This window comes from Silurus meridionalis, chromosome 4 (genome assembly GCF_014805685.1).
Source record: "Silurus meridionalis isolate SWU-2019-XX chromosome 4, ASM1480568v1, whole genome shotgun sequence".
NCBI lineage: Eukaryota > Metazoa > Chordata > Actinopteri > Siluriformes > Siluridae > Silurus > Silurus meridionalis.
The window spans coordinates 10,861,551-10,929,028 of NC_060887.1; the positions used below are offsets into that span (position 1 = coordinate 10,861,551).

Consider the following 67,478-nt stretch of genomic DNA (forward strand, 5'->3'; position numbering starts at 1 on the left):
AAAAGATTTAAAAAATCATTTTAAATGGACGTCTATCACCACCAGGACATGCTGCTTGTTGACCTCCACATAATCAACATGAATTAGCTCCCATGGTGCTGTGGCCCATGACCATGGGTGAAGAGGGGCTGCCGGGGGTCTATTTAGTGTAGTTTCACAGGGTGAACACTGAGCCACAAATGTCTCAATCTCATGATCTAAACCCGGCCACCAAAGGAAGCTTCTTGCCAGAGCTTTCATTCAGTGACTTCTGGATGTTCCTCATGTAAGTCGGAAAGCAATCTTCTGTACTTAGGCGGTATGGCCACCCGTGATCCCCAAAGAACACATCCACTTTGGTCTGTAGACAAACTGAGGTTTGGATTGGGTACAAACTTAAGCCATCCAGTTAGTGTGAGATCCAAAACCTTGGATCGGATAGGGTCATGCCTGGTCTCTTCTGCAATGTCTTTCGCCGAGATCAGTAGTTCCTCCACATGAGAGATCAGAAACACTCCTTCCTGCTCCTCCTTTAAAGGACCATGATTGCTCCTGATGGTAGGATATGTGAAATCACCGCACACATGCCATACGGAGAGGCGTCACAGGCAAGTCTGAGATGTTTTCCTGGATCATTATGCGCAAAGCACTTAGTGTTCAGTAGCCGTTATTTGCGGGCTTTGAATGGCTCTTCACAATTGTCAAGTTGTCAGATACTGCTCTGACTCAAGATCTAGAGGTAACTGTTGATATGTGAATGACAGATCAAGTTTGCTAAACACTTTACCTCCTGCTAGGGTGGCAAATAGATCCTCAGTATTTGGCAGTGAATATTCTTTAGGGAGTATACAACGATTAACAGTCACTTTGTCACCACAGCATACTCTGACAGAGCCATCCTTCTTGGGAACCACTACTATAGGCACTGCCCAATCACTTCGTTCCACCTGAATGATGATTCCATTGCTTTGCAGTCGCTGCAACTCTTTCTCCACACGCATCCCTCAGAGCATATGGTACAGGTCGCAGCTTATAGAATATTGGTTTGCTATCACGCTGAACTCGGATTCTAGCCTGGAATTCTCTAATCTTTCCATAACCGTCTTTGAAAAGATGCTTATGCTTGTCCAGTATGGCTTTTAGAGAGGACTCAGTTCTTGTCTCTTGTTTTAAGATGAAAATTTTACCCCAGTCAAGCTTGATCTTCTGCAGCCAATTTCGTCCTAGTAATGGCGTTTTGTCACCCTTTACTACCATCAATGGCAGTCTCTAATCATTTCCATTATACTGGACTAGAACTTGAATTTCTCCCCTGTATCGCCTGTATATGATGAGAGATGAATTGCAGCTGGCTGCAAGGGGCAGTCAATCAGGAGCTCTTTGCATATGGATTCTGGAATTAGAGAGACAGATGTGCCAGTGTCAATCTGCGTGGTTACTATCTTTCCTGAGAGTGCCATTTGCAAAAATAGCCCATCTTTCTTTTCTTGTGTAGTGTAAACTGTAAGAAATTTAAATGCCTTAACAGGAGCACTTAATTCGTCAGCCGTAGCTGTCATGGCTTTACCTGCTCGTTTACTGCTTTTGCAGACCCTTTTCAGATGGCCTGGTTTACCACATGCATGACATACTGCAGTGCGGAAATGGCATTTATGTGGCTGATGAACCTCTCTGCCACAACGATGACATGCAATTTTTCGTCTGGCTGAAAAGCTCTGTGCCGATCTGCTCGATGCAGAGAAACCTGAATGCGTAGATCCTTTCTGTGGTTTGTTCATCTGTCTTCCCCGTGAAAAACTGGAAAAACTGAACCCCAGCACTGAAATGGTCAGCACGCTCTGTCAGCTCCTTAGTATCCTTGCATGCTAGTTCAAGGCCAAGAGCAATTTCACAGGCTTGTTTGAAAGTCAAATCCTTCTCAGATAAGAGACGCTTCTTTTTTACTTTTAAATTCAGGAACTTTGCCAATCATTGCCATGTTGCCGTCACTTTATTTTCCGTTTATCACCTCCATGCAATTCTGATTTTTTTTTCTTTTACTCTAGTTTATTTTCTCCCATATCTGTTTTGTTGTGCTTGCGATTTTTTTGTTATACTTGTGTTTTTATGGGAAAAGAACGAGAGAGACACGGAGGTATAACGTTTGCAGTCTTTACTGTCTTTTCGAATTTTCCATTGTGCTACTAATACAACACACAGCGCATGCGTGCTATGAAAATCCCATAATACATGTAACACAGTTGCACCAATATACCACACACATCAACTTGTAGTGGACAGTATTACAAGAAAACCAACTTTTATTGGTACAAAGTGATTGCATTTCAGTGTCGATGTACACTAATGAATTTGAGGTTTGCAATCCCTTGGGGACTTTAAAAAACATTCACAAAATCACAGCCGTTTATTGGGTGCTTCTGATTCTGTTCTACTCTTCACTCAAAACTTGCTCTGCTTGGAAAAAGCAATGATATAAAATATATTTTTTGTGTAAAAAATACCTTTATTCAACAATTCTTCTCCTCCGTGTCACCCTAGTGCCATTTTGGAGAGTACCAAAAAAAATTCTTCTCATAGCTTCATAAAATTACAGTTGAACCACTTATGTCACATGGAATATTTTATCATTGTTTTTGGCACCTTTCTGGACCATCAACGTGGTAGGACCCTTGCTGCCTATGACGTTAAAGTTAAAATCAGAAAATCATTGTGTGACAATGTGAAGAACAATTAATGGAGAAGGAATCTCTTTAGTGCAATCAGGTTCCTATCCTGAACTGTATACAATGTGAGAGGATGAAGATCCTTTAGATCCTCTGGCTCAAGTATTTAAATTGTACTTGTTTCAGAAAACTCATAACACCTAAAGTGCTTAATGTACCATGATGCAAGCCTTGAGTTTTTATTTTGAAAGAACTAATCACAGACATTTTACTCTTGATACTCTGAACTTTCCTTACAAGGACTCAGACAGAGTAAACAGAAGTAATTTTCCAGTCCAGTTTCCCAAAGAAAACCATAGGTGGGAATGGGCATAATAATTGGGCATTACTACACTTATAACCATTACTGATTGCTACTATTGTACCCAATTCTCTGCCTGCTTGGGACAATTTGATGGACTTGAGAGAGATCATCTCTAGGTTACGAACATAACCCTAGTTCAACGAGGGAACAAGACGCTGCGTCGAAGCGGTTCCCAAAGCGCTACTCAGTTATATAATACTCAGTTTTATCACCTTTGTCTGTGCAGAAGGTAAAAACAGTAAGAACATGTACATTGGAAGAACTGCATAAGACTGCAGTTCGTAAACAATACCCACACAAAGACGTTTTGTCACATGCGTCTGATGTGCATTTGTATGGACTTCACTTCAGTGAAGGCATGATTTTGTCCTCAGGTCAAAGTGGCTTGTCTGAATTTTTTCAGAATACTCAGTGTACTTGTCAATGCTAACAAGGTGGCCTTTTTTGCAAAAGGCTTTCATCATGGTACACTTTTGGTGTTACGAGTTTTCTGAAACAGGTGCAATTTAAATACTTGAGCCAGAGGATCTGAATGATCCTCATCCTCTCACATTGTATACAGTTCAGGGAAGGAACCTGATTGCACTAAAGAGATTATTTAACATGTTACCACATATAAAGCTTAATTATTTTTATCCAGAATTTTGTTTTACAGAATATGTGGCTCCATGTTGTGTTGGCCCCTGATAATATTAGGAGGCTGGATATTTTGGAAAATCTCACTTAAGTTGAACACTTGAAAACAATTCAAAATATACACTTATACCTGAGGTACTAGCCAAATCCTGTAAAGAGAAAACAATTTTGTCTGGTGTCTGAAACTAATTTGCTAACTGTTCTATAAGACAAACAGCAGGGTAAAGAGTAGAACGGAGGAGTCAAAGTTTTGGCAAAAATGTATTAATTGAATAATCCTTGTTGAATACTTATCAGTAATGAGTTTGACAGCACAAATGAAAAAAGTGTTACGCTATATTCCCAAAAGTATTTGGACAACCCCTTTAAATGAACAGGTTTGATTACTTCCTAAATTCGTAATTTCCATGAGTACAAATTTATATGCAAATAATGATATTCTATGAAATTGTGTGCTTCTAAATTTTTAGCAACAGTTTAGACAGGCCTCTGTTCTAGAGGAGCAAGTGCTGAATAATGTGCAAGACTTCCCTACAGCTGTTGCTCTCCTATTTGGCTTGATTCATGCCGTCAACATTAGCTATCCTAAAGAAATAGAATACAGTTTTACAGAAGACCCCCAGTGCCCTTCAAGAGTCCAGTCCTTTAAAAACAAATTGTTAAAGTTTAAGTAGCTGCAGTTCATATGGCTAATCAAAAGTGCAATTACTGAGTTGTTCCTGTTTGTTCAGTACGTGTATAACAGTAAAACATATGCCAAAGTCAGTTTTGAGTTAAAATCTTTAGATTTAGAAATCTTGCTGGAAAATTAAATCAGTATTTCTATAAAGCTGGTCAGCAGAGGGAAGCATGAAGTGCTCTAAAACATCCTAGTAGATGGCTGATCTGACCCTGGACTTGATAAAACAATGTGGACCACTACCAACAGATGGCTCCCCAAACCACCACTGACTGTGCAAACTTTTCACTGGACCTCAAGCAACTTGGATTCTGTGCCTCTCCTCTCTTATTCCAGACTCTGGCACATTGATTTCCAAATTAAATGAAACATTTACTTTCCTTTCATCTGAAAAGACAACTTAGGCCCACTGATCACAAGTCCAGTCCTTTTTTGTCCTTTGCTCAGGTGAGACACCTCTGACATTGTCTCTGGTTCAGGAGTGACTTGACACAAGGAATGCATCAGTTGTAGCCCATGGATACATCTGTGTGTGGTGGCTCTTGAAGCACTGAGTCCAGCTGCAGTCCACTCTTTGTGAATCTCCCACAAATTCTTAAATGGGCTTTGTTTTACCTTATTCTAACACATTCCATTTCCTTCCATTTAACTCTCAATTAATGTGCTTAAACACAGCCAGCTTCTTTAGCAACGAGCGATGAGCTTTTGTGTCTTACCCTCCATGTGCAGGGTGACAGTGATTGGCTTCTGGACAACTGTCAAGTCAGCAGTCTTCCCCATGATTGTGTAGCCTGAACCAGACTGAGACACCATTTAAAGGCTCAGGAAACCTTTACAGGTGTTTGGATTTAATTAGCGAGTGTCCAATATTGAACTTTTTCACAATACTCTAATTTTTTGATGATACTAAATTTTGTGTTTTCATTAGCTGAAAGCCTAATCATCAAAATTACAAGAAATAAACACTTGAAATATAGCAGTCTGAGTGTGATGAATCTATATAATATACAAGTTTCAGGACTAAAGAAGAGAGGGACGATCTTGCTTGTTATTATAAAGTCACATCTCTGATCGTATGCGAGTACATTAAATCATAGTTTAAAATAGTCTTGTTTTTTCTTTAAATCTTTTAATCTTCTTCTTCTTTCAGCTGCTCCCATTAGGTGTCACCAAAGCATATCATCCGTCTCCATACTACTCTGTCTTCTGCATCTGCCTCTTTCAAACCAACTACCACCACATCCATAAACCTCCTCCATGGTCTTCCTCTTTTCCTTCTTGGTGGCTTCATCCTCAGCATTCTTCTACTGACATACCCCATGTCCCTCCTCTGCACATGTCCAAACCACCTCAATCGTGCCTCCCTCATTTTGTCCCCAAAACGTCCAACATTTTCAGTCCCTCTAATTAGCTTATTTCTAACGTTCAAATCACTTTAAAATAGAATATATTCTTAGTTAAAACACTTTATATGGGTTTCTTTTGTTGTTGTTTTGTTCTGAATAGAATAAAAACGTATGAAATTTGCTAATGATTACATTCTGGGTTTTTATTTATTTATGTATTTATTTATTTATTTATTTATTTATTTATTTATTTATTTATTTATTTATTTAACTTTTTGGAATTGTGGTTGTAGATAGAGTTCATGTCTTCATAAGAAAGTACAGCATGTGTTTTTGTTTACTCCAGCATATTGAAACATTTTATTGAGGTAAAGTCAAGGGCACATATACTCATGTTCTAAAATTAAGTCACACAAAAATAGCCTTTAATGAGTTACAATGTGAAACATTATAAGATCACAGCAGAAGGCAAAATTATCATGGTTCTTGTTCTTTCTGCATTGATAAAATGTAGATAGAAATACATTGGAGTCATTCTAATGATGTATAACATACAATCATTGACAGCAAAAGTAAAGAAACATTTGAGATTTACAAATATTACATTGAATGTGTAAAACAAAAAGAGCAAAATGTAAAAAAAAAAAAAAAAAAAAAAAAAAAGGAGTGAGTTATTTTCTCAAGTGTAGTCAAGTAAACCGGCAGCCATTGAAACTCTACAACATTCATGTAGAATATAAATACCTTTAACCTATAAAGGTTTGTAACGAGAATCGACGGTGGTTTGTATTGTATACTGGTAAATCTCTGCAGTTAGTTGGAGAACATATGCCTTTTGTTGTTAGCAAACATGTATGTACATTTTTATAGCATGCCTTATTCAAACAAATCATGGCAACCCTGTTGTGTAAAAAAACTTCCAAAAAATGCATGGACATTCTTATTTATTAACGCACATCATGTACATAAAGAAATTTTAAGCACGTTAATATATTGCTGCCATAATGATTTTCATTTATCTCGATTATCAGTTATCTCAACGCTTTTTGTCGTCCCCTAGGCCGGCAACATAACCGGGTTCAACTGTATCACTAAATTTAAGATCACTTTGTCTGTTTGTATCTGATAAGGAGCTAATAATGAACGAATAATCATTAAGTGATAGTTATTTTAAGTCCTGATATTTTATTGACATGGCTGACAAAAGCATCCCGTGAATCAGATGTAATGTTTGGAGTATGTATTCGCAGAACCTGTCTTTGATAGCAGACTGTGCCTCTAAAGTTATTTTCCAAAACTAACTCTTCCAGCTCATTCAGAGCCAAACAAAAGATTGCATTAGTGAGTGGATAGCCAGGTTCCAAAAGTCTAAATTCACAAAAGATTTGGTCTTTAGGAAGAAGGTAATCAAGAAATCTTAATTCTGGTAGAAGGACACTGTCCGATAATTTAGGATGCAGTTTCCTAATGGAGTTCAGAAGGAAATGCCACTTGATTTTCTGTGGCCCTGTCTGAAATTTTACATAAAAAAATTTATCATGATTTATTGCTACCGTTCCCTTCATGGAAATCAATGCACTGAGACGCCTTGCCAAAATTTGTGATAATATTGAATACTGCAAATTAAAGATGTGTCTGTATCCTGAAGGATTCGGTTGCTCAAGTTTCTCTTTGTTCTGCATCACTGAATTGTATTCTATTTTTAAGCTCTCACTCAGTTCACATGAATTGTTTTTATAATATTTCACATCCTTTCCATCAAGTGGAAGATCTTCTAATTCAGTCAAAGACTTAATGACACTCAGTATTTCTGCCCCACTAATCTTTCCTGGTCTTCTGTCAGGTGTGGAAGGCTTACACCACAGGCGTACACCACTGGCAACTTTTGGAAGTATTTCGTTAGCATTCTGCCGAACTGTGAGCTCTAGTACAAGAGGATGATGATCAGAAAAACCTTGCAGTTCAGCGATATTGTGTACAGTGATCTTACGCACACGTTCCATTCTGTGTTCTGGAAGAAAAAACATGTCTATCCTAGAGAGACTGTCATTCTGACGTCGTGTATAGTCCTCATCAGTAGGCCGTAAGTATGACCAAGTGTCTCTGAGATTGAGAGAAACAGTGAAATATTCTAAAGATGCTCTATTTCGTGAATGTCTTGCTTGAAAATTTAAAGGTTTCCGATCGAAGCTGGGATGTAAAACTGTGTTGAAATCACCTCCAACCACTAGAACACCCTCAGCTGTTTCCACCAGATAGTCTTTCAATCTAGCCAAGAAAAATTCGTCTGCCTTATGATAGTAAATATTGACAAGGGTGTGAAGTTCACCAAACAGACGACAGAAAAGCACGATGTAACTTCCATTGCAGTCCTCATCGTGGCATATGTACTCGAATGGTACAGTGTTTTTTATCAGTATTGCGACTCCTTTGCTTCGAGAGCTGTACACAGTGAAATAGACGTTCCAGCCTGGAACATCTTCCAAGATTTTATAACAGTCTGGGCCAATATGTGTCTCTTGTATAAAGGCAACATCAGCCTGAAGGTTATTGAGACTGTCCAGCAGTTTTGAGATTTTTTCTTCTGACTGAGTGGTATCTTTAATACCATTTGTATTCCAAGACACAAAACGGATTCTTGATTCAGGTCCTGATGTCATTATTAATGACTTTGTGAATTTCTGTGAATAAATCACACTTATTTTAAAACATAATTTTTTTTAGATATTTCTTTCTATTTTGTTCAATGTGCTATATGTAAGCAAGGAATTCTTAATCCTACATGTAAAGTAAATCAAAAAATAAATATTACATTATACTTCTGTAAATATAATATACCATATAAAACTGTTATACAGTGGAACCTTGGATTGGAAATAAGGCAAAGTATAAATATTTTTTGCCTTACTGGCAATCAAGGTTGCATTATATATATATATATATATATATATATATATATATATATATATATATATATATATATATATATATATATATATATATATATAAATGACAAAAAGACAAACACAATAAAGTGCAAATAAAAAGCAGAACATTTCTTATGCAGAGAGACACCTGTGTTTGCCTTGAAATTACCAGTTAGAACAAGTTTCCACTGGCTGGCCTAACCAGTTTTTTGACTAATGGCCAAAAACTGATCATTTATAATATATCCATTTAGATAACCAAAACTATTTATAATGTTAGTAATACTAACACCTAAATATTAAAAATACAACAATTACAAAAAAATACATTTATAAAAGTACAGATTAGTTCACATACTAAAAAGTGTTGTTATTTTAAAAGTACAGATTAGTTCAGATACTAAAAGTGTTATTATTAAAATGTCCTTTGTGTACTGTTATTAATACTATTTAAAATACAATAATTTATAAAATAATAAATATAAACTTTTTCAATTGTTATTTTATACAATCCATTGTTAGTAACTTACCTTGCCCAATCACCTTCAGGAAAAATGTAGAAGTGTACCAGATGAAAAGGCTAATTTGTACTTGGAAAGATTTAAAACTACTTAAAGGAGAGTTTAAGAAGAGAGACCTATAAAGCAAGACAGGAGAAACAGAAACGCAATGAGCAGGAAATTCACACATACGCATTTATGCAACATTTGCATGAGCACAACCCATTTTTGATGATGTAATGCTTAACCCTTTAAGGTTTAAGCATGCTTGGAGATGTGTGTGTTTTTATGGTTACCTGTAAATGTTGCAAGAACATGTAGAATATAACATATTGAGTGAACAAATAAAATTAAGTTACTAAATAAAGTTAATAAAAGTGTTCATTCACCACCTAATTATCAAAGTAATATATTCATTTAAATTTGTTTTCTGCTGTTTGCCAAACCTTGGCTCAGTGATTTGTTTTCATATTGTTTAGTAATGGTATTATTTGGACTATGATTGTGTCCATGGTCTTTATTATTACCTTTGTTCTTTTAGTTTCTTTGCTTATTTTGTGTCTAATATGTGTGCTCTTCATTAAGAAAACCTCTGCATCCACTTTCCACTCACACACTCGGTTCATTTACTACAGCTTCATTTAGAGAAAGTGGTAGCTTAATGACTAAGACAATGGACTTCTGATTGCTCCCAGTCCTGGGCCCTTAAAAATGTGTATAAATGTATAAATGGGACAAATATAAATCACTCTGGACAGAGGCATCTGCCAATTGACATAGATGTAAATGTAGGTGTCAACTATAGACGTTTCTTCTATAGTTAATTTAAAGAAAGAAATTAAGACAAATAGGGACATGATATCTTTCTATAATTAAAGGAGCCAAAACAAAGAAAATGGATACCTTTGGGAAACATTCTAATCACAACTCAAAAAATGTATACTTGAATACTCTTCTCTTTTCTATTATTTATAGTTTAGATTATAGATCTAGCACTGTAATTTAAATAAAGATGATTTTGTAAAAAATATGTTGAACTGAATAATCATTTTAAAGATTGGAATTAATTCTTCAGTGTGTAAACAAATCTGGGTTTATGAGCTGCACCCTGAAATGAGGTAGGTCTATGTATAATACTCAAGTATTTAATCCGAATGTAAAAAAAACACCCTTTTTATAAAGTAGAATGTGTAATGTCATACCATTGTCAATTCTCATATCCCGCCTTACCGTAAAGACCAGACAAACAACTTAAGAGCTTAATTTGTGTCTAGGTATGCAGCAACACTAGTGTATGTTTATGTTGCTTGGTGATCACTTGATCTTATCTTTGAAATTTCCTCTGACTGCCCAAAACTAATCTACTACAAGAAATTAAAGCTAATAATGTTATGTAAGAATTAGCAGACCATTATTTATTACTAAATTCAAAATTTTTATTACCAGTAATTACTAACATTTAAAAAACAAAATAATATAGTAAAACTGAAATACATACAGTATGTACAGTCATTTCAAATAAAACACAATTTGTTTTAAATATACTGGCATTGCTTTTTATAGGTTTTATGTATTTTTATATGTATTTATGTGCTACTGTATTTAGATATAGTAATGCATAGTAGGAGCTATTATTGTGTATATGCACAAAGATTTCTAAATTGTTTAACTTATAATATGAACATTTTTCAATTTAAGTATCTATTATCAATGCTGTTTTTAGAGTTCCATAGCAACAGCTTTTCTCTGGCTGAGTCATGCAATAAATGTGACACATGCAACCAGTTAACAGATCAAATGTTGATCCCTGTGGTTTCCCAGATGAATGTTAGTTTTAAAGTAACCAACAGTTTAATGTTTAACAGTGTGTGAATGACTCATAATTGTATCCTAATTTAATTAATTGGTGTTTGGCAGAGGTGAGAATAAATGAAGTACAAATACTTCGTTCCTGTACTTAAGTACATTTTTCTGGAATCAGTACTTTACTTCACTATTTATTTTTTAGATTTTTACTTTTACTTATTACATTGCTACACAAATAACTGTACTTTTTACTTCTTACATTTTCAAAACAGCCTCGTTACTTGAGTTTTAATCTATTTGGTGAAATATCAATATTTTTTCTTCTCAATGCGCCGTTTTCAGCCCATAAACCTATTCCTTGTCATTGCACGGCTTTTTCAATCTACCACTAGTGTATTATTTCCTGACTCTTACACACCACAGACGTAGGCTAATTTACGGAGTTCACAATGAGCAAGGCAGAGGGCAACAAGAAGTCTGGGGTTAACGTGAATGAGACAGAGGGAGTCAGTGATGTAAACATGACTGAGAACAGAGACATTCCTGATCACCTGATCATCATCATCTTTTCTCAGCTTGTGTTCTATATGTTAGTTGTTCAGCCTGGATACATTCATTAGATAACAACATTTTAAATTAGATATTTAGTGTATTTATATATATTAGGGCTGTCAAATGAAAATTCATTTTAATGGCACTAAATGTTATAAACGCATTATTAATGCAGGTTGCATTTCTTTTTGACAATTTGTATAAAAAAAAAAAAAAATCAATAAAAAAAAAAAATAAATAAATAAATAAATAAATAAATAAATAAATAAATAAATATAAAAGGTTTTAAAATAAAAACCTTCAGCACAACATACAATTATTCATGGCATTTTTCCTAATAAGGCCAAAACGAACTTAAATTGCTCAGGCTTTTTTGAACGTGCAGATAAGAGCAATACATGATTTGAATCTGTAAAGGTCTACTTTTACTTGTATACACAATAACAATAAAACGGTGTGCTTTTGTAAAATAAAGAAAACAGATATGGGGTGCTCTCTGCTGTGTCATCTCCCTTCACACAAAGCTCGAAAAGTCTTTTACACGAACCAGTTCACATTGAAAACAAATATACACTGATTTCGTAATCTGTATGAAATTTAGAATAGGTACTGTTTCTTCTGATCACCTCATTAACCATACGTGTGGAAGCATAGCAAAAGTTCCGTTTGGTGTCCTGATAATTTACATAATTTAAACTACCATAATTACTTTAAAACATTTACAGTAATATTTTGTCTTTATGCTTTATGTTGAGTTTGGTTTCGCTAATAATAAACATACATTTGCATAAAGCATCCATATTTCTGCATGCCCATGTTGCTTAGAGTATTAAAAACTAAATATTAATATATAGTACATTAAAAACAGATAGAAATGTGTGAATAAGTTGCGATTACTGTAAATATTTCAATTGATTGACAGCCCTAATATTAATGTCCAGTTACCAGCGTGACACTAAAGCAGGTAGTAGTAATGACTACTTTTTACTTAAGAACATCAGAGCCCAAAGTTCTTTACCTTAATTTGAGTAAAAAAGTATATTCCGTACTTCAACTTTTACTTGAGTATTTTAAAACATGAGTATCTGTACTTCTTCTTAAGTGAAGGATGTGTGTATTTTGCCAGCACTGGTGTTTGATAATGAAGGACTACTTTGCATGAACAACACTATGATTATGTGTCAGGCAGTCATTCATGCAGTGGGAGGCAAATCATGAGGCGACTAAACAGCAATTAGGGTACAAAAGTCATCAATTAAATATTTATTTATCAATCATTGGACACCTGTTTAAAAGCTGGCATCCTGACCACCTTCTTCAATATGGATCCATTTTCTGTTCTCATCTCAACAATCTAGGCAAACTACTTAGTGGACACCAATCAGAGGCTGCATTTTTATGATGATATGTAGATTTTACAAGATATTAAAACTACATAAAATAAATAAATAAAAGTGTTTTGATACAGAATATGAAGACATTTTTATTAACCCTATTGAATACAAATTACAAAATCCTATTTTATATTTGAAATACGTTTTTAAAAACATGTATCATAAATACTGCCCATCCCTGGTGGTGATTAAGTTATAATCATTTAGTGCTCACTTAAAATTGAACAAGAAACGAAAAAGCAGCTGGATGGAATTTGATACATTTAACACAATGCACCAACTTGAATGGCACACAGAATCTTATAAATATTTAAACAACCTTCAGAGTTTCTTAATGTTTTTTTTTTTTTTTTGCTTCAATAACAATGTACATTCAAGCTGATTTGGATTACAGTACTTCAGTGTTAAGAATAAAAGTTGCAGAAAATCTGATCTGTTATACATATGTATTATTTCATATTTGCATACATTTAAATAGTGGTCTAAAAATTGTGTAATTTTCAGAGATTGTCACATGCCAGCTCCCACCACTCTAACTTATTTTCACGTTTGTCTAGCCATGTGCATCTTTGTTTTGATTTATGCCATGTTTCCACCCCTGTCTGTGATTAGTCAGTTTTCTCATGCCTTATTTGGTTTATGTTTGAATATCTCACTTTCATGTTTGTCTACCCGTGTGCTTCCTTATTCTTATTTATGTAATATCTTCATATACCAAGCCTTTGTTTCAGCTTTCCAGTTTTGATGTGTGTGGAGAGCTTATTTTCTCAGGGTAGGATTAAGAGGATTAAGACAATGGGTTCACCAAACAAAACTGATTTTATTCGGCCGCAGACCTTATTTTAAGTTCTACTTTTACTTTTCAGTACATCGAGCTGAAACACATATACAGTACACGTGCACCCTCATGATTTATACAGGTTGGTTCTCAAGGTAGCGTAAACTGAAACACATATAAACAAAAGCACCCTCATCTCTGCACGGTGTCTCTATCCCTCAAGGTCACATCTATATAAATTTCCCTGCTCACTGCAACAGAGAATGTTGCTCAGTTCCTTCAGCTGTGTCATTCAACAATAATGTGGAACTCCAGCTTGGAATTATAACCCTTCCCAGATTGCTGAACAGCAACAATTTCCTCTCTGAGCTTATTGCTGATGTTCTATAATTGTATAATTACAAGGTGTAAACACACACCTGAGCACTCCAGATCATTAAACAGTCAAATGTTCTGCTGTTGTTAAAGTAGTTACACTACTTGATATTTATCTTTACTAATACCTGGTTGGTAATTACTGTCTGACTGTTGTTCAGAACTACAGCTAAAAGTCTTCACTTAAAAATAAGATAGAAGTAACAGTTAAATACACAACGGGGCAGACATGCACATGTGTACATCATTATACATAATGTTTATTGTGAATATCACACACCCACAAGAAATAAATTATAAATAAACTTTTTTGAAACAAACATTTTTTAATGAAAGCAATTCTTTCATAAACACTGTAAACATGAATGCATTTTAAATAGCACTGGGCTAGAAAAAAGCTGGATGTTGTGTATATAATGATTGCATAAAGCACTACCACATTGCTGTAATAATTTACAAACCTTGACACATCTTGTCCTCTGGACATACCAAAATAATTGACAGTCTTATATATTATTAACACCGTAAATTAAAAATATATACATTTTATGCATATAAATACCTCTTATCATCGTACATATTCATCGACTATTCCCAGGCCTTTAAGCAAATCTGAAGAAATACCAAATGACTGATAAAAGGCAGACATGATTTAAGTACATTCCAAATGCCTTTCTTTCAAAATCAAAAGAAAAATATCATTATTTCAGAAAAGAATGCAAGCATGGTTAAAACCTGTACTTAATAAAATAATAAACAAAGAATTACAATAAACTAAACTTGAGCCCCTTAATTTTAAGGTGAATTTGAATTCTTTGATGATTTCTCATTTAGGATGTGGTTAATTTAAAAGTTTAAGCTTGCCATTTCTTTCCTTTCTTACTCTCTTTCCTTCTTTTCCCTTCTCTTCCTCCTTTTTCCTAATTTTAACTTTTGTTTATTTTAATTTAAATTTCCTTTATTTCTTTTGTATGTTTGTGTAGATAGTTTTATGTTGTGTTTGTCTCATTCATTAAACGCGTACTTTTCATAAGTGATTGTCTCTGAGTGCCGCTCACATTTCAAGGTTCCTGCAACATTCCATCTGAATTACATGCATTATTAATTGTACGGTATAAAGTAAAGGGCCGGGAAAATACCCCTTTTATAGAATTAGTAAAAGATTATACTGTCTGTTTGGTGAAGAACAGACCAAATAATTAAAACGTTAATTCCATTACCGTCAATTTAACAACTTAATTTAAATATTTAGGAGTACTTATAACCCGTTATAATTACTCAAAAATATGTCTTTTTTTGCGAGCTAAATTCGCTACTGTCAGGAATCCACCTGCCACGCCCCCTTCGGCTGTCTTTGCCTTCGTGTGCTCCTGAGCTCTCGGCTTCATTGGGCACCCCTGAGGCTCATTCATCTAATATCCTCCTATATAAACCCCTCGTTCACCCACACCAGCGCCATGCCCCCTTGTTGACGTCATGGATTTCCCTGCTCGCTTCTCCGGCGACAGGGCTTCTACGAAGCGTCGGCAGGTATGTGGAGGCGTGTTTATCCCTGTTCCCCGCGGAAAGAGCCAAGATCGCGCTCTACATCTCTCTCCTGTCTGGGGAATCTCTCTCTCTGGCCAGTGAGTTGTGGAGCGCAACCAACTTGTCCAGCTTCTCACGAGGGGGCTCGGGATGATCACAGCGGATCTCCACTATCTCTCCCCTACTTTCAAAAGCTATGCCCCGCTCCAGGGTTTCCAGGAGATCTCTGCTCCAGAGTCCCCAGGAGAGCGCAGCTCCGCTCCAGAGACCCCAGGAGAGCGCAGCTCCACTTCAGAGACCCCAGGAGAGCGCAGCTCCGCTCTAGAGTCCCCAGACGAAGGTCGTACCGCCACCCATGGGCTCCTTTAGAAGGCAACGGCTTGCCCTGAGGGCATTGCTCCATTCCCGGTCTCCACGGTGAACACCTCTCGGCTCCGGATCTACGCGGTGGGCGTCGCGCAGCCTCCGGTCTCCTCCGAGGATGTCGCTCCGCTCCAGGCCTCTGTGGTGGGCATCACTCCACTCCCGTCCTCCACATTGGGCATCTCCCTACTTCCTGTCTCCACTGAAGACGTCATCCTAGCTCTCGTCATTGCCAAAGACGTCTTACCGCTCCAGGACTCCGCGGGGAATGTTGCTCTGTTCTGGCTCTCTGCAGGAGGGGTTGCTCCGCCTCGGGTCCTCCCCTGCTTTCCCCAGTTGCGTGGCGATGCCTACCGGGTCCCCTTCGGCCCTGGACAGATTGAGGGGCCCTCCTCTGAGTGCCCGGGCCCACCGTGTGTACTGTGGGTTTGGGGCGTCCGGTGCCGCACCACTGAATTATATACAGGGACTGCCTTTCGTCAGTTCGGGACTTCATGGACCGCGCTCCCGAAGCGCACCACAGGATTATTCTCAGACGCAGCGAGTATTTGTGTTGGCTCTGCCTATTTTCTCATTAAACGCTGTTTGTTTATACTTCAGCTTCCGCCTCGCATTCCTCGCATGACAGCTACATACTTAAAAACTTGAAATGAAATAATAATAATGAAATAAGGCTTCAGTTAAGTCTTCAGAAATTAGGTTTATAGAGAAAATATTGTACACAAGTTTATCACAACGTCTTGTTTTGCTTATATGTGAGTTTTCCAAGATACATTTGTGCATAATCAAAAGTGTTCAGGACTGTTAAAAATGTGGAATTTGGAATCGAATACACTGTGATGTATTAAATCTGTGCAATTTATACTCTTCCCTTAAATGAAAATATCTTTCTAGAAGAGAAATTCTTCTTTTGCCTCCCTGGCCACGAAAGGGCCACCAGGATGAGAGACTCCGTCCCATCTAACTCTATTCAGAACTCCCCGGAGCAGCACAACAGGTGGAAATGCATACAGCCTCTGCCATGCCGCCATGCCTGTACCATAGCATCCAGCCCTAGCACTGGGGTTGTTAGGGAAAACCAGAGGGGGCAGTGCGACGTCTCTTGAGATAAAACAGGTCCACCTGGGCTCTGCAAAACTCCCAGATTTTCTCCACCCCCTTAGGGTGGAGCCACTATTCTCCGGGCATTGGCCCTTGCCTCGAGAGCGTGTCTGTTTACTGGTTTAAGCGGCCCAGTATACACGCTGCCTTCAGCTTGTACAGGAGGCAAGCTCTCCATTTTCCTAATTTCTCTTTTCCTATATGTATGTTTGTGTTTTTTTGAGTTCTGTGTTATGTAGTTGATTTTATTATTTAAGCAAAAATGGAAAATATACAGAAAACAGAAGCATTATTTCTAATTATTTTTGTTAAGGTGGGCCGCAGCCTACAGCCAATTAATAATAATCAGTCTCTAACATTTCCCGCCCCAGCCGCACAGAATAGTTTTTTTACCAGTCACTTCACACTAGTACATGTTTACAAGCTTTAGATCTATATTGGTCTTTTTTGTTTCAATTTGATTTTCTTCTCAGTTTGTGATTGTTGTGCAGCAGCTAATGAATGCTTCTTAACACATTACATTTTATTTAACTGCATTACACCTTGACATGTGTGTTGTGTTTTTTTTAAGCCTATTTAGCAAGCCTAGTGCTGCATGTGTCTGAAGTAATGCTGCTGCTAGCACATCAGAGGGCTAATTTTAATTGACCCTGCACAAGCACTGCTCCTCCCCAGTCCTCAACAAGTGCCCCAAATCACACCCATCTCAATTTAGCAATTTAAATAACAATGCGCCATCCCAACCAATATTAGCTAATTACTTAAAGCATGCTATTGGTAACGTATGGCCCTCATTTAATCCTTCCTGGTACTGCACAACACGATGGCTGTTGTTGATGCACTATGTGAAATTTCCTTCGTCACACTGTCAAGAATCCTCACCCCCTATTGTCAAAGAGCAAAGTTAGAGATTTAGAGATTTCAGATTTAATTGTATTTGAGAATAATCTGATCCAATGAAAACATGATTTATGGAGTCTAAAGTAAAAAAAAATGTTAAAAGTTTTAAGTTTTTAAAGTTTTATTATTACTGTTTAGTTTTATTTTGAATTTGATATTTTTCTAATTGTGTCAGTATTAGGTATTCTAATAACTGGATTAGTTTATTATTAGGCTTTTATTTGTATAAACCCACCCTAAAAAAATGTCTAGAACCAGCACTGTAACCTAACCTAAAAATATAGTGAGTGGCACTACCTCCAACCCCAGTGTGTCTAATCAGAGGGATACTACAGGAGGGAATGTAGAGGTGCAAAGTAGGGCTGTAACAATTCTTTGAGTATCTTGAGTAATTCGATTACAAAAATTCATTAAGGCAAATATGTTATTTTTACCCACAATATTTAAGTTTTGTCCCATAAAATTTATAAGTAATTTTATTTTCAATGCACTGATTGCTTCTTCCCGCTACTCTGCTTTTTTGTTTCACTTGCTTCCTTTTTGAATATTAATAAAAAAGAAACAAAAAATAAATGAACATTTCAGTTTGTATAAGTTTTTGTTTAAATGATGAACATGGACACAAACAATGAACTTTTCAGAACATCAACTGAAATGATATGAAAAAGTCATGTCAAGTTTATTTCGTTATTTAGTTATAGCGCTTTTCACAACAGACATTGTCTCAAAGCAGCTTTACAGAAATCAACAGTCAAGGTGAATGGTGTGCATTTATCCCTGATGAGCAAGCAGTGGCGACTGTGGCAAGGAAACCTTGAGAGAAACCAGACTCAAAAGGGGAACCCATCCTCATTTGGGTGACATCAAGAGTTTGATCATAAATCTTTCAACAATACAGAACACTGAAAAGTGAGAACTAACATGAGCACTGGAGTATAAGATTATAAGTGATGTTCCCCTTCAGGAACTCGAGCTGCGTCGAAACGCTATGGGAACGCCCCTGCGTGACCACGCTCTGAACCACGTGTGAAATCTAGCCAATAGGCAAGCCGTGACGTCATAGACAGGCGACGTCGCGTAAACCAGGAAGCTACAAGATGGCTGTGCGGTGGTAGCGACATTAGCTTCTGCTAGTTCAGGTAAGCGCTTTAAGTGTGTTATCTGTGCAGTCATGAGCTTATATGCAGGCAAAATTCCGTCTGCGTGTCTCCTGCTTGCCCGATTCATTTCGGGGTGACACGCAGCCGATGTGTTGTTTGCTTAGCTTAGGAGCGTGCTTAGTCGGCTCTCGAGGGTATCGGTTGTTAGCATTTAGCCGTGCGGCTATGCGCTCCGGCTGCGGCGAGCTCCGTTCCCGGGATTGCGCTTGTTTGGAAACGGTTCTTCCCCCGGTGCGTTTGCGGTGCTCCGTATTCTCCCTCCGAGGTGGGTGAATTTTCGGGGAGCGCTCTCCGAGGTGAGCGCTCTTCCTCGCGGCTTTGGCTCTCGATGGTATCGGCTGTTAGCATTTAGCCGTGTGGCTATGCGCTCCGGCTGCTAGCGAGCTCCCGTTCCCGGGATTGCGCTCGTTTGGTAACGGTTCTTCCCGTGCGTTCGCGGTGCTCCGTATTCTTCCTCCGAGGTGGGAGAATTTCAGAGAGCGCTCTCCGAGGTGCTTAGCTCGCTGTGCCTGGACGTACCAGGGCGCGGCTATGCGCTCCCGGCTGCTAGCCGAGCTCCCGTTCCTCGGGGAGAGCGCTCGTTTGGTATCGGTTCTTTTCGGTGTGTGTGACGCGGTGCTCCGTATTCTTCCTCCGAGGTGGATGAAATTTGAAATTAGGGAAGCATGCCTGGCGGCTGCTTCTTCTCCCGGTGCGGGCAGCGCAGCATTACATGTCTCTCTCTCCGAGGAGGTTGAGCTGGTGGATGCTGGCGAGCCTGCGGACTCCTCACAGCCTGTGCTGTATATGGAGCTCCTTGTGGTCGTGGCACGGGCCGGTCCAAGCTGGATTAGCTTGGCCGGTCGTGTGGCGGAGCAGCGCGCCAATGAGCTGGTTGTGCGTTTCCTGCACTGTGTCACAGCCTCAGCGCCTTCCCTGATCTGCGCACCGAGGTGTCTGGGTCCTGGGAGGCCCGTGGACGCGCATGCTTTTCCGATGTTCTTTCGCTGTGCGCGAATGTTATTGGATCTGCGTGGCGCGGCTACGGACGTTGCCGCTGTGGTGGAGATGCTAGCTAGCTATCTCTCCCGAGTGTTGCGTCTGTGACGGCTATCGGTTTGCCTACGAAGCGCCGCTTGGCTCTGGTGGGTAGTGCTGCGCGGCAGGTCAGGCTACAGGTTGCTTCCACACGATGAGTGTGTTGCAGGCATACCAGGCTGGCCTGCTATGGGGGATGATGCGAGCTTCCTTCTGAGCGTCATGGTGTCCCTCCTGGCCTGACCTGGTGACGCTGTGGGTAAGGGTGATTGCTGGCGGGTTCAGGAGGCCGCGGTGGCGTTTCAGTGGTAGTTCCTCGCTGCTCCGATGGAGCTGCTCAGCGGCAGCCGCGCCCTGGTACGTCCAGGCACAGCGAGATGGCCCGGTGAGAGAGTGTTGCCACCCGACTCCGCGGGGCGGTCCTAGGGGCCCCTGGCGACTCTCTAGGCCCGAGGAGGCTGGACGGCCTGAGGGTCGCCCCGCCTGGTGAACAGGCTATGGTGCGTAGGCCTGATGGCTTGCATTTTGGAGGGCGGTGCGCACCTCATGCTACGGTGCTCGTCCCTCCCTGGCACCGCCGGGAGGCCGGTCTGTCGGCCCTGCCACAGGGTGTTCGGACGCTGCCTCCCTCTAGCGGTTAACTCCCTTATTTCCGCCGACAGTTCGTTGCGGATGGGTGTCATCCGCCGCCTCAGGGAGCTTCGACGGCCGCAGCACGCTGCTCCTGCCGCTCGGGTTCAGGAGGTCTGTCTGTTAGCCCTGCCACGGGTCGTGTTCAGGCGCAGCTTCCAGCGGTTTGCTTCCAGTATTCCGCCCGTATGATCGCTGCGGACGGGGGTTCCGCCGCCTCTCAGGAGGCTTCAACGGCCGCAGTACGCTGCTCCTGCCGCTTGGGTTCAGGAGGACTGTCTGTTAGCCCTGCCACGGGTCGTGTTCAGGCGCAGCTTCTCCAGCGGTTTGCTCCCGTATTCCGCCCGCGTGATCGCTGCGGACGGGGGTTCCGCCACCTCTCAGGAGGTGTGGTCGGCTGCAGAGCACCGCCCAGCCGCTCTGAGTGGGTCGGGGCCAGCCCCGAGGGGTTGGTTCTCCTGTGGAGACTTTCTGTCAGTCTTAGGGCTGCCTGAGTCTCTCGGGGTCCTGCGACTGTGAAGAAGGGTTGCGATTCGGTTCGCATCTTCTCCTCCCGGCTCGACGGGTGTGTCCCGCCTGGCGGGACCCGTGCAGGCCCTGGTCCTGGAACAGGAGTGCGCACACTCCTGGGGAAAGGGGCCATCGAGGTGGTTCCCCCCTCAGTTTGCGAGTCAGGCTGCTACGGCCCGTACTTCGTTGTTGCGAAGAAGGACGGTGGGTTGCGTCCCATTCTGGATCTCTGCTACTTGAACCATTCACTTTTGAGGTTTGGGTTCAGGTTTCTCGTTTAGAGAGGTCGTGTCTCAGGTCAAGTCCAAGGACTGATTTGTCATACGCTAGATCTGGAGGTTGCATGCTCCCATGCAGCCGTCCTTCACCGCGCACGGGAGGTTCCTGAGGTTGCTTTCGGGGTGAAGCTTACCAATATCGGTCCTTCCGTGCGGCCTAGCGCCCTCACCCCGTGCCTTCACAGAGTGCGTGAACGCAGCACTGACCCCGCTGCGGCTTCAGGGCATCCGCGTTCTGTATTATATCAGCGATTGGTTGATGGTGGCTCGTTAGAGCACCTGGCGGTTTGGCATTGAGGTGCTGTTCCCGCCTGCATGAAGGTACTGGGGTTCGGACTGAGACGCCGGGTTGTGTGTACTTTTCCCAGCGTGGAGGGCCACTTTCTCGGCGTGGTGTGGGACTCGGCCGAGTTGCGGGCACGGTTGTCTCCCGCCCGGTTTGTAGTCATCCTCACTGCAGTCAGGAGGGTAGGGGCAGGCCGCCTGGTCACTGTGAGGCAGTTCCAGAGGCTGCTGGGTCTCATGTCGGCAGTGTCCGCATGTGGCCCCTCCAGTGGTGGCTCCGGGGCAGTAGGTTCTCCCCCTGAGGGAGTCTGTGTCGTCGCATCAAGGTCTCACGGTGTGCCCGTGAGCCTTGGTTGCATGGTAGAACCTTACGTTCTGTTCCGAGGCCCCGTTTTAGGGACTCCTTGTCGTCGCGTAACGCTAACGACGGGCGCTTCCATCACGGGGTGGGGAGCGGTCATGAGTGGCCACTCCGCCCAAGGTCTGTGGAGCGGCCCGCATCTCTTGTGGAACATAGGTTGCCGGGAGGTGCTGGCAGTGTTGTTGGGGTTACAACACTTCCTCCCAGTCCTTAGAGATCGCTATGTGTTGGTCCGCTCGGACAATGCTGCGGTGGTCTCGTACATCGTCCACCGGGAGGACCTCCGGTCTCGCCCTTGCGAGCAACAGGCGCAGGGGGTCCTCTTGTGGTCCCGGGACGAACTCCTCTCATTTAGAGCCGGTTACATCCCGGGACGGTTGGATGTCTGAGCAGACGCCCTGTCGAGACAGTGGTAGTACGCTTTTCCCCCGATTGCGCTGCTCTCGGGAGTTCTGGGAAAGTTTTGCCGGTAGGGAGTCTGTCTCCTCCGGGTAGCACCTTGTTGGCGGGCGGAACCCTGGTTCACCCCCGCCCGGTGTTGTGGAGCCTGTGGCCCCTGAGGGGACACAGTTTGTAGCAGCTGTTCTCTCTACCGAGGTAGTAGAGGCCCCGCTCCACTCCAGAGCTCCCTCCATGAGGAGGTCGTATCCCGCACGATGGCGACTGTTCGCGTCACGGTGTGAGCACCATGACTTGGACCCAGATGACTGCCCGGTCGGTTCAGTTCTGGTGTTTTTGCAGGTACAGTTTGCCGCAGGGTTAACCCCTTCGACCCTGAGGGTTTCCGTGTTCGCTGGGTAGGTCCCATTGGTGACACGTTTCCTCCGCGGCGCCCGGAGGCTGTGGCCCGGGACACAACTCGGAGTGCCTGTCTGGGACTTGGCAGTTGCCTCGTCCCACCTGGAGTTGCCCCCTGGCATGCCCAGAGTGTTCTTACACGGGCCAGGTGCTCCCACACGATGTGTCGTGTTACAGGCATTCTGCCCTCCTCTATTATAGCCCCCGACCAGGGGTTACGAGACCCGGCTGTGTCCAGTGCGAGCACTGGGTGCTTATCTCCACAGGACGAGTCCTTGGAGGTGGTTGGTGCAGTTGTTCGGCTGCGAGTCCTGGTCCCCGCCCCGATCGCGGTCAGGGCTCGCCCCGCCGGAGTGTGGCGGCCTCTGCGGCCGGGTGCACATGAGTGTCACTCCGGGACGTCTGTGACGCTGCGGGTTGGTCCACCCTGCTGGCCTTTGTCAGGTTCTATGGCCTCGACCTCAGAGCCACCCCGGGCTCCTCTGTCCTACGTGCTGGTGCCGAGGCCCTCACTCTTTGGCAGGGTCTGGTCAGTGTGGCGTGATTGGACACTCGTTCCCATAGCGTTTCGACACAGCTCGAGTTCCTGAAGGGGCGTCTCAAGGTTCTGACGTAACCCTAGTTCCCGAGGGAACGAGACGCTGTGTCTCCGTGCCACACTCCCTGCATCCCTGCGGCGCTTACCTTCTCTCTTTGCAGAAGCTAATGTCGTTAGGGCAAGGGCGCAAGGGCGTTCCCATAGCGTTTCGACGCAGCGTCTCGTTCCCTCGGGGAACTAGGGTTACGTTCGTAACCTTGAGACGTTCTTTCTACAGTCTTTATGGTTATGAAACTAGGCGCTACTGAGCTCAACATTTGCAATTGTGAAAAACAGGCCAAGGTTTTGTTGTTTTAAATGTTCCTTTTGCTTTAACAATGAAGTAATATCTGTAGCAATCAGCGATTCACCTCTGTCTTGCACTTCGGACAATGTGCCTCTGTGTGCTCTATGAACCACGTGAGAGTTCCCTTCCAGACATCGTCCTGTAAATCGTTTTAATTTTATTTTAGTTGCCATTGTTGCTTTTTGCATTGTTGCACATGAGTATTATACCACCCACATCCACATTCACCCATCAAATCTTGTACTGCACTGCACCCATTTGTGTCGGGTCCTGCAAGAGTGCAGGTGTCTACTCTGGAGTTCTCTGGACAGGTAAACACAGAAGATGCTGCACTATGGAGGAACAGGGAGAAAACAGCAAGGGGTTTGGAGAAGATTCAGGCCAAAAAAATGCTATAAATCAAAAATTTGGGAAAATTTTCAACTAAAGCAAAGAAAACACCGTACAGTCCAGTTACCATTTTTTTTAAGTAATTTTAAATTGATTTTATTGTTTTGATTTATATACAGTGCGTTCAAAAAGTCACTCCGCAGTGGGTGTGTGGAGCAGGTAGTGGAGCACATTTTTAAAGCTGGCGATAAATATACAGATTTAGCTTGTGGAAAATTAGGTAAACTAGTGTAAATGTAAATATTTACTACAGAATAACACTTTAATATATGTGGAGATTGTACAGTATGGACATGCCAAATCATGTAGTCAAGTAGCCAGGAATGTTTGTAAATGTTATAATTTAATAATTATATAGTGCATAGGAAACAAAGATGCATATTTATTGATAAATTACAAAAATATTAAAATATAAATAATACATAGACAGCTTTTAACATTTGGTACTGCAAACTATTACAGTCTATAAATGCAAGCCTTACACACATATTTGTTAAAACGATTTTTAGCTGCATATAGTAGTCGGGTTGTACACACTCCTAGGTATTTATAATCAGTAGCCACTGTGTGGTACTGAACAATTTTACAGTCAAGCATATAGTAAAAAAAAATCACACTGAAAGAAAAAAAAAAATACACATTTCAGTATGTATTATTTTTCTTCTTAAAACCCAGCAATTAGAAACAAGGTAGAAAAAACAAGGTACACCCTTCCTCATTCACTAAGGATGTATCACTAATAAAAAGTTGTAAGCAATAAGTTTTATGACCTGCACATCAATAAGAGAATAGTTATAAAGCAATGTCCAAACAAACTGTACTTTACCATTCTACAGTTGGAAGGACTGTTTACTGTTGGAGAGCATTTAGAGCAGTGTCTAAGCTTCCCATGTGTAAGCATTTCAGCAAATTCAGTCCAAATAATTTAATGCTCAAAAATTATAAAGGAAAACTCAAGCGCTACATCATGTGACCATGACTAATCTTGAGGCCTACTTAAGAGAAAGTCTAGAGATAATAAATAAAAACATTCTCTAGTTTCCAAGAGTAACATGTAATCGTTAGGGATAGACATTTAACATTGTATGTAATAAATAGAAAAGCACAGTGTCGACTGCTTTATTCTGCATGACTATCTAAGGAGCCAAGAATAATAATTTTTTTACATAAATCAACATCTAATTGAAGTTTTCAGTTAGCTATTAATTATTATTGTTAATTAAATGTTATTAATGTTAAGCCCATCAGCACAAAACTACCTCAACAGCACTACCTCTAATTTCACAAAATAATTAATAAAATGAAGCAAATAATAAGATAAGGTATTATGTTCTACTGTACTAGCATAAGATAACTACTGTACATTTACAGCATTCAACATATGGCCTTAAACAGAGCGATGTAAAAGAGTGCTTTCAAGTCTCAATGAATATATAAATAACTTGCTAAATATTTAAGTAAACAATAATATATAAAAAAAATGCAACAAAGTATGAAGAGATTCTTCTGTCTTGGAAATATGCATGAGTAGAAGGAAGATATATATATATATATATATATATATATATATATATATATATATATATATATATATATATATATATACTGTATATTCAGGTAGAGGTGTATCTATATATATATATATATATATATATATATATATATATATATATATATATATATATATATATATATATATAGCGGAGAGAGAGAGAGAGAGAGAGAGAGAGAGCAGATATATCTGTTCTGCTCAGAAATTCATATCTTATGTAATATTTATTTCCAGCCCTGAACTTTCCTGGAATTTTTGCACATCTGATAAGACGTCATCTTTTACTTTTGACCGCATATGTATGAGCATGACCTGTCGTTGAAAGCAAACACTAGCTTTAGACAGGATCTCCTTACATGCAGGCTTATGATGTTTGCCACTTAGGTGTCCAGCCTGCTTACACTTCCATTCATAGCGGTAAACATTTGTTTCAAGATGTTTCAGAGCCAGATTGAGGATAGTATTGGTGAGTGGAGAACTAGGTAACAAATCTTTGCGAACCTTAGCGTTTTCAGCCCATGGAAGGAGGGAAAAGAGAATGCTGAACTCTGCAGGGGGCTCAGATGGGAGCTGTTTCCTTTTCAAGTCAAGAAGTCTATTCTTAATGTAATTCCACTTTATTTTCTGTGACCCTTTCTTGAAGGTCACAGTGTGAAGTTTATCAAGCTTTGTTGCTGTCTTTCCTTTGAAAGAAGGGGTAATGAATGCACTGAGACGTTTTGCTAGAATTTTGTGGAAAATCCATTTTTCTCTGCTTGTTTTAGGAATGAAATTGTATCTGTTTTCATTGAACTGCATTTTTAAGCTTTCAGTCAGTGGACAGCAATTTGTTTTGTAGTTTTCCTCTTGATCTATACCAGGTCTGCAGTTTTCTGAGTCTGTCAAAGACTTAATGGCACTCAGAACTTCTGCCCCACTAATCTTTCCTGGCCTCCTGTCCAACATTTTAGGAGGGTACTGAAATGTTCGTGGCAACATGGTGGCAACATTTGGGATCTTTTTTTCAGTTTGTTTTTGAACTCTGAGTTTTAGGACAAGAGGATGATGATCAGAAATGTCCTGCTGAGCAACTCTACTAGAACACACTTGTCTAATTTTTTCCTCCTGCAGGAAAAACATGTCTAATCTAGAGTAACTGTCATTCTGGCTTCGAGTAAAATCCTTCTCAGTGGGGTGTAAGTATGACCATGTGTCTCTTAGATTCAGAGATGCAGTAAAGTCTTCTAAAATAGCTCGACCTGGTGAATGCCATGCAGATGATTGATTACGATCAAAGCTGGGGTGTAAAACTGTGTTGAAATCACCTCCACATATGAGAACACCCTCAGCCGTCTCCATCAGATATTCCTTTAATCTAGCTAACACAACTTTGTCTGCCTTATGCTTATACAGGTTAACAAGAGTGTATAGTTCACCAAACAGACGACAAAAGAGCACAATGTAACCTCCACTACAATCCTCATCATGGCATATGTACTCAAACGGAACTTTGTCTCTTATCAGTATTGCAACTCCTTTGCTGCGGGGTTTGTGCACAGTGAAGTACACTTTCCAGTTATTTCCAGGATTCTCTTTCAGGATGTTGTAACACTTTGGTCCAAGATGTGTTTCTTGTAAAAAGACAATGTCAGCTCGAAGGTCTTGAAGGGTTTTTAACAACTTAGAAATCTTTCCGGGTGACCTTTGGGTTTCTTTAATACCACAAGTGTTCCAGGTGACAAAACGAAGACTTAATTTTGTTTGTGATGTCATTATTAAACCTCTGTAAATAAAATAGTTAAAATAGTTAAAATTTTCCTGTATATGGTCTGTTGTGTATTGTATGTTTAATACTATGTTTAATAAATATCAAAACACATCTAAGTCAGGCCATACATTTATGGGTGCATTTTCATGTTATCTTATGAACACAGTAATCTATACATTATGTATATTGTTTTTAGAAAACATTCTACCGCACCATAAATAAAGTACTTTATTAAATACATGAAATTAAATAGATTACCTTGTTAGAAATGTAGTTTGCACACAAATGTCGGCTGGGAATAGAAATTAAATATTAATTATAATATTGTGCATAGAGGAAATTATCTCATAATATTATACATTACATTCATTTATTTGAAAGATTATATATATGGTACAAATATATGCAAAGAGACAACCATGTTTGCACTGAAATTCATTTACTTTATTTACCTGTTGAAACCAATTTACACTGGCTGCCCTAACTACTATATTAATGGTCAAAACTAATCATTTACATTAAATCCATTCAGATAATCAAAACTAATAATGTTAGGTAAACAACAAATACAAAGTACAAATAAATTACATAATTTTTTTTTTTAAAGTACAGATTAGTTTTAAAAAGTGTCCTTTGTGTATTGTTATTATTCTTTTCTTTTTTTTCATTGTTGGGAACCTACCTTGCACAATCGTCTGGTGGAAGATGAAGTGTATCAGATGAAAAACCTAGTTTGTATAAGAAAAGAAATATAAAGCGTTTGACACAAAAATTCATCACAAGTGTTGTAACTATTGGTTAAACAGCTGGTCTATAAAATTGACATCAACAATAGTTTCTGGAAAAAAAAATATTAAGTTGGATGTGTGATATTGTTTCGTTGTTTAGGTATAAAGCAAAACAAAAAATCAGGGATATTTCAAGAAAGTATGAAAGCCACATTGATGAGTCATTGGCAGAAGAGCTTGCTGAATTGATATCAGCAGAAGTGCTCAAAACAAATCCTGTTTTAACAGCCACTGGGAAGAGGGAACTCTCTCAACAGAATACAGATGGAACGCTTATTTTAAAGAGCATTTTCAAGTTATTGATCCTGTGGCGTACCGATTTGATAGACTACACTAAAAAAGCTTTGTGTGTGTCCCAGTGTTGAGAGTTCTTGAAGTGTTGCTGAACAGAGCAGATGTCTTGGAAAAAGCAGTTTTTGTTTAGGAGGATTTACCAGGACAGTACACATCAACTCATAGTGGACAGTATTACAAAGAAAACTACTATCCTAAAGAAATAAAATACAGTTTTGAAACTATTCAGAAAGTGTTTATTAGCCTTGACCCCCAGTGCTCTGCAAGAGTACATTCCTTCAAAAACAAATTGTTAAAGTTTTAGTAGCTGCAGTTCATATGGCTAATCAAAAGTGCAATTACTGATTTGTTCCTGTTTGTTCAGTACGTGTATAACTGTACAACATATGCCAAAGTCAGTTTAGAGTTTTAATTTTTAGATTTTCAAATCCTGCTGGAAAATGAAATCAGTATCTCCATAAAGCTGATCAGCAGAGGGAAGCATGAAGTGCTCTAAAGCATCCTAGTAGATGGCTGATCTGACCCTGGACTTGATAAAACAATGTGAACCACTACCAGCAGATGGCTCCCCAAACCACCACTGACTGTGCAAACTTTTCACTGGACCTCAAGCAACTTGGATCCTGTGCCTCTGCGCTCTTCTACCAGACTCTGGGAAATTGATTTCCAAATAAAATGAAACATTTTCTTTTCTTTCATCTGAAAGACGACTTTGGCCCAGTGAGCAACAGTCCAGTCCTTTTTTGTCCTTTGCTCAGGTGAGACACCTCTGACATTGTCTCTGGTTCAGGAGTGGCTTGACACAAGAAATGCATCAGTTGTAGCCCATGGATACGTCTGTGTGTGGTGGCACTGACTCCAGCTGCAGTCCACTCTTTCTAAATCTCCCTTAAATTCTTGAATAGGCTTCGTTTCACCTTTTTCTACCACATTTTTCCTTCCATTTAACTTTTTATTAATGTGCTTAGATACAGCACTCTGTGAACAGCCAGCTTCTTTAGCGATGAGTTTTGTGTTTTACCCTCCATGTGCAGGGTGACAATGATTGGCTTCTGGACAACTGTCAAGTCAGCAATCTTCCCCCGTGATTGTGTAGCCTGAACCAGACTGAGACACCATTTAAACGTTTAGGAAACCTTTGCAGGTGTTTGGATTTAATTAGGTAACTAGAGTGCGACACCGCAAGTTTCCAATATTGAACTTTTTCACAATACTCTAATTTTCTGAGATACTCAATTTTGTGTTTCTATTAGCTGAAAACCTAATCATCAAAATTACAAGAAATTACAAGAAATTCATCAATTTTGATAAAGTGCTGCTTGTAGGAGATTTTAAAATTCATGTAGATGATGCAAACGATGCTCTAGGATTATCATTTGTGGATTTATTAATCTCTTTTAGGGTTAAACAAAATGTCACCAGACCAACCCATCGCATCAACCACACATTAGACTTAATAATATCCCACGAAGCAGACGTCACTGATATAGAAATTTTACCTCAGAGTGATGACATCACAGACTATAACCTCATTCTGTACACACTGCCGGTAGAGCAGATTAGCCGTATTTCACCACGTTATCGACCTGGTAGGACTATTGTTCACACCACTAAGAACAGATTAAACCTGCCTGATTTATCTCAATTTCTCTCTAAACCCATAACTGCTAATAATCTTGATGAAATGTCTAACAACATAGACCTTATCCTCACTAGCACATTAGACACTGTTGCCCCCATCCGGTTAAAAAAGGTTAGAGAACAAACACCTGCACCTTGGTATAATAGTCATACACATGCCCTCTAGAGAACAGCCCGTAATCTGGAGAGAAAATGGATGAAAACTAAATTGGAGGTATTTAGAATTGCGTATAAAGACAGTATGCCCAGCTACAGACAGGCGTTAAAAGCTGCTAGAGCTGAACTCCTGAGCAAACTCATAGAAAACAACAAAAACAATCCCAAAATGTGTTCCATCACAGTTTAGTAGTGAGGAATTTATGAATTTCTTCACTGAAAAAAATTTAAAATATTAGAAAAACAATTGTGGTGGTCCAAACTCTGACAGCATCTCCTTACACATTCTCACCTACAACTCCACAACTACACTGCTTTACATGTATAGGACAGGATGAGCTGTATGATGTTATTACAAAAGCTAAATCAACAACAAATCAGTTAGATCCTATTCCAACTAATCTATTGAAGGAAGTGTTACATACAGCTGGTGAGCCTCTTCTGAATATTATTAACTACTCACTATCTTTAGGTCACGTCCCTAAATCCGTCAAGTTAGCAGTTATTAAGCCCCTGATTAAGAAACCTAATTTGGATCCAAACAAGCTATCTAATTACAGACCCATTTCAAATCTCCCATTTATGTCTAAGATTTTAGAAAATAGATTGTCGCTGCCCAGTTATGTTCCCACTTACAAGAGAACAATATATTTGAAGAGTTTCAGTCAGGTTTTAGGCCCCATCATAGTACTAATCACTAATGACCTGTTTTTAGCTCCAGACCAAGGCTTCATCTCGCTGTTAGTTTTACTAGATCTTAGTGCTGTATTCGACACTATAGGAAATGATCTTCTCCTAGATCACTTACAAAATTACATTGGCATTCAGGGACAGGCATTAAGCTGGTTTAAATCCTACCTGTCCGATCGTTACATTTTGCAGACTTAAATAGAGAGCCATCCAGGTTAATGCTAGTAAATTATGGCGTGCCACAAGGTTCAGTTTTAGGACCCCTGCTTTTCACAATATACATGCTTCCCTTAGGAAATATTATTAGAGGGCATGGATTTAGCTTCCACTGTTATGCTGATGATACCCAGTTATATATCTCATAAAAACCAGGCAACACAGCTCAATAAGCTCGGATAACTGAGTGTATTAATGAATGAAAAGACTGGATGACCCATAACTTTCTACTATTATATTCTGATAAGACGGAGATTTTGCTCATCGGGCCAAAAACCAGTACACAAACGCTCCAGCATTTCAACCTGCATTTAGATGGATGTTCTGTAACTACTAGTTCAACAGTAAAAGACCTGGGAGTTATTTTAGACAGCAACTTATCTTTCAAAAATCAAATCAACCAAGTTACAAAAACAGCCTTCGTCCACCTTAGAAACATTGCTAAGCTAAGAAACATGTTATCTATATCCGATGCAGAGAAGCTCGTCCATGCGTTCATGACCTCCAGAATAGACTATTGTAATGCATTACTAGGTGGATGTCCTGCATCAATAATAAACAAGCTTCAGTTAGTTCAGAATGCGGCAGCCAGAGTTCTCACAAGGTCAAGAAAATATGATCATATAACCCCAATCTTATCGTCCCTACACTGGCTACCTGTTAAGTTTAGAATCGACTACAAACTACTACTTCTTACTCATAAAACACTAAATGATTTAGCTCCCATGTATCTATCCAGTCTTTTAACATGCTACAATCCGTCATCCTCCCTGAGATCTCAAAACTCTTGACTTCTACTAGTTCCTAGAATTGCAAAGTCCACTAAAGGTGGTAGATCATTCTCACATTTAGCTCAGTCATTATTAATGACTTTGTGAATTTCTGTGAATAAATCACACTTATTTTAAAATATAATATTTTTTTAGATATTTCTCTCTATTTTGTTCAATGTGCTGTATGTAAGCAAGGAATTCTTAATCCTACATGTACAGTAAATCTAAAAATAAATATTACATTATACTTCTGTAAATAAAATACACCATATAAAACTGTTATACAGTGGAACCTTGGATAGCGAGTAAGGCAAAATATATATATTTATTGCCTTACTCGCAATCCAAGGTTCCATTATATATATATATATATATATATATATATATATATATATATATATATATATATATATATAAATGACAAGAGAGACAAACACAGTAAAGTGCAATCTACATGCGTTGATGGGTTTTCATTTAAGTAAAAAGCAGACACCTGTGTTTGCCTTGAAATTACCAGTTAGAACAAGTTTCCACTGGCTGGCCTAACCAGTTTTTTGACTAATGGCCAAAAACTGATCATTTATAATATATCCATTTAGATAACCAAAACTATTTATAATGTTAGTAATACCAACACCTAAATATTAAAAATACAACAATTACAAAAAAATACATTTATAAAAGTACAGATTAGTTCACATACTAAAAAGTGTTGTTATTTTAAAAGTACAGATTAGTTCAAATACTAAAAAGTGTTATATTAAAATGTCCTTTGTGTACTGTTATTAATACTATTTTAAATACAATAATTTATAAAATGATAAATACACATTTTTTTCAATTGTTATTTTGTACAATCCATTGTTAGTAACTTACCTTGCCCAATCACCTTCAGGAAAAATGTAGAAGTGTACCAGATGAAAAGGCTAATTTGTACTTGGAAAGATTTAAAACTATTTAAAGTAGAGTTTAAGAAGAGAGACCTATAAAGCAAGACAGGAGAAACAGAAACGCAATGAGCAGGAAATTCACACATACGCATTTATGCAACATTTGCATGAGCACAACCCATTTTTCATGATGTCATGCCTAACCCTTTAAGGTTTAAGCATGCTTAGAGATGTGTGTGTGTTTTTATGGTTACCTGTAAATGTTGCAAGAACATGTAGAATATAACATATTGAGTGAACAAATAAAATTAAGTTACTAAATAAAGTTAATAAAAGTGTTCGGTCACCAACTAATTACTGAAGTAATATATTCATTTGTCTTTGTTTTCTGCTGTTTGCCAAACCTTGGCTCAGTGATTTGTTTTCATATTGTTTAGTAATGGTATTATTTGGACTATGATTGTGTATGTACCACTTATCTATAAAAACTCACCACTTAATGTTGGTTATCTCTCAATGGTCTTCATTATTACCTTTGTTCTTTTAGTTTCTTTGCTTATTTTATGTCTATTTTATGTGTGCTCTTCATTAAGAAAACCTCTGCATCCATTTTCCACTCACACACTTGGTTAATTTACTACAGCTTCATTTAGAGAAAGTGCTAGCTCAGTGACTAAGACAATGGACTTCTAAATGGAAGCTCCCACTCATGGGCTCTTGAAAATATGTATAAATGTATAAATGTATAAATGGGACAATTATAAATAACTCTGGATAGAGGCATCTGCCAATTGACATAGATGTAAACTTTGGCATAGAAGTTTCTTCTATAGTTCATTGAAAGAAAAAAAATTATATAATTAAAGGAAAATAGATACCTTTGGGAAACATTCTAATCACAACTCAAAAAATGTATACTTGAATAGTCTTCTCTTTCTATTATTTATAGTTTGGATAAAAGATCTAGCACTGTAATTTAAATAAACATGCATTTTATAATGCCATGGTATATGTAAAGACAAATACATGAATAAATGTATATAACATGTTGATCTGGGTTTATGAGCTGCACCCTGAAATAAAGTAGGTCTATGTATAGTACTCAAGTATTTAATACGTGTGTAAACACACCCTTTTTATTAAGTAGAATGTGTAATGTCATACCATTGTCAATTCTCATATCCCGCCTTACCGTAAAGACCAGACAAACAACTTAAGAGCTTAATTTGTATCTAAAAATGCAGCAACACTAGTGTATGTTTATGTTGCTTGTATCTTTGAAATTTCCTCTGACTGCCCAAAACTAATCTACTAGACTAATCTACTACAAGAAATTAAAGCTATTAATGTTTTCTAAGAATTAGCAGACCATTATTTATTACTAAATTCAACATTTTTATTACCAGTAATCACTAACATTTAAAAAATAAAACAAGCAAATTAATATAGTAAAACTGAAATACATACAGTATGTACAGTCATTTCAAATAAAACACAATTTGTTTTAAATATACTGGCATTGCTTTTTATAGGTTTTATGTATTTTTATATGTATTTATGTGCTACTGTATTTAGATATAGTAACGCATAGTAGGAGCTATTATTGTGTATATGCACAAAGATTTCTAAATTGTTTAACTTATAATATGAACATTTTTCAATTTAAGTATCTATTATCAATGCTGTTTTTAGAGTTCCATAGCAACAGCTTTTCTCTGGCTGAGTCATGCAATAAATGTGACACATGCAACCAGTTAACAGATCAAATGTTGATCCCTGTGGTTTCCCAGATGAATGTTAGTTTTAAAGTAACCAACAGTTTAATGTTTAACAGTTTCTGAATGACTCATAATTGTATCCTAATTTAATTAATTGGTGTTTGGCAGAGGTGAGAATAAATGAAGTACAAATACTTCGTTCCTGTACTTAAGTACATTTTTCTGGAATCAGTACTTTACTTCACTATTTATTTTTCAGATTTTTACTTTTACTTATTACATTGCTACACAAATAACTGTACTTTTTATGTGTTTTTAACTTGTGTTCTATATGTTAGTTGTTCAGCCTGGATACATTCATTAGGTAACAACATTTTAAATTAGTTTTTTAGTGTATTTATATATTAGGGCTGTCAAACGCTAATTCATTTTAATGGCACTAAATGTTATAAACGCATTATTAATGCAGGTTGCATTTCCTTTTGACCATTTGTATAAAAATATAAATAAATAAATAAATAAATAAATAAATAAATAAATAAATAAATAAATAAATAAATATAAAAGGTTTTGAAATAAAAACCTTCAGCACAACATACAATTATTCATGGCATTTTTCCTAATAAGGCCAAAACGAACTTAAATTGCTCAGGCTTTTTTGAACGTGCAGATAAGAACAATACATGATTTGAATCTGTCTACTTTTACTTGTATACACAATAACAATAAAACGGTGTGCTTTTGTAAAATAAAGATAACAGATATGGGGTGCTCTCTGCTGTGTCATCTCCCGTCACACAAAGCTCGAAAAGTCTTTTACACGAACCAGTTCACATCGAAAACAAATATACACTGATTTCGTAATCTGTATGAAATTTAGAATAGGTACTGTTTCTTCTGATCACCTCATTAACCATACGTGTGGAAGCATAGCAAAAGTTCCGTTTGGTGTCCTGATAATTTACATAATTTAAACTACCATAATTACTTTAAAACATTTACAGTAATATTTTGTCTTTATGATTTATGTTGAGTTTGGTTTCGCTAATAATAAACATTTGCATAAAGCATCCATATTTCTGCATGCCCATGTTGCTTAGAGTATTAAAAACTAAATATTAATATATAGTACATTAAAAACAGATAGAAATGTGTGAATAAGTTGCGATTACTGTAAATATTTCAATTGATTGACAGCCCTAATATTAATGTCCAGTTACCAGCGTGACACTAAAGCAGGTAGTAGTAATGACTACTTTTTACTTAAGAACATCAGAGCCCAAAGTTCTTTACCTTAATTTGAGTAAAAAAGTATATTCCGTACTTCAACTATTTTATTTTAAAACATGAGTGTCTGTACTTCTTCTTAAGTGAAGGATGTGTGTATTTTGCCAGCACTGGTGTTTGATAATGAAGGACTACTTTGCATGAACAACACTATGATTATGTGTCAGGCAGTCATTCATGCAGTGGGAGGCAAATCATGAGGCGACTAAACAGCAATTAGGGTACAAAAGTCATTAATTAAATATTTATTTATCAATCATTGGACACCTGTTTAAAAGCTGGCATCCTGACCACCTTCTTCAAAATAGATCCATTTTCTGTTCTCATCTCAACAATCTAGGCAAACTACTTAGTGGACACCAATCAGAGGCTGCATTTTTATGATGATATGTAGATTTTACAAGATATTAAAACTACATAAAATAAATAAATAAAAGTGTTTTGATACAGAATATGAAGACATTTTTATTAACCCTATTGAATACAAATTACAAAATCCTATTTTATATTTGAAATACGTTTTTAAAAACATGTATCATAAATACTGCCCATCCCTGGTGGTGATTAAGTTATAATCATTTAGTGCTCACTTAAAATTGAACAAGAAACGAAAAAGCAGCTGGATGGAATTTGATACATTTAACACAATGCACCAACTTGAATGGCACACAGAATCTTATAAATATTTAAACAACCTTCAGAGTTTCTTAATGGTTTTTTTATTTTATTTTTTTTGCTTCAATAACAATGTACATTCAAGCTGATTTGGATTACAGTACTTCAGTGTTAAGAATAAAAGTTGCAGAAAATCTGATCTGTTATACATATGTATTATTTCATTTTTGCATACATTTAAATAGTGGTCTAAAAATTGTGTAATTTTCAGAGATTGTAACATGCCAGCTCCCACCACTCTAACTTATTTTCACGTTTGTCTAGCCATGTGCATCTTTGTTTTGATTTATGCCATGTTTCCACCCCTGTCTGTGATTAGTCAGTTTTTTCATGCCTTATTTGGTTTATGTTTAAATATCTCACTTTCATGTTTGTCTACCCATGTGCTTGCTTATTCTTATTTATGTAATATCTTCATATACCAAGCCTTTGTTTTAGCTTTCCAGTTTTGATGTGTGTGGAGAGCTTATTTTCTCAGGGTAGGATTAAGAGGATTAAGACAATGGGTTCACCAAACAAAACTGATTTTATTCGGCCGCAGACCTTATTTTAAGTTCTACTTTTACTTTTCAGTACATCGAGCTGAAACACATTACAGTACACGTGCACCCTCATGATTTATACAGGTTGGTTCTCAAGGTAGCGTAAACTGAAACACATATAAACAAAAGCACCCTCATCTCTGCACGGTGTCTCTATCCCCCAAGGTCACATCTATATAAATTTCCCTGCTCACTGCAACAGAGAATGTTGCTCAGTTCCTTCAGCTGTGTCATTCAACAATAATGTGGAACTGCAGCTTGGAATTATAACCCTTCCCAGATTGCTGAACAGCAACAATTTTCTCTCTGAGCTTATTGCTGATGTTCTATAATTGTATAATTACAAGGTGTAAACACACACCTGAGCACTCCAGATCATTAAACAGTCAAATGTTCTGCTGTTGTTAAAGTAGTTACACTACTTGATATTTATCTTTACTAATACCTGGCTGGTAATTACTGTCTGACTGTTGTTCAGAACTACAGCTAAAAGTCTTCACTTAAAAATAAGATAGAAGTAACAGTTAAATACACAACGGGGCAGACATGCACATGTGTACATCATTATACATAATGTTTATTGTGAATATCACACACCCACAAGAAATAAATTATAAATAAACTTTTTTGAAACAAACATTTTTTAATGAAAGCAATTCTTTCATAAACACTGTAAACATGAATGCATTTTAAATAGCACTGGGCTAGAAAAAAGCTGGATGTTGTGTATATAATGATTGCATAAAGCACTACCACATTGCTGTAATAATTTACAAACCTTGACACATCTTGTCCTCTGGACATACCAAAATAATTGACAGTCTTATATATTATTAACACCGTAAATTAAAAATATATACATTTTATGCATATAAATACCTCTTATCATCGTACATATTCATCGACTATTCCCAGGCCTTTAAGCAAATCTGAAGAAATACCAAATGACTGATAAAAGGCAGACATGATTTAAGTACATTCCAAATGCCTTTCTTTCAAAATCAAAAGAAAAATATCATTATTTCAGAAAAGAATGCAAGCATGTTTAAAACCTGTACTTAATAAAATAATAAACAAAGAATTACAATAAACTAAACTTGAGCCCCTTAATTTTAAGGTGAATTTGAATTCTTTGATGATTTCTCATTTAGGATGTGGTTAATTTAAAAGTTTAAGCTTGCCATTTCTTTCCTTTCTTACTCTCTTCCTTCTTTTCCTTCTCTTCCTCCTTTTCCTAATTTTAACTTTTGTTTATTTTAATTTAAATTTCCTTTATTTCTTTTGTATGTTTGTGTAGATAGTTTTATGTTGTGTTTGTCTCATTCATTAAACGGCGTACTTTTCATAAGTGATTGTCTCTGAGTGCCGCTCACATTTCAAGGTTCCTGCAACATTCCATCTGAATTACATGCATTATTAATTGTACGGTATAAAGTAAAGGGCCGGGAAAATACCCCTTTTATAGAATTAGTAAAAGATTATACTGTCTGTTTGGTGAAGAACAGACCAAATAATTAAAACGTTAATTCCATTACCATCAATTTAACAACTTAATTTAAATATTTAGGAGTACTTATAACCCGTTATAATTACTCAAAAATATGTCTTTTTGTGCGAGCTAAATTCGCTACTGTCAGGAATCCACCTGCCACGCCCCCTTCGGCTGTCTTTGCCTTCGTGTGCTCCTGAGCTCTCGGCTTCATTGGGCACCCCTGAGGCTCATTCATCTAATATCCTCCTATATAAACCCCTCGTTCACCCACACCAGCGCCATGCCCCCTTGTTGACGTCATGGATTTCCCTGCTCGCTTCTCCGGCGACAGGGCTGAGTGGGGCATGCTTCTACGAAGCGTCGGCAGGTATGTGGAGGCGTGTTTATCCCTGTTCCCCGCGGAAAGAGCTAAGATCGCGCTCTACATCTCTCTCCTGTCTGGGGAATCTCTCTCTCTGGCCAGTGAGTAGTGGAGCGCAACCAACTTGTCCAGCTTCTCACGAGGGGGCTCGGGATGATCACAGCGGATCTCCACTATCTCTCCCCTACTTTCAAAAGCTATGCCCTGCTCCAGGGTTTCCAGGAGATCTCTGCTCCAGAGTCCCCAGGAGAGCGCAGCTCCGCTCCAGAGACCCCAGGAGAGCGCAGCTCCACTTCAGAGACCCCAGGAGAGCGCAGCTCCGCTCTAGAGTCCCCAGACGAAGGTCGTACCGCCACCCACGGGCTCCTTTAGAAGGCAACGGCTTGCCCTGAGGGCATTGCTCCATTCCCGGTCTCCACGGTGAACACCTCTCGGCTCCGGATCTACGCGGTGGGCGTCGCGCAGCCTCCGGTCTCCTCCGAGGATGTCGCTCCGCTCCAGGCCCCTGTGGTGGGCATCACTCCACTCCGGTCCTCCACATTGGGCATCTCCCCACTTCCTGTCTCCACTGAAGACGTCATCCTAGCTCTCGTCATTGCCAAAGACGTCTTACCGCTCCAGGACTCCGCGGGGAATGTTGCTCTGTTCTGGCTCTTTGCAGGAGGGGTTGCTCCGCCTCGGGTCCTCCCCTGCTTTCCCCAGTTGCGTGGCGATGCCTACCGGGTCCCCTTCGGCCCTGGACAGATTGAGGGGCCCTCCTCTGAGTGCCCGGGCCCACCGTGTGTACTGTGGGTTTGGGGCGTCCGGTGCCGCACCACTGGATTATATACAGGGACTGCCTTTCGTCAGTTCGGGACTTCATGGACCGCGCTCCCAAAGCGCACCACAGGATTATTCTCAGACGCAGCGAGTATTTGTGTTGGCTCTGCCTATTTTCTCATTAAACGCTGTTTGTTTATACTTCAGCTTCCGCCTCGCATTCCTCGCATGACAGCTACATACTTAAAAACTTGAAATGAAATAATAATAATGAAATAAGGCTTCAGTTAAGTCTTCAGAAATTAGGTTTATAGAGAGAATATTGTACACAAGTTTATCACAACGTCTTGTTTTGCTTATATGTGAGTTTTCCAAGATACATTTGTGCATAATCAAAAGTGTTCAGGACTGTTAAAAATGTGGAATTTGGAATCGAATACACTGTGATGTATTAAATCTGTGCAATTTATACTCTTCCCTTAAATGAAAATATCTTTCTAGAAGAGAAATTCTTCTTTTGCCTCCCTGGCCACGAAAGGGCCACCAGGATGAGAGACTCCGTCCCATCTAACTCTATTCAGAACTCCCCGGAGCAGCACAACAGGTGGAAATGCATACAGCCTCTGCCATGCCGCCATGCCTGTACCATAGCATCCAGCCCTAGCACTGGGGTTGTTAGGGAAAACCAGAGGGGGCAGTGCGACGTCTCTTGAGATAAAACAGGTCCACCTGGGCTCTGCAAAACTCCCAGATTTTCTTCACCCCCTTAGGGTGGAGCCACTATTCTCCGGGCATTGGCCCTTGCCTCGAGAGCGTGTCTGCTCACTGGTTTAAGCGGCCCAGTATACACGCTGCCTTCAGCTTGTACAGGAGGCAAGCTCTCCATTTTCCTAATTTCTCTTTCCCTATATGTATGTTTGTGTTTTTTTGAGTTCTGTGTTATGTAGTTGATTTTATTATTTAAGCAAAAATGGAAAATATACAGAAAACAGAAGCATTATTTCTAATTATTTTTGTTAAGGTGGGCCGCAGCCTACAGCCAATTAATAATTATCAGTCTCTAACATTTCCCGCCCCAGCCGCACAGAATAGTTTTTTTACCAGTCACTTCACACTAGTACATGTTTACCAGCTTTATATCTATATTGGTCTTTTTTGTTTCAATTTGATTTTCTTCTCAGTTTGTGATTGTTGTGCAGCAGCTAATGAATGCTTCTTAACACATTACATTTTATTTAACTGCATTACACCTTGACATGTGTGTTGTGTTTTTTTTAAGCCTATTTAGCAAGCCTAGTGCTGCATGTGTCTGAAGTAATGCTGCTGCTAGCACATCAGAGGGCTAATTTTAATTGACCCTGCACAAGCACTGCTCCTCCCCAGTCCTCAACAAGTGCCCCAAATCACACCCATCTCAATTTAGCAATTTAAATAACAATGCGCCATCCCAACCAATATTAGCTAATTACTTAAAGCATGCTATTGGTAACGATGGCCCTCATTTAATCCTTCCTGGTACTGCACAACACGATGGCTGTTGTTGATGCACTATGTGAAATTTCCTTCGTCACACTGTCAAGAATCCTCACCCCCTATTGTCAAAGAGCAAAGTTAGAGATTTAGAGATTTCAGATTTAATTGTATTTGAGAATATTCTGATCCAATGAAAACATGATTTATGGAGTCTAAAGTAAAAAAAAATGTTAAAAGTTTTAAGTTTTTAAAGTTTTATTATTACTGTTTAGTTTTATTTTGAATTTGATATTTTTCTAATTGTGTCAGTATTAGGTATTCTAATAACTGGATTAGTTTATTATTAGGCTTTTATTTGTATAAACCCACCCTAAAAAAATGTCTAGAACCAGCACTGTAACCTAACCTAAAAATATAGTGAGTGGCACTACCTCCAACCCCAGTGTGTCTAATCAGAGGGATACTACAGGAGGGAATGTAGAGGTGCAAAGTAGGGCTGTAACAATTCTTTGAGTATCTTGAGTAATTCGATTACAAAAATTCATTAATGCAAATATGTTATTTTTACCCACAATATTTAAGTTTTGTCCCATAAAATGTATAAGTAATTTTATTTTCAATGCACTGATTGCTTCTTCCGCTACTCTGCTTTTTTGTTTCACTTGCTTCCTTTTTGAATATTAATAAAAAAGAAACAAAAAATAAATGAACATTTCAGTTTGTATGAGTTTTTGTTTAAATGATGAACATGGACACAAACAATGAACTTTTCAGAACATCAACTGAAATGATATGAAAAAGTCATGTCAAGTTTATTTCGTTATTTAGTTATAGCGCTTTTCACAACAGACATTGTCTCAAAGCAGCTTTACAGAAATCAACAGTCAAGGTGAATGGTGTGCATTTATCCCTGATGAGCAAGCAGTGGCGACTGTGGCAAGGAAACCTTGAGAGAAACCAGACTCAAAAGGGGAACCCATCCTCATTTGGGTGACATCAAGAGTTTGATCATAAATCTTTCAACAATACAGAACACTGAAAAGTGAGAACTAACATGAGCACTGGAGTCTAAGATTATAAGTGATGTTCTTTCTACAGTCTTTATGGTTATGAAACTAGGCGCTACTGAGCTCAACATTTGCAATTGTGAAAAACAGGCCAAGGTTTTGTTGTTTTAAATGTTCCTTTTGCTTTAACAATGAAGTAATATCTGTAGCAATCAGCGATTCACCTCTGTCTTGCACTTCGGACAATGTGCCTTTGTGTGCTCTATGAACCACGTGAGAGTTCCCTTCCAGACATCGTCCTGTAAATCGTTTTAATTTTATTTTAGTTGCCATTGTTGCTTTTTGCATTGTTGCACATGAGTATTATACCACCCACATCCGCATTCACCCATCAAATCTTGTCCTGCACTGCACCCATTTGTGTCGGGTCCCGCAAGAGTGCAGGTGTCTACTCTGGAGTTCTCTGGACAGGTAAACACAGAAGATGCTGCACTATGGAGGAACAGGGAGAAAACAGCAATGGGTTTGGAGAAGATTCAGGCCAAAAAAATGCTATAAATCAAAAATTTGGGAAAATTTTCAACTAAAGCAAAGAAAACACCGTACAGTCCAGTTACCATTTTTTTTAAGTAATTTTAAATTGATTTTATTGTTTTGATTTATATACAGTGCGTTCAAAAAGTCACTCCGCAGTGGGTGTGTGGAGCAGGTAGTGGAGCACATTTTTAAAGCTGCCGATAAATATACAGATTTAGCTTGTGGAAAATTAGGAAAACTAGTGTAAATGTAAATATTTACTACAGAATAACACTTTAATATATGTGGAGATTGTACAGTATGGACATGCCAAATCATGTAGTCAAGTAGCCAGGAATGTTTGTAAATGTTATAATTTAATAATTATATAGTGCATAGGAAACAAAGATGCATATTTATTGATAAATTACAAAAATATTAAAATATAAATAATACATAGACAGCTTTCAACATTTGGTACTGCAAATTATTACAGTCTATAAATGCAAGCCTTACACACATATTTGTTGAAACGATTTTTAGCTGCATACAGTAGTCCGGTTGTACACACTCCTAGGTATTTATAATCAGTAGCCATTGTGTGGTACTGAACAATTTTACAGTCAAGCATATAGTAAAAAAAACTCACACGGAAAAAAAAAAAAAAATACACATTTCAGTATGTAATATTTTTCTTCCTAAAACCCAGCAATTAGAAACAAGGTAGAAAAAACAAGGTACACCCTTCCTCATTCACTAAGAAAGTATCACTAATAAAAAGTTGTAAGCAATAAGTTTTATGACCTGCACATGAATAAGAGAATGGTTATAAAGCAATGTCCAAACAAACTGTACTTTACCATTCTACAGTCGGAAGGACTGTTTACTGTTGGAGAGCATTTAGAGCAGTGTCTAAGCTTCCCATGTGTAAGCATTTCAGCAAATTCAGTCCAAATACTTTAATGCTCAAAAATTATAAAGGAAAACTCAAGCGCTACATCATGTGACCATGACTAATCTTGAGGCCTACTTAAGAGAAAGTCTAGAGATAATAAATAAAAACATTCTCAAGTTTCCAATAGTAACATGTAATCGTTAGGGATAGACATTTAACATTGTATGTAATAAATAGAAAAGCACACTGTCAACTGCTTTATTCTGCATGACTATCTAAGGAGCCAAGAATAATAATTTTTTTACATAAATCAACATCTAATTGATGTTTTCAGTTAGCTATTAATTATTATTGTTAATTAAATGTTATTAATGTTAAGCCCATCAGCACAAAACTACCTCAACAGCACTACCTCTAATTTCACAAAATAATTAATAAAATGAAGCAAATAATAAGATAAGGTATTATGTTCTACTGTACTAGCATAAGATAACTACTGTACATTTACAGCATTCAACATATGGCCTTAAACAGAGCGATGTAAAAGAGTGCTTTCAAGTCTCAATGAATATATAAATAACTTGCTAAAGATTTAAGTAAACAATAATATATAAAAAAAATGCAACAAGTATGAAAAGATTCTTCTGTCTTGGAAATATGCATGAGTAGAAGGAAGAATTATGAAAATTCAGTAATGCCTCAGTAAATTCAGTTCTTTTAAAACACCCCCCGCACACTTGCTAAAAGCAATAAAAGAAATATATATATATATATATATATATATATATATATATATATATATATATATATATACTGTATATTCAGGTATATTCAGAATACTGAACTCTGCAGGGGGCTCAGATGGGAGCTGTTTCCTTTTCAAGTCAAGAAGTCTATTCTTAATGTAATTCCACTTTATTTTCTGTGACCCTTTCTTGAAGGTCACAGTGTGAAGTTTATCAAGCTTTGTTGCTGTCTTTCCCTTGAAAGAAGGGGTAATGAATGCACTGAGACGTTTTGCAAGAATTTTGTGGAAAATCCATTGAAATTGTATCTGTTTTCATTGAAGTTCATTTTTAAGCTTTCAGTCAGTGGACAGCAATTTGTTTTGTAGTATTTCAATAGCTTTATACCAGGTCTGCAGTTTTCTGAGTCAGTCAAAGACTTAATGGCACTCAGAACTTCTGCCCCACTAATCTTTCCTGGCCTCCTGTCAGGACAGTACTGAAATGTTCGTGGCAACATGGTGGCAACATTTGGGATCTTTTTTTCAGTTTGTTTTTGAACTCTGAGTTTTAGGACAAGAGGATGATGATCAGAAATGTCCTGCTGAGCAACTCTACTAGAACACACTTGTCTCAGTTTTTCCTCCTGCAGGAAAAACATGTCTAATCTAGAGTAACTGTCATTCTGGCTTTGAGTAAATTTCTTCTCAGTGGGGTGTAAGTATGACCATGTGTCTCTTAGATTCAAAGATGCAGTAAAGTCTTCTAAAATAGCTCGACCTGGTGAATGCCATGCAGATGATTGATTACGATCAAAGCTGGGGTGTAAAACTGTGTTGAAATCACCTCCACATATGAGAACACCCTCAGCCGTCTCCATCAGATATTCCTTTAATCTAGCTAACACAACTTTGTCTGCCTTATGCTTATACAGGTTAACAAGAGTGTATAGTTCACCAAACAGACGACAAAAGAGCACAATGTAACCTCCACTACAATCCTCATCATGGCATATGTACTCAAACGGAACTTTGTCTCTTATCAGTATTGCAACTCCTTTGCTGCGGGGTTTGTGCACAGTGAAGTACACTTTCCAGTTATTTCCAGGATTGTCTTTCAGGCTGTTGTAACACTTTGGTCCAAGATGTGTTTCTTGTAAAAAGACAACGTCAGCTCAAAGGTCTTGAAGGGTTTTTAACAACTTAGAAATCTTTCCGGGTGACCTTTGGGTTTCTTTAATACCACAAGTGTTCCAGGTGACAAAACGAAGACTTAATTTTGTTTGTGATGTCATTATTAAACCTCTGTAAATAAAATAGTTAAAATAGTTAAAATTTTCCTGTATATGGTCTGTTGTATATTGTATGTTTAATAATATGTTTAATAAATATTAAAACACATCTAAGTCAGGCCATACATTTATGGGTGCATTTTTATGTTATCTTATGAACACAGTAATCTATACATTATGTATATTGTTTTTAGAAAACATTCTACCGCACCATAAATAAAGTACTTTATTAAATACATGAAATTAAATAGATTACCTTGTTAGAAATGTAGTTTGCACACAAATGTCGGCTGGGAATAGAAATTAAATAACAATTATAATATTGTGCATAGAGAAAATTATCTCATAATATTATACATTACATTCATTTATTTGAAAGATTATATATATGGTACAAATATATGCAGAGAGACAACCATGTTTGCATTGAAATTCATTTACTTTATTTACCTGTTGAAACCAATTTACACTGGCTGCCCTAACTACTATATTAATGGTCAAAACTAATCATTTACATTAAATCCATTCAGATAATCAAAACTAATAATGTTAAGTCAACAATAAATACAAAGTACAAATAAATTACATAATTTTTTTTAAAAGTACAGATTAGTTTTAAAAAGTGTCCTTTGTGTATTGTTATTATTCTTTTCTTTTTTTCCATTGTTGGGAACCTACCTTGCACAATCGTCTGGTGGAAGATGAAGTGTATCAGATGAAAAACCTAGTTTGTATAAGAAAAGAAATATAAAGCGTTTGACACAAAAATTCATCACAAGTGTTGTAACTATTGGTTAAACAGTTGGTCTATAAAATTGACATCAACAATAGTTTCTGGAAAAAAAATATTAAGTTGGATGTGTGATATTGTTTCGTTGTTTAGGTATAAAGCAAAACAAAAAATCAGGGATATTTCAAGAAAGTATGAAAGCCACATTGATGAGTCATTGGCAGAAGAGCTTGCTGAATTGATATCAGCAGAAGTGCTCAAAACAAATCCTGTTTTAACAGCCACTGGGAAGAGGGAACTCTCTCAACAGAATACAGATGGAACGCTTATTTTAAAGAGCATTTTCAAGTTATTGATCTTGTGGCGTACCGATTTGATAGACTACACTAAAATAGCTTTGTGTGTGTCCCAGTGTTGAGAGTTCTTGAAGTGTTGCTGAACAGAGCAGATGTCTTGGAAAAAGCAGTTTTTGTTTAGGAGGATTTACCAGGACAGTACACATCAACTCATAGTGGACAGTATTAGAAAGAAAACCATCTTTTATTGGTACAAAGTGATTTCATTTCAGTGTCGATGTACACTAATAAATTTGAGGTTTGCAATCCTTTGGGGTCTTAAAAAAAGATTCACAAAATCACAGGAGTTTATTGGGTGCTTCTGAATTTTGCCTGCCAAATTTCATTCTACTTTTCACATAATTCAACTTGCTCTTCTTGGAAAAAAACTACTTCCCTAAAGAAATAAAATACAGTTTTGAAACTATTCAGAAAGTGTTTATTAGCCTTGACCCCCAGTGCTCTGCAAGAGTACAGTCCTTCAAAAACAAATTGTTAAAGTTTTAGTAGCTGCAGTACAACATATGCCAAAGTCAGTTTTGAGTTTTAATTTTTAGATTTTCAAATCCTGCTGGAAAATAAAATCAGTATCTCCATAAAGCTGATCAGCAGAGGGATGCATGAAGTGCTCTAAAACTTCCTGGTAGATGGCTGATCTGACCCTGGACTTGATGAAACAATGTGAACCACTACCAGCAGATGGCTCCCCAAACCACCACTGACTGTGCAAACTTCTCACTGGACCTCAAGCAACTTGGATTCTGTGCCTCTCCTCTCTTCTACCAGACTCTGGGACATTGAAAAGATGACTTTGGTCCACTGAACAGTCCAGTCTTTTTTTTGTCTTTTGCCCAGGTGAGACACCTCTGACGTTGTCTCTGATTCAGCAGTGGATTGACACAAGGAATGCATCAGTTGTAGCCCATGGATACGTCTGTGTGTGGTGGCTCTTAAAGCACTGACTGCAGCTCCAGCTGCAGTGCACTCTTTGTGAATCTCGCCCAAATTCTTGAATGGGCTTTGTTTCACCTTTTTTTTACCACATTTTTTCCTTTCAATTAATGTGCTTAAATACAGCACTCTGTAAACAGCCAGCTTCTTTAACAATGAGCTTTTGTGAGTGATTGACTTCTGGACAACTGTCAAGTCAACAGTGTTCCCCCATGATTGTGTAGCCTGAACCAGACTGAAACATAATTTAAAGGTTCAGGAAACCTTTTCAGGTGTTTGGATTTAATTAGCTGATTGGAGTGTGACACCACAAGTCTCCAATATTGAACTTTTTCACAATACTATAATTTTCTGAGATACTAAATACTGTTTTCTTAGCTGAAAGCCTTAATCATAAAAATGACAAGAAATAAACACTTGAAATATATCAGTCTGTTTGTAATGAATCTATATAATATACGAGTTTCACTTTTTGTATCGAATAACTAAAATAAATTATATTGAAATTTATTGAAATGCACCTGTACTTGCAATTGTGGCACATAACACATGGTTTCATAAAAATAAATAAATAAAAGCTTTTTTTTCTTATTTTTACTGTTATTGTTGTTACTGTTAATACTTGTCTGCCTGGAAACAATGTTTGTACATCTCCTGGCCATATTCCTGGCTACTGTATATAGTGTGCAGGTTAGAATGTATCTTTTTGTAAATCTGTTTTGTAAAACAGATCTCAACATGTTCCAAACTACAACTCCAGTTTCAAAAAGCTTTGTAAAAACTGTGTAAAACTATTAAAATATAAATAAAAACAGAATGCAATGATTTTGGGTTGATGCAAATCTCATCAGCCAATACTTTAGATTTTAAAAGTCGGGGAAAAGTAATTGATATTAAATTTAAACATTTGGAGAGCCTTTATCAACTTATTAGGTCCATTGACAACAACTCAGTAAGCTGTTTGGGTATGAATAGTGTATCTTAGTATATAGTAATATCTTAACACCACTATGCTCTCTGGGCCAAAGCACATTAAAATTGTACTGAGGCAAAGTGGAAAGCTGTTCTGTGTTCAGATCAAATCAAATTGTAATTTTTTTGAAAATAAATAGACACCACATTCTCAGGACTAAAGAAGAGAGGGACAATCTTCTTTGTTATTATTATAATTGTTATTATAAAGTCACATTTGTGATCATATGCGAGTACATTAAATCATATAAATCATAAAATGATCTTGTTTTTTTCTTTAAAATAGTATACCTTATTCTTCTTTCAGCTGCTCCAATTAGGTGTCGCCAAAGCATATCATCCGTCTCCATACTACTCTGTCCTCTACATCTGCCTCTTTTAAACCAACTACCTGCATGTCTTCCCACACCACATCCATAAACCTCCTCCTTGGCCTTCCTCTTTTCCTTCTTCCTGGTGGCTTCATCCTCAGCATTCTTCTACCGATATACCCCATGTCCCTCCTTTGCACATGTCCAAACAACCTCAATCATGCGTCCCTCATTTTGTCCCTAAAACGTCCTACATTTACAGTCATTCTAATTAGCCCGTTTCTAACCTTCAAATCACTTTAAAATAGTATATATTCTTAGTTAAAACCTTTTAAATTAGTTTATTTTGCTGTTGTTTTGTTCTGAATAAAATAAGAATTTATGAGATTTGCTAATCATTACATTCTGTTGTTTTTTTTTGTTTTTTTTTTTTACATTTTACACATTGTTCCTACTTTTTGGAATTGTGGTTGTAGATAGAGTTCATGTCTTCTTAAGAAAGTACAGCATGTGTTTTTGTTTGCTTCAGCATATTGAAACATTTTGTTGAGGTAAAGCCAAGGGCACTTATACTCATGTTCACAAAAATAGCGTTTAATAAGTTACAATGTGAAGCATTATAAGATCTTGTTCTTTCTGCATTGATAAAATGTACATAGAAATACATTGGAGTCATTCTAATGATGTATAACATACAATTATTGACTGCAAAAGTAAAGAAACATTTGAGATTTACAAATATTACACTGAATTTGTAAAAAAAGAGCAAAATGTAAAAAAAAAAGGAGTGAGGTTTTTTCGCAGGTGTAGTCAAGTAAACCGACAGCCATTGAAACTCTACAACATTCATGTAGAATATAAATACCTTTAAATAAATATAATACTGAAATACAGTTATAAAAGTATAATTGAATGCTAATTAAAAGTCTGTGTTTTGGACTTAAATATAGTTGTAAGCCATATCTTCTTACTTCTGTAGTAATCCCGATTTATATATATATTTTACATTTTTTTATTTTTACTACCTTTAGTTCCATTATAAATCAAGTCATCTATCAAAACTAATGATATATAATTGCAATTAGTAGAACAGATATAAAAGAAACTGAATACATTCTGTGATATTACTAAATTTAAGATCACTTTGTCTGTTAGTATCTGATAAGGAGCTAATAATGGTCTAATAATCATTCATTTATAGTTATTTTAAGTCCTGATATGTTATTGACATGGCTGACAAAAACATCCCGTGAATCAGATGTAATGTTTGGAGTATGTATTCGCAGAACCTGTCTTTGATAGCAGACTGTGCCTCTAAACTTATTTTCTAAAACTAACTCTTCCAGCTCATTCAGAGCCAAACAAAAGATTGCATTAGTGAGTGGATAGCCAGGCTCCAAAAGTCTAAATTCACAAAAGATTGGGTCTTTAGGAAGAAGGTAATCAAGAAATCTTAATTCTGGTAGAAGGACACTGTCCGATAACTCAGGATGCAGTTTCCTAATGGAGTACCGAAGGAAATGCCACTTGATTTTCTGTGGCCCTCTCTGAAATTTTACATAAAAAAATGTATCATGATTTATTTCTACCGTTCCCTTCATGGAAATCAATGCACTGAGACGCCTTGCCAAAATGTGTGATAATATTAAATACTGCAAATTAAAGATGTGTCTGTATCCTGAATTATAAGGAGGATTTGGTTGCTCAAATTTCTCTTTGTTCTGCATCACTGAATTGTATTCTATTTTTAAGCTCTCACTCAGTTCACATGAATTGTTTTTATAATATTTTACATCCTTTCCATCAAGTGGAAGATCTTCTAATTCAGTCAAAGACTTAATGACACTCAGTATTTCTGCCCCACTAATCTTTCCTGGTCTTCTGTCAGGTGTGGAAGGCTTACACCACAGGCGTACACCACTGGCAACTTTTGGAAGTATTTCGTTAACATTCTGCCGAACTGTAAGATCTAGTACAAGAGGATGATGATCAGAAAAACCTTGCAGTTCAGCGATATTGTGTACAGTGATCTTACGCACACGTTCCATTCTGTGTTCTGGAAGAAAAAACATGTCTATTCTAGAGAGACTGTCATTCTGACGTCGTGTGTAGTCCTCATCAGTAGGCCGTAAGTATGACCAAGTGTCTCTGAGATTGAGAGAAACAGTGAAATATTTTAAAGATGCTCTAAAGGGTGAATGTCTTGCTTGATAACTTGAAGATTTCCGATCGAAGCTGGGATGTAAAACCGTGTTGAAATCACCTCCAACCACTAGAACACCCTCAGCTGTTTCCACCAGATAGTCTTTCAATCTAGCCAAGAAAAATTCGTCTGCCTTATGATAGTAAATATTGACAAGGGTGTGAAGTTCACCAAACAGACGACAGAAAAGCACGATGTAACTTCCATTGCAGTCCTCATCGTGGCATATGTACTCGAATGGTACAGTGTTTTTTATCAGTATTGCGACTCCTTTGCTTCGAGAGCTGTACACAGTGAAATAGACGTTCCAGCCTGGAACATCTTCCAAGATTTTATAACAGTCTGGGCCAATATGTGTCTCTTGTATAAAGGCAACATCAGCCTGAAGGTTATTGAGACTGTCCAGCAGTTTTGAGATTTTTTCTTCTGACTGAGTGGTATCTTTAATACCATTTGTATTCCAAGACACAAAACGGATTCTTGATTCAGGTCCTGATGTCATTATTAATGACTTTGTGAATTTCTGTGAATAAATTTGAAAACATAATATTTTTTTAGATATTTCTTTCTATTTTGTTTAAGGTGCTGTATTTAAGCAAGGAATTATTAATCCTACATGGACAGTAAATCTAAAAATAAATATTACACTAAACTTCTAAACCTTTGTAAATAAAATACACCATATAAAACTGTTATACAGTGGAACCTTCGATTATAGTAAGGCAATATATACTTTCATATATATATATATATATATATATATATATATATATATATATATATATATATATATATATATATATATATACACACACACATATATATATTGCTTAATTTCTTATCTATCACCTCAGAAATGACAAAAGAGACAAACACAATAAAGTGCAATCTACATGGGTTGAAGGTTTTCATTTAAATAAAAAGCTGAACATTTCTTATGCAGAGAGACATCTGTGTTTGCCTTGACATTACCAGTTGGAACAAGTTTCCACTGGCTGGCCTAACCAGTTTTTTGACTAAAGGCCAAAAACTGATCATTTATAATATATCCATTTAGATAACCAAACCTATTTATAATGTTAGTAATACCAACACCTAAAAATTAAAAATACAACAATTACAAAAAAATACATTTATAAAAGTATAGATTAGTTCACATACTAAAAAGTGTTATTATTAAAATGTCCTTTTTGTACTGTTATTAATACTATTTTAAATACAATAATTCATAAAATGATAGATAGACATTTTTTCAATTGTTATTTTATACAATCCATTGTTAGTAACTTACCTTGCCCAATCACCTTCAGGAAAAATGTAGAAGTGTACCAGATGAAAAGGCTAATTTGTACTTGGAAAGATTTAAAACTACTTAAAGTAGAGTTTAAGAAGAGAGACCTATAAAGCAAGACAGGAGAAACTGAAATGCAATGAGCAGGAAATTCATACATGCATTTATGCAACATTTGCATGAGCACAACCCATTTTTCATGATGTCATGCCTAACCCTTTAAGGCTTAAGCATGCTTGAGATGTGTGTGTGTGTTTTTATGGTTACCTGTAAATGTTGCAAGAACATGTAGAATATAACATATTGAGTGAACAAATAAAATTAAGTTAATAAATAAAGTTGAATATATTCATTTGTCTTTGTTTTCTGCTGTTTGCCAAACCTTGGCTCAGTGATTTGTTTTCATATTGTTTAGTAATGGTATTATCTGGACTATGATTGTGTATGTACCACTTATCTATAAAAACTCACCACTTAATGCTGGTTATCTCTCAATGGTCTTCATTATTACCTTTGTTCTTTTAGTTTCTTTGTTTATTTTGTGTCTAATATGTGTGCTCTTCATTAAGAAAATCTCTGCATCCACTTTCCACTCACACACTTGGTTAATTTACTACAGCTTCATTTAAAGAAAGTGGTAGCTCAGTGACTAAGACAATGGACTTCTAAATGGAAGCTCCCACTCATGGGCTCTTGAAAATATGTATAAATGTATAAATGGGACAATTATAAATCACTCTGGATAGAGGCATCTGCCAATTGACATAGATGTAAACTTTGGCATAGAAGTTTCTTCTATAGTTAATTGAAAGAAAGAAATTAAGACAAAAAGGGACATGATATCTTTCTATAATTAAAGGAAAATAGATACCTTTGGGAAACATTCTAATCACAACTCAAAAAATGTATACTTGAATACTCTTCTCTTTCTATTATTTATAGTTTGGATAATAGATCTAGCACTGTAATTTAAATAAAGATGCATTTTATAATGCCATGGTATATGTAAAGAATAAATAAACAAATAAATGAATAAATATATATAACATGTTGAACTCATTAATCATTTTAAAGATTGGAATTAATTATTCATGTAAACAAATCTGGGTTTATGAGCTGCACCCTGAAATGAAGTAGGTCTATGTATAGTACTCAAGTAATTGGTATGTGTGTAAACACACCCTTTTAATAAAGTAAAATGTGTAATGTCATACCATTGTCAATTCTCATATCCCGCCTTACCGTAAAGACCAGACAAACAACTTAAGAGCTTAATTTGTATCTAAGACTGCAGCAACACTAGTGTATGTTTATGTTGCTTGTATCTTTGAAATTTCCTCTGACTGCCCAAAACTAATCTACTAGACTAATCTACTACAAGAAATTAAAGCGAATAATGTTATCTAATAATTAGCAGACCATTATTTATTACTAAATTAAATTTTTTACTAAAATTTACTAAAATAAAAAAAATTAAACAAACAAATTAATATAGTAAAACTGAAATACACACAGTATGTACAGTCATTTCAGATAAAACACAATTTGTTTTAAATATACTGGCATTGATTTTTATAAGTGGCCGTGCACCAGTTTGTGAATGGAGGGTGAGACCAGGAGCAGGTAGACACAAGAATGCCTCACCTGAAGGAGATAATGACTAATGAGTGTTCTCTCTTTCAGTGATCAGAGGGGGCATTTAAGGAGAAGCGTGAGAATGTGTGTGTGTGTGTGTGTGTGTGTGCCAGAGAAGTGTGGCTGAGGCACTGAGCGCCAAAATATAAAGAGAAATTCTCAATAAAAGAGATTTGATTGACTCAGACACTGTCCTGTCGTGGTGTCCCTTTTCCTCAAATCCATACGCTCTCCCACAGCCTGTTTGATCTGTTCCTTCACCATTACACTGACTAAGTTGAGTAAACAAAGTTCTATAGCAACAGCTTCTCTGGCTGAGTCATGCAGTTTGTAAATGTCTCATTATTGTTTTCTAATTTAATTTATTGGTGTTTGACAGAGGTGGGAAGAAATGAAGTACAAATACAAATACAAATACGTTCCTGTACTTAAGTAGATTTTTCTGGAATCAGTACTTTACTTCACTATTTATTTTTCAGATTTTTACTTTTACTTATTACATTGCTACACAAATAACTGTACTTTTTACTTCTTACATTTTCAAAACAGGCTCGTTACTTGAGTTTAAACCTATTTGGTGAAATGTTGATAATTTTTCTTCTCAATGCGTCGTTTTCAGCCCATAAACCTATTCCTTGTCATTGCGTGGCTTTTTCAATCTACCACTAGTGTTTTATTTCCGTGTCTTACACACCACAGACGTAGGCTAATTTACAGAGTTCACAATGAGCAAGGCAGAGGGCAACAAGAAGTCTGGGGTTAACGTGGATGAGACAGGGAGTCAGTGATGTAAACATGACTGAGAAAAGAGTCTTTCCTGATCACCTGATCATCATCATCTTTTCTCAGCTTGTGTTCTATATGTTAATAATAATAATTATAATAATTTGTTACATTTATATAGCGCTTTTCTGCAGCACTCAAAGCGCTTTACATATGAAAGTTGTTCAGCCTGGATACATTCATTAGGTAACAACATTTTAAATTAGTTAAGTTAAGTATTTATATATATTAGGGCTGTCAAACGCAAATTCATTTTAATGGCACTAAATGTTATTAATGCGTTATTAATGCAGGTTGCATTTCTTTTTGACCATTTGTATTAAAAATATTAATACATAAATAAATAACTAAATATAAAAGGTTTTGAAATAAAAAAAACCTTATCAAAAACAAATATTCACTGATTATGTAATCGGTATGAACGTTTGAAGCGTTACAGTTTCTTTGGATCACCTCATTAACCGTCCGTGTGGAAGCATAGCAAAAGTTAAGTTTGGTGTCCTGATAAGTTACGTAATTTAAAACCACCATAATTAATTTACAACATTTACAATAATATTTTGACTTCATGCTCTATGTTGAGTTTGGTTTTGCTAATAATAAACATACATTTGTTTATTTTCAGAAGCATCCATATTTCTGCATGCCCATGTTGCTTAGAGTATTAAAAACAAAATATTAATATATAGTACATTTATAACAGATAGAAATGTGCAATTAAGTGGCGATTACTGTAAATATTTAAATTGATTGACAGCCCTAATATTAATGTCCAGGTACCAGCGTGACACTAAAACAGGTAGTAGTAATGGCTAATTTTTACCTAAGTACACACATCCTTTACTTAAGTAGAAGTACAGATACTCATGTTTTAAAATACTCGGTTAAAAGTTGAAGTACTGATTATACTTTTTTACTCAAGTGAAAGTAAAGAAGTCTTGGCTCTGACATGTACTTAAGTAAAAAGTAGTTATTACTTCTACCTGTTTTAGCTGTTAACTGGATCTCACATCATATTAGGTAGGTAGGTAGGTAGGTAGGTAGGTAGGTAGGTAGGTAGGTAGGTAGGTAGGTAGGTAGATAGATAGATAGATAGATAGATAGATAGATAGATAGATAGATAGATAGATAGATAGATAGATAGATAGATAGATAGATAGATAGATAGATAGATAGATAGATGTGATAGCTGTGATAGCCTAGTGGGTTAATGTCAGGGTCCCCACGAGGATGAGTTTGAGAGTTTGATTCCTGGTCGAGCTGGTTGCTGTGTTGGTAAATAAAACCTCTGGACCTTGTCTGCTTTGAAAACATTTCAATTCTGTCCTTTCTGTGTTGGATTAATTTCTTGATTTCCTGGTCTTTAATGAAAGATAACTCCACCAAAAAAAAAGGCACTTCTGTGGTAGCTTAGTGGGTTAAGGCTTGTTCCTGAACATGGTCCTTAATATAGTCCACGCTGGTGATAAGCTTTCAAAGCCAGTCCTACATGCCATCTTTCTTACTGCACTGGCATGAAACAAAGTATGGACCCTCCAAAAAGCACACATGCTTTTCAGCAGTGGTCGCTCAGTGGTTTAAGGCTTGTGCCTCATCTAAACATGCTTCCCAGTCTGATCTCTTCCATGGTTCAGTGGGTTAACTCGACACACACTCATTACTCATCTCAGCCCATTCCACCATAATTTATTTACAGTGTTGGGGGTAACGCGTTACAACTAACGTGCGTTACGTAATAATATTACTTTTCTGGAGTAACGAGTAAAGTAGCGCGTTACTTTATAAATTTACACATTAATATCTGAGATACTTTTTTTAAAAAGTAATGCGAGTTACTTTTCAGTTAAATTATTTTGCATAAAAAAATAAATACTGAATTAAAATGAACGTAGTCACGTAGAATCGCCCACTCATACGTGCGAGCAGCAGGAACAGATGCTGGTCAGAAGCGGAGATGGCAAACCAGAGAATTACATTACTGTGATGGAAGTATTCTTATTATTTTGATATAGTCGAGGAAAAGGAGAAAGGAATAATGGTTAAGTGTAGATTATGTGTTGGTGAAAAGCTTTTGTCAACTGCAAAAAATACCACTTCAAAAAAAAAACAACATCTGCATGCAAAGCACAGAACTACAGATGTGTGTGTGTGTGTGTGTGTGTGTGTGTGTGTGTGTGTGTGTGTGTGTGTGTGTATAATGTTGAATATATGCAACACTATGTTGCATATATGGAAATGGAGACAGAAATATAGAAAACATTTGCCGACTTTGCACCACTGCAGCTCTATGGACTGCTCAGAATAAAAGTTCTCCGTGGGAGACACATGTAGGATGCCATCACAGCAGAGATAGAGAGCAAATTCACAGCTCATTTGCTCTTTGTGGGAAGATAAACTGCCACAGTCACAAATTATATTGCGAACTTTGTAAAAGCGTTCAGAATGTTTCAAGCTGATGATGAAGCAGAGAATGATGTAGACGACGACGAGGTCATATTTACGGAATTGCACAATGTTTTACGTGATGACAGCGAAAGGTATGTTTTCCCTCCACATCACCGGTGTGCAGCCCACACCCTTAACCTTATATATATGAACGATAGTTATATTCCTGACGGCGAAGGCAGATTGCAAAGCAGTGTACAGAAGTGCGACTGGAAAGTGTTCAGCCTTGTGGTCAAAATTTAGTCGATCATCTTATTGTTCTCTAAGAAGTTATTAAGCATTTGAAATGTTTAAGAAATGTCTTTTGCCCCAATATAACTTATTTTTCAATGGCAATTATCTATATTACACCTGTTACACCTGTAAGGCGTGAAAGAAATGCAAGCAACGCAAAAGTAACGCAAAAGTAATATAACGCATTACTTTCCATAAAAGGTAACTAAGTAACATAGTTAGTAACTCACTATTGTAATGCATTACTTTTAAAAGTAACGTTGCCCAACACTGTTTATTTATTATTATTTATACTACACTGTTTACATGCTCTCCACAGGGGTGGTCTCTTCGCCTCAGGCCCGTCCTGGCTGTTTCTGGCTCCGTGGCAGTTCCGGTCGGGTCCCCTTCGACCCTGGAAGATTGGTGGGGCCCTTCTCTGAGTGCCCTGGCCCACCGGGCGTTTGGTGGGTTGGGGCGTCTGGTGCCGCCCCTTTGGGAATCCACCTGCCACGCCCCCTTCAGTGGCTGTCATTGCCTCTGCATGCTCCTTAGCTCTCAGCATCAAGCATGCACACCTGGAGCTTGTTAATCACTCACTCCCAGCTCCAATATAAACTGCTCACTCACCCACACTGCCCGTCTGTTATTGCACGTTCATGCCGTCCACGTGTGAGCCCGTGTGTTCCGTGTTGGCGTGTGTTCGCTTATGCTTATCCCCGCTACGTGCCGTTCGTCTCGGACTTTCACTCTTCGCGTGGGCCGCGCCTCTCCCCAGGCGCGTTTGGGACTATATCTGCCTTTTCCCCGGACTCCGTATCCTCGATTATCTCTGGAAAAGGTATTTGTGTTGGCTCTGCCTTTGTGTTCAATAAAGTTTGTTTGCCGTTACTCTGGCTTCCGCCTCCGTTTCCAGGCTTCCGTTACCGTTTACATGCTGTTTTTAGCACCTTTACTGTTTCTTATTACACTATACTGTTATTATAGTATACTGTTTACATGCTGTCTTTTGCACCTCTTGACTGCTGCTGTTTTTTGCACTAAATTGTGTCTGTTTATATTCACTCCCAGGTATAGTTTTTACAGTTCTCCTCATACAGTACTGTATATTCAGAGTATACAGTAGGTTTACTAGTTGGCGCTATCTCAGGTTTTGTGTCTTGTCTTGTGTTGTCTTTTGTTTTCTGTCTGCACTGTCTGTCTGTATTGTTTTTTGTCTGCACTGTTTGCACTAGGTTGCACTCTATGCACTTTATGTAGCTTGTTGTTGTTTAGTGTAGCACCAGAGTTCCGGAGGAACGTTGTCTTGTTTTTACTGTGTAATGTGTACCACTGTGTATAGTAGAAATGACAATAAAAGCCTCTTGACTCGACTTTACTTGATGGTGAGGATCAGGGTTTGAATCCTGCTTTCTTCCTGCTATTTACAATGTGGGTTCAACTTGTGCTACTTACATCTGTATTCGCTTCCTACATCTTTCTTTAGCGTTAAATTCTTGTGTTGATGGTTTGAAAAGAAAGATAGACCTGCTCTAATCCAGCTTCCCATCCTGTTTTTTTCTGATGGCTTAGTGGGTTAAGGCTGGTACTTTGCTAATGTTGGTGGTCAAGGTTCAAACCTGTCTTTCTGTCTGCTAGTCATGAGGTAGGTTAAATTCCTGATTCCTACATCTTCATATTCTTGCTTTGATGGGTTAAAAAGAAAGATAGACCTGCTCTAAACAAGCCTGTCCTTCCTGATGGTTCAGTGGGTTAATGCAGGTTCCTCGCTAATGGTGTGAATCAGCGTTTGAATCCTGCTTTGTCCCTGCTAGTCATGATGTGGTTTTGCTTCCTATGTCTGTCTTTAGCATTATATTCTTGTGTTGATGGTTTGAAAGAAAAGACAGACCTGCTCTAAACAATCATCGCAGCTGGTCCTTCCCGATGGTTCAGTGGGTTAAGACTGGTATTTTGCTGTTAGTGGGGTTCAGGGTTCGAATCCTGCTTTCTACGTTTCTGTCTGGTCTGAATTTCTTGTTTTGAAGCATGAAACGAAAGATAAACCCCCCAAAAAAAGGATGGTGTGTTGTGGGACTTGATGGCTTTGTGATAAAAGCCTTGCCTCTGAGCTCAGAGGTTGCTGGTTCGAATCTGGCTTCTCCCCACACTGGTTAAGCTGTGTGGAAAGTAGTCTGTGGTGAGCAATTGAGAGGTTGACTGTGAACAAAGGCTGTGAAGACCTGCTGCTGCACAGCCTCAGAAAAAGTGAGGGTGATAGGTTTTTGGCAGAATTTTTCCCTATATATGCAAAACTAAGTCAATACTTTTTTGCTTCATAACCACCTGTTTTCAGCTTCTCAGATGCGGGGGGGGGGGCAGATGCCCAGATATTGCCCCCCTGCTTCAGGATACACCCTCCGAAACCGTCCACAGCCAACCTTCTACGTAGCCATTCCTGACACCTTCCTCACTCTTAACCCGAGCCCTGGCGGGGTTTGAACCGCAACCTCTCAACCCAGAGGTAAAGCTCTTCCAATTGAGCCACAGGATCTCCTGCAAGAACCTGATTTTTAGGACCTTTTATAGTTCTTTATTAAAACTTTTTAAACAATTTAAAGGAAAGCTAAGCGGTAGGAATCGAACCGGGTGAGTCAGATAGCAGAGACCGCATCACTAACCACTACACTACCACAGGGATGGCAAACAAGGGTTTGCTTATTGGACTTTTGGTTTTCTATAGTTAAGAGACCACTGTTTTCTCTTAGATCATGATGGTAGAGGGTCAAAACTCCTTTCTGTTCATTCTCTCAGTTACTCGAAGTCTATTAAAAGTGACTCAGGTACAAGAACCACATCTCCAACACCTGCACCACTGATATACCATGATTTGCCAGCAACCAGTTTGAATGACTTTACATTGTTCTGTTTTTAAAAACTTCTTATATTGTTCAATATGAAACTAGAGTTAAGAATCAAACCAGGGAAGTCTTTCATCATAGATCGCTAATGGCATTACTTCAAAACTCAAAACTTTGTTAGACATAAGCAGTAAATAAGCAGGAAAGACAGAGACAAAGACAAAGAGACACAGACACAGCTTTAGAAAGAGTGAGAAACAAATAGAGAGACAGCAAGAGAGAGAAATATACAGTGAGACAGAAACATTTACTAAAAGAGTCACAGAGACAATTAGACAGAGAAAAATAGAGAGACAAAGATAGCGAGATATAGCCACTTCCTGTTGGAAGTGTTTATCCTGAGCAACTCTTTATGATCTAATTTACTAAATGAGCAGTAGTGAGTTAAGGGCTTGCTCAGGTGCCCAAAACTGGCAGCTTGGAGGTGTTAAACATGTATCACATTTACAGCATGTGATATATATGTACTTATAAAGCACTAAATGTTTGGCTCCCATGTATTTCTCCAGACTTTTAACACGCTACAATCCGTCATTCTCCCTGAGATCTCAAAACTCTGGGCTACTAGTAGTTCCTAGAATAGCAAAGCCAACTAAAGGCGGTAGATCATTTTCACATTTAGCTCCTACACTCTGGAATAGTGTTCCTGACAGTGTTCGGGGCTCAGACACACCCTCCCAGTTTAAGTGCAGATTAAAAACATATCTTTTTAGCAAAGCCTACACATAACATACGTCTTACATCATAACCTTGTGCTCCAGAACATCTGATCACATGCACATTATCAACTTGTGCTGTTAATATCATGAACAGCAGCTACGCTAATTACTCTCCACTGCTTCTCTTTCTCTCCCCATCCCGAGGCATCCTGAGGTTGGCCAGCTCGAGTCACGTCCCACCTCATGAAGATTATGGACCCACGGCGACGTCTCGCTGCCGAGCTCCTTACTCGGTGACGGTTTGCCTCAGGACCCCTTTCACGGCGACGTCCTGCCTCCAAGCTCCCTGGACGGTGACAGGTCGCCCCTGAGCTCCCTGGAGGGTGATGTCACACCGATGAACCCTGCCGAGGTCATCACTTAGCCTCTGTGCTCAGTAAGGGGCGTCGCTCCATGTCTGGTCTCCATCCAGAGGGTCTTCCAGCCGGTAGGCCCCGTTAAATGCTCTGCCCTGCCTCCGGTAGTCACCAGGGTTGTCTCTTCACTCCAGGTCCCCGTGGGTGATGAGACTCCGTTCCAGACCTTCCTGGGTAACGTCGATCCGTTCCAGGTCGCTGGGGTGGTCATCGCTCAGCCGCCGGTCATCACCAGGGTCGTCGTGCCAGTCCGGGTCTCCGAGGTGGAAGCGGCTCTGTTCAAGGCATCTCGGGGTGGTGTCAACCCGCTCCAGGTCTCCGTGGTGGACGTTTCCCCGCATCCGGCCTCCGCCGATGTCATCGCTCCGCACCCTGTCTCCGCCGAGGACGTCGCTCCGCTCCAGGTCTCCAGGGGGGTCGTCTCTCCGCCTTCTGTCTCCGCCGAGGGCGTCGCTCCGCTCCAGGTCTCCAGGGGGGGTCGTCTCTCCGCCGAAGTCGTCGCTCCGCACCAGGTTTCCGCTGAGGGCATCGCTCCGCTCCAGGTCCCCTCCGTGGGCGTCACCCCTTTCCGGGTCTCCGCCGAGGACTCCGCCCAGCCTCGGGTCATCGCCAGGGCCGTCTCTCAGTTGCAGGCCTCTGTGGTGGGCGTCTCTCCATTTCCTGTCTCCGCTGGGCGCGTCGCCCCACCTCAGGTCCTTACTGGGGGCGTCATTCCGCTCCGGGTCTCCATGAGGGCCGTCTCTCCGCCTTCGGTCTGCGCCGGGGACTTCGCCCCACTCCTGGTCTCCAAGTTGGGCTGTGCTCCGTTCCGGGACCCCGCTGGGGTCGTTGAACTGTTCCGGCTCTCCGCAGGGGTGGTCTCTTCGCCTCAGGCCCGTCCTGGCTGTTCCTGGCTCCGTGGCAGTTCCGGCCGTGTCCCCTTCGACCCTGGAAGATTGGTGGGGCCCTCCTCTGAGTGCCCTGGCCCACCGGGCGTTTGGTGGGTTGGGGGGGGGGGTGTCAGGAATCCACCTGCCACGCCCCCTTCAGTGGCTGTCATTGCCTCCGCATGCTCCTTAGCTTTTAGCGTCAAGCATGCACACCTGGAGCTTATTAATCACTCACTCCCAGCTCCAATATAAACTGCACACTCACCCACACTGCCTGTCCGTTATTGCACGTTCATGCCGTCCACGTGTGAGCCCGTGTGTTCCGTGTTGGCGTTTGTGTTCGCTTATGCTTATCCCCGCTACGTGCCGTTCGTCTCGGACTTTCACTCTTCGCATGGGCCGCGCCTCTCCCCAGGCGTGTTTGGGACTATAGCTGCCTTTTCCCCGGACTCCGTATCCTGGATAATCCCTGCAAACGCAGGTATTTGTGTTGGCTCTGCCTTTGTGTTCAATAAAGTTTGTTTGCCGTTACTCTGGCTTCCGCCTCTGTTTCCAGGCTTCCGTTACCGTTTACATGCTGTTTTTAGCACCTTTACTGTTTCTTATTACACTATACTGTTATTATAGTATACTGTTTACATGCTGTCTTTTGCACCTCTTGACTGCTGCTGTTTTTTGCACTTAATTGTGTCTGTTTATATTCACTCCCAGGTATAGTTTTTACAGTTCTCCTCATACAGTACTGTATATTCAGAGTAGGTTTAATAGTTGGCGCTATCTCAGGTTTTGTGTCTTGTCTTGTGTTGTCTTGTGTTTTCTGTCTGCACTGTCTGTCTGTATTGTTTTTTGTCTGCACTGTTTGCACTAGGTTGCACTCGATGCACTTTATGTAGCTTGTTGTTCTTTAGTGTAGCACCAGAGTTCCGGAGGAACGTTGTCTCGTTTTTACTGTGTAATGTGTACCACTGTGTATAGTAGAAATGACAATAAAAGCCTCTTGACTCGACTTTACTTGATGGTGAGGATCAGGGTTTGAATCCTGCTTTCTTCCTGCTATTTACAATGTGGGTTCAACTTGTGCTACTTACATATGTATTCGCTTCCTACATCTTTCTTTAGCGTTAAATTCTTGTGTTGATGATTTGAAAAGAAAGATAGACCTGCTCTTATCCAGCTTCCCATCCTGTTTTTTTCTGATGGCTTAGTGGGTTAAGGCTGGTACTTTGCTAATGTTGGTGGTCAGGGTTCAAACCTGGCTTTCTGTCTGCTAGTCATGAGGTGGGTTAAATTCCTGATTCCTACATCTTCATATTCTTGTTTTGCTGGGTTAAAAAGAAAGATAGACCTGCTCTAAACAAGCCTGTCCTTCCTGATGGTTCAGTGGGTTAATGCAGGTTCCTCGCTAATGGTGTGAATCAGCGTTTGAATCCTGCTTTGTCCCTGCTAGTCATGATGTGGTTTTGCTTCCTATGTCTGTCTTTAGCATTATATTCTTGTGTTGATGGTTTGAAAGAAAAGATAGACCTGCTCTAAACAATCGTCGCAGCTGGTCCTTCCCGATGGTTCAGTGGGTTAAGACTGGTATTTCGCTGTTAGTGGGGTTCAGGGTTCGAATCCTGCTTTCTACGTTTCTGTCTGGTCTGAATTTCTTGTTTTGAAGCATGAAACGAAAGATAAACCCCCAAAAAAAAGGAAGGTGTGTTGTGGGACTTGATGGCTTTGTGATAAAAGCCTTGCCTCTGAGCTCAGAGGTTGCTGGTTCGAATCTGGCTTCTCCCCACACTGGTTAAGCTGTGTGGAAAGTAGTCTGTGGTGAGCAATTGAGAGGTTGACTGTGAACAAAGGCTGTGAAGACCTGCTGCTGCACAGCCTCAGAAAAAGTGAGGGTGATAGGTTTTTGGCAGAATTTTTCCCTATATATGCAAAACTAAGTCGATACTTTTTTGGACGTTTTTGCTTCATAACCACCTGTTTTCAGCTTCTCAGATGCTGGGGGGGGCAGATGCCCGGATATTGCCCCCCTGCTTCAGGATACACCCTCCGAAACCGTCCACAGCCAACCTTCTACGTAGCCATTCCTGACACCTTCCTCACTCTTAACTTCGAGCCCTGGCCGGGGTTTGAACCGGCAACCTCTCAACCCAGAGGTAAAGCTCTTCCAATTGAGCCACAGGATCTCCTGCAAGAACCTGATTTTTAGGACCTTTTATAGTTCTTTATTAAAACTTTTTAAACAATTTAAAGGAAAGCTAAGCGGTAGGAATCGAACCGGGTGAGTCAGATAGCAGAGACCGCATCACTAACCACTACACTACCACAGGGATGGCAAACAAGGCCTTGCTTATTGGACTTTTGGTTTTCTATAGTTAAGAGACCACTGTTTTCTCTTAGATCATGATGGTAGAGGGTCAAAACTCCTTTCTGTTTATTCTCTCAGTTACTCGAAGTCTATTAGAAGTGAATCAGGTACAAGAACCACATCTCCAACACCTGCACCACTGATATACCATGATTTGCCAGCAACCAATTTTAATGATGTTACATTGTTCTGTTTTTAAAAACTTCTTATATTGTTCAATATGAAACTAGAGTTAAGAATCAAACCAGGGAAGTCTTTCATCATAGATCGTTAATGGCATTACTTCAAAACTCAAAACTTTGTGAGTTAAGGGCTTGCTCAGGTGCCCAAAACTGAGAGCTTGGAGGTGTTAAACATGTATCACATTTACAGCATGTGATATATATGTACTTATAAAGCACTAAATGGTTTGGCTCCCATGTATCTCTCCAGTCTTTTAACACGCTACAATCCGTCATTCTCCCAGAGATCTCAAAACTCTGGGCTTCTAGTAGTTCCTAGAATAGCAAAGTCAACTAAAGGCGGTAGATCATTTTCACATTTAGCTCCTACACTCTGGAATAGTCTTCCTGATAGTGTTCGGGGCTCAGACACACTTTCCCAGTTTAAGTGCAGATTAAAAACATATCTTTTAAGCAAAGCCTACACATAACAGACATCTCACATCATAACCTTGTGCTCCAGAACATCTGATCACATGCACATTATTAACTTGTGCTGTTAATATCATGAACAGCAGCTACGCTAATTACTCTCCACTGCTTCTCTTTCTCTCCCTATCCTGAGGTTGGCCAGCTCGAGTCACGTCCCACCTCATGAAGATTATGGACCTTTGAAGAAGTAGATGCCGAACTCACAAACATCCCGAACCCTCTAGAGACGTACCAGTGCCAATTGGATCCCGCTACATGTGTGGTTTTGACATTGGACCTCCTGGAGTGTTTAAAGGCTCTGGCGTGGAGAAGCTGATTCTGGATCTGTGATGATCACAAATGTTGAGCTCATATAACTAGGAGCAACTAACCATATAAACTGTATAAGACTGTAGAAAGAACATTACTTATAATCTTATACTCCAGTACTCATGTTAGTTCTCTCTCTCCAGTGTTCTGTAATGTTGAAAGATTTATGATCAAACTCTTGATGTCACCCAAATGAGGATGGGTTCCCCTTTTGAGTCTGGTTCCTCTCAAGGTTTCTTCCTCATTACATTTAAGGGAGTTTTTCCTTGCCACAGTCGCCACAGCTGCTCATCAGGGATAAATGCCCACCATTCCCCTTGACTGTTAATTTCTGTAAAGCTGCTTTGAGACAATGTCTGTTGTGAAAAGCGCTATAGAAATAAACTTGACTTGACTTGACTTGATATGTAAGCATATTTACAGTGATTAAATATAAAGGCTATATCAGTGCAGAGATGTGTGGACATCATTAAGAGCCTTTGCTATGTTTCCACATGGACAGTTAATGAGGTGATACAGGAGAAACTGCACCTGTTCAAGTCAAGTCAGGAAGCTTATATATAGAAAATTATAGACATTTTACAGATTTGAATGATGTATTGTTTTAATCTGTACGATCATTAAAGACAGTAATTTAAGTTTGTGTTGCCATTATGAGGGAAAACCCCACAAAACGCCACCTAGAGGGTTAATTGTGTGAATCATGGCGGATTTTGGTGTTTGATTTAATATTTGGCGCATAAATAAAACACAAGTTTACTGATTAAAAATATTTGTATCTGGAGTTTATTTATTTATTTTATATCTAAGTAAAGAAAGGACGTCGTAATGTATAAATGTATTTTTTGCCAGGTTTTAATTTCGCCTCTTTTTTATTTTGTTATTTATTTATGTATTTACATTTGGTGAAACAGAAATGTGCGCTGAATTGATAGCGCGTTAATAAAATTTCGTGCTGTTTAAAATAATTTTCATTTTGACAGCCAACTATACATATTCATACATACATACATACATACATACATACATTATATATATATATATATATATATATATATATATATATATATATATATAAATACAATACGAATTAAAAATGTTGATACCTAATGAATGTGTCCAGGCTGAAGATCCACATATAGAACACAAGCAGAGAAAAGATGATGATGATCAGGAATGTGTCTGTTCTCAGTCATGTTTACGTCACTGACTCCCTCTGTCTTATCCACATTAACCCTAAACTTCTTACTGCCTTCTTCCCTGCTGATTCTTAGCTCCATAAACTAGTCTATATCTGTGGTGAGTGAGAGACAGGACTTTATACACCAGTGGATTGAAAAAGACACGCAATGACAGGAAATCGGTTGTTCGGCTGAAATCGGCATGCAGTAAAAAAAAAAAAAAAAGAATTCACCAAATCAATGGATTAAAAGTAAAGTAACGAGTCTGTTTTGAAAATGTAAGAAATAAAAAGTATAGATATTTGTGTAAAAATGTAATGAGTAAAAGTAAAAAGTTGTAAAAATAAGTAAATAGTGGAGTAAAGTACTGATACCAAAAAAATCTACTTAAGTACAGTAACAAAGTATTTGTACTTTGTTACTTCCCCCCTCTGCTCGCAAACAATGTTTAACTAAACAAAAGGCAGATCAAACACAAATACACGTATTGGGGAATAATCCGGTGGTGCGCTACGGGAGCGCTGCCCACGAAGTCCCGAACTGGCGAGAGGCAGTCCATAAGTATATTCCAC

At 38.5% G+C, this 67,478-nt stretch overlaps 3 protein-coding genes across 4 annotated transcripts in view; all 3 read right to left on the reverse strand.

Annotated features, from left to right (window-relative positions):
• LOC124384225 overlaps positions 1 to 9,257 on the reverse strand; it is a 12,192-nt gene extending 2,935 nt beyond the window's left edge. Inside the window, exon 1 of the mRNA XM_046846914.1 lies at positions 9,125 to 9,257. The gene's annotated coding sequence lies outside the window, so the exon portion shown is untranslated. The remainder of the gene's footprint in view (positions 1 to 9,124) is intronic.
• A 16,640-nt stretch (positions 9,258 to 25,897) lies between these two features.
• LOC124384223 lies at positions 25,898 to 33,076 on the reverse strand. Its single transcript, XM_046846912.1, has 4 exons — positions 32,937 to 33,076; positions 28,185 to 28,230; positions 27,761 to 27,794; positions 25,898 to 27,517 (listed from the first exon to the last, which is right to left on the reverse strand). The coding sequence occupies exon 4, from the start codon at positions 27,505 to 27,507 to the stop codon at positions 25,969 to 25,971; it is 1,539 nt and encodes a 512-aa protein (XP_046702868.1). The 5' UTR covers positions 27,508 to 27,517; positions 27,761 to 27,794; positions 28,185 to 28,230; positions 32,937 to 33,076; the 3' UTR covers positions 25,898 to 25,968.
• A 12,053-nt stretch (positions 33,077 to 45,129) lies between these two features.
• LOC124384226 lies at positions 45,130 to 52,622 on the reverse strand. 2 transcript variants are annotated; one of them, XR_006925362.1, is made up of 4 exons: positions 52,485 to 52,611; positions 46,370 to 46,415; positions 45,948 to 45,981; positions 45,130 to 45,704 (listed from the first exon to the last, which is right to left on the reverse strand). XR_006925362.1 is itself a non-coding variant. In XM_046846915.1 (2 exons), exon 2 carries the CDS (start codon positions 51,693 to 51,695, stop codon positions 50,178 to 50,180), a length of 1,518 nt encoding a protein of 505 aa, XP_046702871.1. In that variant the 5' UTR covers positions 51,696 to 51,716; positions 52,485 to 52,622; the 3' UTR covers positions 49,569 to 50,177. The 2 variants fall into 2 exon arrangements, 1 of the variants encoding a protein (XP_046702871.1); XM_046846915.1 differs by lacking the exons at positions 45,130 to 45,704; positions 45,948 to 45,981; positions 46,370 to 46,415 and adding an exon at positions 49,569 to 51,716 and having other exon boundaries at positions 52,485 to 52,622.
• Positions 52,623 to 67,478: the final 14,856 nt, after the last annotated feature.

What these genes read in the sequence shown, in the direction of transcription:
- LOC124384223 (XM_046846912.1), bottom strand. Translation starts at nt 27,507, where the DNA reads ATGACATCACAAACAAAATTAAGTCTTCGTTTTGTCACCTGGAACACT.
- LOC124384226 (XM_046846915.1), bottom strand. Translation starts at nt 51,695, where the DNA reads ATGACATCAGGACCTGAATCAAGAATCCGTTTTGTGTCTTGGAATACA.